This window comes from Mugil cephalus, chromosome 21, assembly GCF_022458985.1.
Source record: "Mugil cephalus isolate CIBA_MC_2020 chromosome 21, CIBA_Mcephalus_1.1, whole genome shotgun sequence".
Classification (NCBI taxonomy): Eukaryota; Metazoa; Chordata; class Actinopteri; order Mugiliformes; family Mugilidae; genus Mugil; species Mugil cephalus.
Window position 1 is genome coordinate 17,973,557 of NC_061790.1, and position 65,165 is coordinate 18,038,721.

Sequence of the window (65,165 nt, forward strand, 5' to 3'; positions counted from 1 at the left end):
AGACTTGATGCTCCAAAGGAGGTAGGACCACTGTCCACATGTCAAAAACCCTCCTCTCTCTTAAGAAAATGTAGTTAATAATGTAGTTAATATCACCTGTTTGTCATACAATGAAATGACTTTGTTCGCACATGGCTTCAGAACACATAACGTAAATTTTTCTTTTCTTTTTGGTTAAATTTTGTGTTTTTTCCTCAGCCTGTATACACCCATGGTGTTCCTTCAAGTACAAACACAAACACAATGCCACACTACTTTCCCACACCCCAACAGCTCTGGTATATAAAGGATTTTGGGGGCTCATAGTTCATCCTACAACAGCACAATGACTAAGCATGTTCATTTTGGCTAACACTCATGTTAGCTCACTATATTTGATCCGCAATAATACATACATTATCAAAAAAGTCAACAAGAGTTCAAAACGTTCCTTGTAGGCTCAATTTGTGTTATGTATGTATTTAGTCATGTGCATGACAAGGGTTACAATGGAGTCTGTGAGGAAAAATTGGAAACAGGACTGTATGTCATCCACCCTGCACATGGCATCTCACGTGTCAGGTGGGGATGACGTGCAGGACAAATACCTATTATTAGACTGAAAGGTGACCACAACATCAGCTGGGACTTCTTCCTCACCAATGGATATTTCTTCTGCTTGTTATTGTTGATATTGAAGAGTTGTTAATGTGTTCATATTTTCCAGTTGTATGAGCTGAAGAAAATGATCATATATGTCAAATAGAAGTTCAAAACTTGCTGAAGCTGCTAAAAACATCTAACACAACATTAGGTAATAATGTATGTGTCATTTATTTTTAATAATCCAATACATTCCTAGTCAAATTTGACTGGGAACATCATGAGTATTAGCTGAAATTAACACAATAGGAGGGGTCTTCTGAGGGTGTCCTCTGGTGTGGTGCAACACAGTAGCTAACTAACTATTGTTAGTGGGGCCTTTGGGTCCTATGGGTGAATATGGAGGCCAGGTCAACACCTTGTGCTGTTCTTCATGTTTTTTGAGTTGTTTGTGAACTATCTTTGTGTGTGTGTTTGTGTCAATCTGCATCCTGCTGGGGATGGCTTCTGGTCTGGCCTAGGTGGGTGCTACATGTCTAAGTAACCTCCACATGAATGAATGCCAGTTACAAAAGTTTCCCACCAGAACACTGAATTTGCACAAGATTGTCAATTTCATTTAACTTCTTTAAATTTTTTAACTTTAAATTCAACTTCTCCTGTCAGTGGTTTTAATCTTGTGGATGATTGGTGTATTAACAATGTAAAAATCTAATTATTTAAATAAATATTGTCCATGTAAACATAGCCACTGAATGGTGTGGAGCAGCGGTGTCGAACATAGGTTGTTGTAAATTGTTTTGTGAAAGGATAGTTCATCAAATAAAACACATTTCCATAATGTACTTGCACCCCCTTGCAATAAAACAAAGGGAAGAATTTGCAGTTGTTGTTACATATAGGTTTTTAAGTTACTGGGCCAGGCCCCTGAACTAAAATGAGTCACAGTCACACATGTGACACATGTCAATGATGGGGAAATCCACTGAGTGAATCTACAGGAGAATTTTGACACTCCAAAAGAATGCTAGAAATGACATAAAGTGCTGCAGGTGACGAAACAATGTAGCGCATTTGTCTGAGAGGATGACATGAAAAACTACAACATGGCAAAATTTGATAATTCTTCGATAAAACCAAACAAAGAATATAAATGGGTGTTGATGGAACATGCACATCAGCTTTAATCAACTATAACGCACAAATTGCTTGATGATATTATATATTTCTTGTGCCATGTGATATTTAGTTGTGTCAGTCAGACCTCCAGCCTGGTTTTCTCACTCCCCTATTACATGAGTGAGTTTTTATTTTAGGTCAACTCCACCTTCTTTACAAACGTAAAGAACGTCATCACTTACCTCTCTAGTACCGTTCAAATTGAAAGTATGCAGCTGACCAATTATAGTCCAATTAAACAAATACTATTCTTGACCCACCCACTTTATATTTGTCTGGCAGCCAGAAAAAACATGCCAGTGGAAAAGGAAGGCACAATGCATTGCAGTAGGGACGTGTTTGGGGATGATGGAGGGGTCAACAAATTTTTTTCCACACAGTTTCATACAGAAAATAGTTTCTAGGCCTTGAGGACATAATGAAGAAACCCCAACCACAATCCTTACAGTACCAACTCTAAGCTGAATAAGTATTAAAAGTGACTGTAGCACATATATGTCTCACAGTGTGTATTTTCTAAAAGTTGCATTAACCAGTGTCCCGTTAATGCTGTATTTATTGGCATTTACACTACATTGTATTTATATTTCAGTCTAAAGTACATTTGTTAGAAAGAATGTAAAAGTGGAGCTCACTGTGTTTCATTCATTGGACTTTGCAGTGTGTATTGTGGGACCATGTAGTTCTAGATACATCTCAAGAACAATAAAGGTAAACATGATGCACTTGCTGTACTTGTATTTGGGGTGAGTTTTGTGAAAATGGTCTACTTCATTGGAACTATCTTGTCATGGGAGTTGAGAGTCTGGACTTAAAATGTTCAACAACATAAAGACTGAAATGTTCAGGCAACATATCTACTGCACATATCTGCTGGTATGCACAGCAAAAGCAAAAGTGAAACTCACACAGGTATGTTCATATTCCTCAATGCCACGACAACAAACCAACAAAACAAACAGTTCAGAATGTGGACAGATCTCTAGACAAAGCTCTTTAATCTCATACTAGAGATCAGCGTTGATATCCAGACTCTTGTTCATAGATAGACACTTTACAGATACTACATTCATCCCGAAAGATAAAGAGAACAGAATGTCAGAGAACATTATCACCATAACTGTCAATTAGATAGATACTTAATTTATCCTGATGATAATAGCTTCTATAAGTTACATTAACAGAGGATGTCATCTTTTGCTTTGCTTTGTTTACGAACATCATTCGATGCACCCTGGCAGACCCTTATTTATGAAACATGACAAATGAAACATGAATCCGTAATTGACTACATATTCGGTACAAGGATTTCTAAGGTTGCAGCCTGTGAGCCACATGTGTGTGACATGCTGGCAGTCCTTTGGTAGGTAGGCTGCAGGTTTGATTTATTACACTATCACTGTGGCCTTAAAAGCTCCACTAGGAATTAGACAGGACACCAGACCCCTACCTGGGTTATGGTTGTGTTTAGTAAATCAGTAAAATATCCACTGTACTGAGCAGCACTGACACACAACTAAACAAACAGAACCAAGTCAGAGTCGAGACTGGAGGACTTGCCCTGCTGGTTTTGCCGCTCCAGACCTTACATTGATTAAACCACATTTACTTCCTTGTCTGTCAATCTTGAATACTTTTCATCTGACTCAAATATTAGAGGTGACAAAGGAAAATATGATAAAATCTGGTCTGTTGATTAATCACAACACGAGGTTTGAGAGAGAGCCAAGTAAATTATTACTGAAAGTGCATATTTAAACATATCAAAACTAAACAAATAACCATATGTCTTCTCAAACATGTGGTTATGTGGTTACATAACAGGTACGTGTTACAGGTACTGAACAAGACCTTTAAAAAAGATATAAATATTTTAGAGAGGAAATGTGGTTACATTTTTCCTTCATTGTACAGTTTTAAAGTTCAAAAACCACAGAATGGTCATTTAAAAATACTATATATTTGCTGTGAGTTCATATATGTCATGTTTAATACACAGGGAGGGAGCTACATTGTATGTACATGTATGCATGATCCATTTAAAATGATTCTATTTAATGGGGGTATCAAGCATGGTCATAGAATGGTCTGAAATGATCATGTTAATTATTTCTCATTTTCAAAGTTTGAGTCTCAGAAATCAATTTGTAATCTAAACACTTAATCCGGGATTGGAACTGATTTTCATCTACATCTGGTTTCCAGAATGATACAGCAAATCCCCTGGATATAGTCATCATGTGTGGATGTCCTCATTTTCTAAGGTCCATGTGGCAGGTTATTTTGTTATCTTTTCATACTGGGGTCTAAAAAGTTTATATATTAACTTTTTCTGAATCCCTTCTGGACCAAGTCTCTGTGTCACCACATTGAAGGATAGTTTCTTATGCTCCATTGCACCCCTGCCCTTTGGCTGTGCAGCTCTCATCACCTTGAACTTTACTGGATGATATCATCTAGAAGAAGATTACAGGCTTTTCCGTACTGGCTGGCATATTGCAGGCTCATTCGATCCTCACAGGTGCACGGGAATGAGTTAGGAATGATTGGGATGATTTATTATCCAGGTCCTCCCTTTGAACATGTTTACTTCAGTTCAATTTCCTTGGTAGTGAGTTCTGCTGTTGCGTCCTCTGTGTTACTGATACGTTTGAAGTGATACAGAGGTATGCTAACTTTACTCTATTAGCCAGCTAGCATAATCAATTAAGAACAACATTCATTCATAACTTCTAATGCAGAACAGCCCAACTCTGGACCATAAATGATATATTTGGATTGAAGTGATGTGTTCATCACTTTAATGTTGGAAGATAAAGATTTACTGGCTTTATTTACCACTTGGCAGTTTCTAGTTTCCCCTTGGAGACTTACCAAAGATAAAAAATAATCAGTGGGAACAGAAACTGTTGTTACTGGAACCAAGCTCTCTTTTTAATCATCTTGATCCTCTTGTGTTGAATTCACTGTTTTTTGAGTTGTTCCGAAAGTATTTGTGTGTGTTTGTCAGTATCAGGCTGAATCCTGCTGGGGATGGCTGCTGCCATCAAGGAGTGTCATTCCTATTGTTTGGGGGTCTGCTCTAGGTAGGTAGTACTTGTCTGAGTAACTCTCATGCAAATGCCAAATTTCACAACATGGTCAATATTATTCACCTCTCCTGTCAGTGAACATAATGTTGTGGCTGATTGCTGTTCCCGGAACTTTGTTGACGAGACTTTCACCTATGAAGTTTGCGGATACAGTCGGTATTTGGCTGGCTGGCTTGATTCTCTTGTCTTACTGGAAGGATTTAATGATGCTGACTTGAATAGGCCGACAAGAATTGCAAGAATCTTAAAACTTCATAACCAGAGCTTCAGGCTTGCTTATTAATGTGCGCGAGCAGCGTAGGGTTTTCCACATAAATAATGGTTTTCCAAATAAATTATGCTGTATGAGTGAGAACAGCCCTGACACAGCTGAACAGTCACAGGCAGAGACAGTCGTGGCACGCATCACAATGTAAAATAGACTGTACAACAACAAATCAAAGCACGTAAGTAAATAAGGCTGGAGAGGACCATTATGACTCACAAAGGATGGTCAGTGTTATTTGAACTTTTTTCTCATTCATGGACAGAGGTTCACCTTTTGAAACATGAAAGTCTATTACCTAATCATTCAACATCTTACATCAATGTGGCTGTGTGTTATAAATAAAGCTGCTCAGAGTACATGGGAATTATGCAGCATGCATGTATTTGACTCTTAAAACCTGCTATGATGTGCTATGATATGCAAAACTGCAAATTAAAAGTCTGCAGGGAGGCCTTTCTGATCCTGTGGTACCTGTGGATCCTGTTACCAACATAACAATCTTCACCTCTCTGAATGTTCTTACAGAAAACATTGATCCTGATGGAATTGACTGAAGCCTGCTGTCCAGTAGTCTGTTTCCTACTTCGTGGGTGCACTGGTTTAATAATTATCTGAGATGTAAAACTTTCACATTATTAAATTAATTTGTAAGCTCTGCCCTTAGTTAATTTTGCCCTCTGTACTACACACCCATACTAAGCCTCAGGAGAACCATTTGCCTTATTATTTAGACAGTCCAAACTCTGGAAACACTTGATGTGTCTTTCTTGTCCAGTTATACTGAAGTCAAGACTGATGGTGTTCTGACACAATGAGGCAGACAAATTCAAGGAATACAGTTTCAGCACATCACATCTCATCAAATTTCCTGGCGCAGGAAAAGAATATACAGCTTCTCACCTGGGATCTCAAGCAGCTGGACGGTCCTTGTTTGTCACCTCCGACAATCCAAAAGGTAAGAATCATACACTTTCTGCAGTAATGACAGGTGACAGTTTGGTTACATTGGTTTGGGTCTGATGTGATACAGATAGAGCTTCCTATAATACAGATATTGGAAATAATATCCCTTATGGCCCTGGTTTTGGAGAAGATAAACATCACCAGCTGCGATAGGCTGGCGACCTGTCCAGGGTGTATCCCACCCCTCATCCAATGACAGCTAGCGAGGAGTAATCAGTACTAGAAGATGAGATGAGATGAGATGAGATGAACATCACCGGGGAAGCTGTAAATCTGTGAAGATGGACACCAAAGTGCTGGGCAAAAACTGAAGTCTGCAGATTTTGGTAGTCGGTAGTAGGCCTAGAGGATCAGTTCAACAGTTGTATCCTTCATGACATTTGTGTAAACTTCATACATTTTTGATAGCTAGTATGCTGTGTGCGACATAACATTTAGCCTAAATGTTGCTTGACTGGTAAGCATAGGCTGTATATAAATATGGATAGCACATCCCCACTTCCTTGAAAGTGCCACACCAATGTTATTTTCCTGAGGACAGGGGTGGTGCCATCTTGCAAGTTTGCAGCCAGATTCTACTTGAGTATACATCAGAATCATATTGACTACCTAATACGTATTTGACATGTATTTTACTGTTTTAGTTTGGAGTCCCATCCACTAACACAGAGGAGTTTATGACCTATATTACAGCCAGAAAGCTCTACTTGCTTTTGCTTCACATTGGAGAAGCTGTTGCTTCATTGAATTTTAATTATGATAATTACGATACAAAGTCTGAAAATGCAGACACACCATCAGCTCCAGCACCCCCAGAAACCTAGAGCACATGACAATGTAAAGTCAGAGGAATGTTTGTCTCTTGCTGTAAAGTAAAAGACGTGTTACAGTGTCTAAGGCCTAATTAGAGAACCCTGAGCAGCGGAGTAACCTGATGTAAGAAACTCAGCACAAACTGAGCAGCTTGTGATGAAACTGATTCTGAGAGAATTCCCTTTTGTAATTGCATCTGTAGCATGGAAATACGACAATGCTTTTATCACCATTGTTTGAGGAATGAGAAAGGTCAATAAAGACATACCTGCCTGCATTATGAGCAATCTCTCTAGCTATCACTGTCTGACTAGAATACTATCAGATTGTAAAAACTTCACGTGTTTACGTCAAGAATGTGTCTTGGGAACGTGATCGCTTTAAAAAACAAACCATCAGTGATCATTATAAATGCGCTCAGTATAGGTATACTGTAAAGGTATACGAACAGGTGCAGAACAAGACAAAAGTTTTAGGACCATGAAATAAAATTAGTAGCACCAAGACAAGATTAACTTGAAAGGTTACTTCAAAGGAGCTAAAATGTTATGGACTGACAAACGTTTCTGTCTTTGAATGAATCAATGGGTAAATGAGCAGCTAACTGGACATCTGTTTAACTCAGGCAGAAATACCATTGTTTTATGGTTTTTAAAGGTTACAGCATTTATGGGCAGCTACAGCCATCCAGGAGTCTGACTTTGCAATCAACAGAACCTCCACTGTGATCATTAGCAGTATACTTTAGTATTGGATAAAATAAATAAATAAATAAAATGAATGGATTTACTGTAAGGCATTGTCTCACTTGCTGTGTTTCCATTATCCCTAGCAATACGCAAAATCTAAACATAGCAATAGAAAATAATGAAAATGCAGACATTTCGAAAAGCCTCTCAAAAATCGCTAAAACATTTGTACGCCCTCATGAGGTGTTTTTTCAGAGGTATCAGTATAGATACATACAATACATATATATATATATATATATACAAACGTGCAATGGAAACACCTTTGTCCCAATTCCCCCTGACTGACGTCACCAGGGATGACACAGGGACCAGGTCATTTGAAGTCCATCCTCCTGAAAGTGAAGTTTCGCATGACAAGACTTCATGAGAGTATTTCACAAAATACCTTTCAATGCAAACACGTACAAATCACAATTGTACGGCCACCGCAAGCATTTGGAGTTGGTGTGCAGTATCAACAGCTCTTGTTTGCTAACTACATCACAGTCAACCAACACACCCCGACCGGGGCCACGCCCCCTGAGTGGCAAAAGCACAGTGAAATGTAGCAATAAATGCAGCAAGACCAGGAAAAACTAGTATGGATTAACCTCAGTTTCAACTAGTTTAAGTTGGTTTTAGTTTGTTTCATTCATGATAAATGCAGCTAAATAAGAGACGCAAATGCTAAGAACTTTACTGAGAAGTAACGTTAGCCATATAATACTGTAGCGCCTGACTGGACAATAAGAGGATGACGAGGAGTAATCGCAAATATTATTTTATCAGTTATTTATTGTTGGAACTGAAATAGTTACTGTCGACGTAACTACACCAAAAAAACAGCATGGACAAACTTATCTGACAGCCCTACAGAACGTAACTGAAGAAGTAACTTACGGTACGACTTCATCAAAATATACAGCATTAATTTACGTGACACTAAATGTGAACCACAACACAAGGTTTCTGTGCCTGGATTCTAGTTGTTTTTTCGAATGCAGCGATCCACTTCTCTTTTCTTTGGCAGATATCTGTAAAAATATATCTCTGCCTGCTTTTCAAATCTGTTGGTTCAGTCAATCGCACAACAGCGCTTCACCTTTTTTTGTAATTAATTTTACAATTTAGACGCTATTAAAACCTATGATTCAAACTAATCCTGCTAATCTCCATGTTCAATGGTCACTTTTTCAGTAAGCTAAACAGCTCCAATTCCTCTACATGGTCAAAGTTTGCAGTCGGAGAAGCCGATAAATAGTGTCTATTTAATTTAGTTAAAATACACAACACTCAGAAACTGCATTTCTTACACATCTGTCCGGCCAATGTAGCTGCCATACTAATACGACACATGCTTTGTGAATAGGATCAGACACCATCTGTGTGACACTCAGTAGCTCTTTGGGCTGGTATAGTGAACTCACACGCCCACAGAAAGAGAGTAACGTGAGCCTCATCGACCTACTCCATTGTGGATAGCTAAATAGGATTTACAACAATGAGCTGCTGCTGGTGCGTGCACGGTTGGGAAAGCACTGATGTTATCTGTAATGCAACAAAAGATTTACACATGTATCACATTTTATTCTAGGAATGAGGCGGGGCTGAAAAGGAGGGAAAGACTTAAGTAGTGCATTATGCAAATTCATTAAATTTTGGTGAGATATAAATGTGTAATAGTCCATCGAAATTTCACAAAGGTGCATTTTTTATTTTTGCTGCATGTTGAATAAAAGGCATTTCCATGGTCAGTATTGGAATGTTAAGTCTGTGTCTATTGCTGAATGCTGTAACACAATAATGATTCAGCCAGTGACCATGAGATGAAAATTAAAGAAATTTTTTGGTATCACAGTGATATGAGCAAGGTGTCTGTGGAAACACCAGATATCAACAGCATCTTGATGATCTACGGTTCACCGGGCACGCTGAATTCACACACTGGTCACACCAGTTGTATCTCTGGGCGGAGGGGGGTGTAGGATCTAAAAACACATCAGCAATTACCACTGATCGCCGTAGCGGCGCCAGAGAGACAGTTCTTTGAGATATAGGATCTTGTTGGTGAATGAGGAGTAGGTTAGTTGTAAGTAGTTAGTAACTATTAACGTAATAGACTGCTAACATAGCGTTAGCATAGTTTAGCAAAATGAGTTGCGTAAGTGGTCAGACTATTTGAATTGGCAGCCAGTGAGCAAAATGCTTTTACGTTGTGCCCGTTGTCAAATAGATGAAAACTTTTTCTTATTTTGCTTAAACTGCAATACACTGAGCTCTGGGCCAGAGATACAGCTGATGTTTTCGCACCCAAATTTATTAGACTGATATTTTGTTCAGTATTTTACCCACTCAGATACACTAGTGGAGCGTAACATTAAATGCAGCTGAAGCATAGAAGTCGCCCAGCAGGCTATTAACAGCTACTATGGATCCATTTGCAAAACAGTCTGAATGACTGAGTGGCTCAGGGAAGGAAGATGCTTCTGCCTTGAAAGTAGCAAATGCACTTTTGTTTGGCTTATACGAAGATTCAAAACTGTGAATGAACCTGTCTGATCTGGCAACACTGCCTCTGTTTGCGTAGGTAGGTTAAGGCAATAGCTGAAATCTAGAAACCTTTTGTAGTTTTCTAGGTGCTCATCTTCAATGTGCCATCAGATTCCTCCCTGAACCTTCATAATAAACTCATCAGCAAGGTGCTCCATGTTTTCCGTTACTGCTGTTTTCACATGACTGCACAGGTAATATATTATATGACTATGACCCTGTATCATCCCAAAATACCAAATTAGCCATGTTTTCTTCCTTTCTGTATCTCTCCTTCCTACAACTTTTTATTTTTCTATTTCTATTTCACACGATTAACCACACAACAGCACGCACAGCTATGACAAATGTATTGAGCTTTAATTCTGTTGATTTTAAGAGGTTACATAGTAGTAAACATAGTGGTTACACGTGTGAAATTTAAGGAAAACATCCACTCGAGCCACATTTCACACCACTCCCTCAACCTTCAAAAGTCAACCAAACGCATCCCTCAGTCTCACCGGTGCAGCAGCCTCACACGTCGTTTTCAGCGTCATCGCTGCCACCTCTGCGTCCTGTAGTCCGCGGCAGAGCAAACTTTCAGTTCGTCTGGAATACTTTAAATAGTCATTAGTCCAAGGGTTAAGTCCCCCTTTCCTTGCGTCAGGCAGGTAAGAGTTCATGTGGACGTAGCACCACGGCAGCATGACGGGATCTGGCTCGGCGAACACAGAGTCCGTCCTCTGCTGCCCTCACGGCAAAAGTCCTCTCCGAATGTTGATGTGTTTTTAGTTTTTTTTAATTTTTTTTTGTTTGTTTTTTTTTATTTTTTGGTGATGGTGCTTTTTAGGTTTACTATTATTTTAAGAACACTGGACGTGGAAGGAATCCGAAGCAGTACAAGATCTTCCTCAGTGAAATCAAGTAACGCAAGTAGACAGACTTCAAGTAGAATATGGAGTATGCATATCGTACATCCCGGCCGGCCAGGTCACCACCTTGTGACGCCGAGCGGGGGTAAATACATGTGAATGCCCGCTGAAGAAAAATCTAAACGGCAACATAACGTAACACATGAGAAACTTAAGTATAGAAAACAAAACCAAAATGTTAGTTAACAGCATTTCAGAGTAAAAGAAAGATGACACAGAGGGATCATTATTTTCCTCTCCAATAGAAAATATAATTAGTGCATCATTATTTCATTTTAATAACAACTACACAACATAGGACTGCAACCAAAAAAAAAAATAAAAAAAAAAAATAAATCATGTGTTTATTCTGTTGTTCTCACTTTATCACTGATTGACAACCACACAGACATGAAGCTCCAAAATGTGTCGAGAACACTTCTTCAACGCTACATTGGTTGAGGCAAACGGGGCTAGCTAGCAGAGATCTGGATGTGCGTACCGGTAGAGCCGCGTGGTAAAGGCAAAGCCACGTATCGTGATATTAGCTCAGGCGAACACAACCCCGGTCGTCCATCCCAATATTCACGACGCACGGCTTTGGTTCCAGAGCAGCAGGTTAGCCATCTACTTGCTGCTACCTGCTGGTGGTTGCTATCTGCTCCAGGTTCAGGAGGAACTGGAGGGTCGGGGTTGGGGTTTTGGGGGGGAGGTCAAGACGGCTCATGAGGTGTGAAAAGGGAAAAGGTTCAGGCACATAACTTACGGGTCAGTCCACCAGAGAATGTGGTTAACAAAAACCTCAAAAGGATAATACCAGTGTCGTTCAGAGTTTTAGCTTATTAACTATTGTCTGTATGTAGCTTTTTTTTCTTGCAGTCATTTAGCAATGACTGCCGTGTTTCTTTTAAATACTACTCTTAACAACGAAATCATGTAAAAGAAAGACAAGCCTGGATGATTGGCACGAACAACAAGAACCACAGCAAAACACCGGTATTACCCTTTCAACATGAAGGCATTGGCCATTTAAGAAAGTGCTATTTGTGTCTTTGTGTGGAGACAGTACGTGTTTAGCTCCTGTTAAACCCAGCGCTGTTCTACATTAGGAGGCTTCGGAGCCTCGCTGTTAAGGTCGCTGGGTTCGTTTCGTCGCGGTGAGGGTTGACAGGGTGTCATGGTAGAGGATGGAGGTGTTCTGAAGGAGTAGTAGAGTACGCACAAGACAAGAGAAGAGGTGGACCGGAGGAGAGAGGGAGAAAGAGAGAGAGGAGTGCAGTTAGCACTAGATTTGAAAGTCGTTGTAGGGAGCAGACAGAGAGCGAAACACCCAGCTCGAATCGCGACAAAGGCATGAGGCGTCAAACTCAATCAGATAAAAAGTCAACTCAAGCTTAATCTGAACAATGCCACGCCTGACTCATCCTCCCTGCTAAAACATTCCTTTTCATCCGTCAGTCTGCTGATTCTTGTCCTTGCGGTCTCTTCCTCGTTCCTCCTCTACAACAGGTCAGGGAGGTGACAGTAGACCGAGTCGAGCAGCGTCTGGCTGGCCTCTTGACTCTTCACTCCCGCAATCTCAAAAAGCCGGTCCAGTTTGTCCTCGGCGGCCGGGATCTCCTCGATGACGTGCAGCTCGTCCGGGTTCAGGATGTGCAGCATGTCGTCGAAGATGGGCTGCAGGTCGCACGGGTCCAGACGCACCTGCCTGAGCACCGTGTCTTTCTTCTCTGGAAGGGAGACAGGGAGAGGGGCACGTTATAATTAACTTTACACCAGGAATGCTCAAAACTATGGCGCTGGGATAGCGCACATGCTAATTAGCAAATGAGCAAGCTCAGGGAATTATTTTTTTCTGACTTGAAGGAGTGGGTTTGCGAGGACTTTAAAGTTACATTGTTGACAAGATAAGTCCATAGACTGTAAATAAAGTGGACGCCATTTGTGGCTGGGACTTGGGCAAAATAGTTTTAGTTAGTTATTTGATTGGTGCTGTAAATTAAAAAAAAAAGCAGTGTACAATCTAACACTCTTTGTAACTGGTGAAGGCAGAACGTTGTATTAATAAAACACAAATGAATGAGTCTAGCTGGAGCATGTCACGCGTTGCCCGTCCGGCCTGCAGCTCCTACAGCAAAGCTGGGGAACTTCTACTAATTATTACACATGTTTTGTATGAAGTATCAGTTTCCGTGAAACTGTCAGCAATCACATCAGCAAATAAATGTGAACACAGTGTTGCTGTTTTATCATGTTTATCTCTCCCGGCTAGATTAAAGGAATAAATGAGAGGCTATAGTTCAACTTGATTTTCTTGATACACCACTTTAGATTACTTTTGCTTTCACTGCTCGCAGGGTGCGAACACATGGAATGCGTGCACATATTTTTAGTCCTGTCAGCTGCTTTTGATCCGAGCTGATAGTACCGTTAATAAACACTAAAAATCCAAAGCACAAGTGACCAGAGGGAAAAGCAAAACTGAATTCATGTAAGAACAATCCCCAGAGTGGCCACAAGAGAGCAGTCAGCGCACACGCACAGGCTTGGAGCGCAGTTTGTCACATTTGTTCCAAGAAGCGTGAGACACATCAGTGAGTTTGAAGAATGTGAAACTGCCGCTGACACACTTAAATACACAATCCAGTGCCAACAAATCTCTCCTTTCAGCATAATGAGCAGCCTGAGCCGCTGGAAACGCCTCGTCAGACACAAGCGTGGAGGGGTGGTCGGTGGGTAATTAAGTTAAATTAAGTTACTTTAGGGATTATAAAAGTCATTTATCCATCGTACGTACAGTACACAACGGTTTCACCTAATTTTTGTTTTTGTTTAAGGCTGAATGTGGTACTCTGGCTACGGGAAAAGTGATAAATCATAAAACAAGTCAGACACAACCGATGATGCTTTGTCATCGTTTGTGCTTCCTCCGTTATATGTGACTGAGGCTGGACTGGTTAGTTTAAATGTCATAAATACCAGGATCTTTAAGCCAGCACAAGAATATAAAAATCACATGTTGCATACATATGGAGTGTGCTGTTGACTTTGCCTTTAAAAATGTGTGGAGTAATTATGCCACATGTAAGGATCTGAATCTGGAAAAGATTTAAAAAGATGTCATTCAACTGTAGATTTCAAACGAACGTTGTCGAGGAAAGTGGGTCAAAAGGATGGCTGGAAGAAGCCCAAAATTTCATCCCAGGATCTTAAGATTAATTCTTGCAACTGTAACTAAAACTACATAAGCAGAATCACTTACCAGCTGTGCAGCGTAGGGGTGGACATTTTCTGGTTTGGGGTTTTAAGTTGTGTAAAGCTGCATTTTGGGATTCAACTTTACATTCAAACAGAATTCCAGCCACAGATGAAACATCTAGGATTAGTCTCTTTTAAATGCAGTTTTAACATGGAAAAGCATCTCTGGTTTACCCATTCTGTATTCATGTCTCACTGATAACGTTATGACCCTGCCGGGGGTTTGTTTTTTGGCGTACAGATTTAATCTGCAGATTGGTGTTTTAGTTCCCTCGGCAGCGCAATCTTTTAGCTCTTGCCTGCTGTTAGCAAGGAGGGATAATTGGGCAAAATTGGCAGTGGCCCCAGACCTCCAAAGGGACCCAAAAGTCTGAGAATCACTGATGTGAAGTGCTTATATGTAAAAATGGAGGAGGGCAGCAGAGAGTCTGAATTCATTTAAATAAATAACCTACCACTCTGCATTCTCTCAAACCGAAGAGTAGTACGTGGTGTAACAGATCAGCTCGTGTCCCTCCTGTGTTTTACCTCTCACCTTTGGTAATGAAGGAGCCGTTCCGGCTGAGGGCCGAGTCCTTGCTGGAGGTGGAGTCGCAGCGGAGCAGGGGCTCCGACTCGTCGGGGAAGAATCCTTTGGTGCGGTCCACCGGCGACTGCTCCACGCCCACCCCGCCTACGCGGCCCACGCTGCCACTGCTGCTGCTGCTCCCGCCCACACTGCTGGGAGACTCCAGAGGCTTGTGGATGGGACTGAGGCTATGGCTTACATTCACTGAGGTCATCAGCTGGTTGATGTCGAACTGCAGATGGAGAAGTAGAGGAGAAGAACATGAGCTTTTGACAGAGAAGATATTCAGATTCTGAAAGGGTTAGATATATGCAAACAGGAAGTTCACCGTTCTCTTAAGATTCAGTGTTTTGAAGTTAGTGAAGCTTGCATGAAAGACGCACTGCAATGCACTGTCCCAGACAATTGCTTCCTTTCGTTTTTCTGTCATTCACCTGCTTACAGAATTATACAAAGTCAGTGGTACCACACAAGCATATGTGAATGCCTAATATGAAGCTACAGCATCCGAAAAGAGGCAACTTTTCTCCACAAATCTTTTCTGGTTAGTTCGTACCCTAAAGGTACAAACAGTCATTTTGGAATCATTCGCTGCATCACAGCTGTTGCCCCGTTGTTCTCTCCATCTTCTGGACTCGACAGGCCCTCAGTAGCAAGCTGCCGTGCAATATTTATGTCAGTTCACTGTCTGAACTTGATCATACCAACTGCCTCCTTTTTTAGCACAGCATGCTAGGTGTCTAACCTTAAACCATGAGTTCTTTGCTCTTCTCTGCAACCTCAGACTGATGTTAATCAGTGAGTCCTAAAGGGTTTTATTATCTTAGCGGAGCCATGTTAGTTGCGCCCTCCTATACAATGCTCAGCTAAGCTAAGCTAAGCTAAGCTAACAGGCTGCTTTGAGTCGCTTCAGATTTACTGAACAGACAGTGGTATTTACATTCTCATTTTACAAAGAACTTGTGTTGAGGAATATCTTTTTCTTATTTTGTTGGGTTTTGCTTCGTACATACTGATTATTAGTGGAAATTGCAATCAGTAAAAGTTTCAATAACACCACACCCTTTCCTCCTTGCTTAAAATCAACATTTCATGGTATTATTCTAATAACAAGTTCAAGGATCTAAGAGATTTCTGCATTCTCCTTTCAGTTTTCACTAAAACACAATGAGCAGTTTCACTGTGAAACATTTAAGAGCCGCGTACATCAAATAAAACACTTTTGTCGTTGTCGCCATGTCTTCCCATCCTCTTTTATCCTTCTTTTTCCTCTCTCTCTCTCTTCTTCTACTCCCCCAGCCTCTTAATATTCCCCTGTCTATCTTTCTCTTCTGTTTCCTCTATCCTCCTCCTCCTCCTCCCCCTCCTCTTCTCTGTCTCTGGTGTGGTAATGAACCTGTGGTTTGAACCAGTAGCGACTGGTTTCTGGATGAGATCATGAGAGTTGTTTTTCACAGCTTGAACCCACTAGGGCCTAAAGGTCGCAGCAGCAGAGAGGTCATTTCATGCACAACAAACACACAAGACCCGAGACAACTGAACTGGGCTACACTATTTTGGAGAGATTCTCTCTTTATGGAAAAATCTGTTCCAGTGGATTGTTGTGATTGGACACAGAAACACAAACCCTGTCCTCTTTCCCCCACAATTGTGTTTTCCTTCTCCGTTCCATAACGTCTGGGTCACATCTTACGAGACTCCGACCGAACAAACGGCCTTCTGTGTCTCTGCACAAAGGCATATGCACACCGTGGCAAAGGCGCAATGACTTTCACGCAGCAGCTGACGGAACTGGAACAAATGCTTTTTAAGGGCAAGTGCAGGAAAACACAGAGACTCGCAAAGGGGACAGTGAATGTGGCAGCGTCAGGGGACAGGAAGTCCTGTCAGTGAAGTCACATAAATAATAAAAATATCTAATAAGGAAAAAGACAAAACAGGCGTAGGTTAAAATTAGCAGCGGACTCTGGATTAAATAACTTTGTTCAGGCACAGGTGTAAAATATTGACTTACAAGTTTGCTTTTCAAATCATCGACGGAAAAAAAAACTAAATTCAAAAACAAAACGAAACAAAAAGATGCAATGCCTGGTGTCAAAAAATCGAAATCTGACAAAAATCAAAACAAAATCACCCACTACTGTAAACATTTCTTCTTCTTCTCATTTGGTTCTCATTCTGTTTTCTTTTCTCACATATTCACATTTTTTTGTTTAGCTTTTTACTGTATGCTCTATACGGCATCAAGTTCAGTCTAGAAATGTCAACTCCTAAAGTTTCTGTCTGTCTCGCTTTCATTAAAGCAAAAAAAAAAAAAACACTGACTCTAACGAGGAACGGCCCGAGGCAGGGACACCAGGAGTTGTCTGCTGCAGAGTGTGAGTTCATTAAAGTTACCAGCCTCAGGAGACACCAGTTAATCACACGTCAGATTAGAGCCCACACAAATGCTTCTCAGAGTTCAACTAGCGGACACGTCTCAACATCAACACACGTCCCTTTGTGAAGTCGTCTGCAGAGTTACCCACTTTGTGTCCGGTTGTTTCCACCTATTATCCGTACCTTGGTTTGCACCTTCTCCTGTTTTCTGATCTGTGTTTTGGATTTAACCTGCTGACCCTTTGTTCCTTATCAGTAAGTCATCAATAAATTTACTTAGATTTGCCTTTCTGGATTGTATGTCCTGCGGCTGGGTCTTTCCCTTCAAGGGAGCAACACAACAGACGCGGACTTCTGTCTAATGAGTCCAAGTGTGAGTTGGTTGGTTCCAGGAAGTCTTTAAGGAGAGCGTGAAAGGATGATATCTGAAGGCGTCACATGTGCTGCCATGATGTGGTGACGCTTTGCAGGTGACTCTGCCAAACAGGATCTATAAGGACCTTGTGAGTGCTGGCCTCAACCTAAATGAGATGATCCGGGATGAGGATGTACGAGAACTCCTAGACACTGGAAATGCTCCAAACGGCATCCTCACGAAGCTGGTTGATAGAATAAAGGCATGAAGACATGAAACCCATTTTTCTCTGTTTATTCTGGTATTCTTGTGTTATGAAGTTTCTAAACTCCGTTTGTTAGCTATGATTTGGATTTCGAGCACATCCAAGTAATTTTTTAACTCAGTACCCTTTGAGTAATTCTAATTAAATGGATGAAACAGCAGATTACAGTATATGCATGACACAGTACGCTATGCACTAAATTACACCGCGGCAACAACGGCTAAGAAATCAGCTTTGTTCCCTCACTGCTGCATCAGCGCCCACCCAGGTGGAGCACTTTGCTGCTCTTTCCGAGAGCACCGCAAACCACACGGAGTCTTGTTTCCTGGCGCTGGCAGCAGTGAACCGGCTCGGAGCTCAGAGCTGCTGAGGATGGAGCCGAACCAGAGGGGTCACTAAGAGGAAAGACAGTACCACTGTTCGAGAAAGCTCTCAGGCTAATGTGCATGTGTGAGAGAAAGACAGAGGGGGGAAAAGATCCATCTAACTGTAGCTGCTGACTACTCCTGTCAGCACAACACAAGGGCCTGCTGGGGACAGCAGCAGCACACACAAGGCCCACAGCCCACTCATATGTACACACTTGCGAACTCAGCCTGCTAGCAGAGCCGGCAGGTCGCGGCGGTATGAAGGGCACAAGGGACACGCACACTCGGGGAATATTTTCAGTAATTAGATCAAAAGTGTGACAGCAAAGAATCTCACCAGGCTGTAATTACTCCCAGAACACGTCCAGAGCTGGACTCTGATGTGGCACATCGAGCCTTGTAGCACAGACTCATCTGCAGTATGACATTTAAACACGCCTGGTCCCAAATCCAAAGCAACCTTAATGTCAAATACACTCACACACACGCAGATTGTTTCTCTGAGTTGCTTTTAAAAGAGCTACTGCAGTTTCTGGAAAAAAAATAAAAAATCTGTCCTTTCCACCAGAGTGTAGTGGATGTGGTTTCATTTTATTATCTTTTGGGAGCTTTTTATGGAAGGGACTGAAAGGCGTCTAATGGGACCTTAGTCATAAACACTCAATTAGGACAGGAATTGCATTTGATTGTGCCTCTCTGTGGCAGGAAGTGCAAAGGGCTATTGTAGTGTAGTTAACACTCACAGAAGAAGAAACCTAAGAGGTATGAAACAAACAAAGAGCCTAGATGGACCCTTTGTCCTGCTCATCTTATGAAAAATCCAATTACCAAAAACCAGACTCAGTGTCTCCAAAAACAAACATACAGTACATCTAACTGCATAATGCTCCTAATAAGAAGTTTAATCCTCATCACGTGGCTTGAGTGGCTTGTCCTGGGTAACACTATAATCTGTTGCAATAAAACATTAATCAGACAGGGGATTCCCCTCATTTAAATGTCCCTCAGTCATCTCCTGTTTGGATTTGGACACTCTTACAGGGATCTCTTTTAAAAGGTACGCCCTGAATTTGAGCCTAAATTTACAAACTCATTCACATTTGTGATTTGTGTGTTTTTCTAAATAGCAGCGTGGCTATAGCCATCTAGGCCTAAGTCAAGTCTACTGGAGCACTGATGGAAACATGTCAACAACAGCAAGCAGAATAGTTTCGAAACGGAAATATTTCTGAAGGAACCGATGTCGGATAGAACTGAATTCAATCAGGACCGTGTGAATTGGAATCAAATCAATTAAGGAGAGTGATACCTAGCCCTTATTGTAACTCAATTTCCCCCCTGTGGCAACCATTGCTCTCTTCTGCAGATATAGCAAACCAACACTGCTGCTTCATGTTAAAGGCCACCATCACCACATTGTTCACATCTAAATTAATGGCTGAGATATGAAGAGAAATATGAGGAGGCTGATCAAATGAAAAGGCAGTCAGCTCGATCGTTCTGGTTTGATGCAAAATGCTCCCATATTAAATGTTGGTATTTTTCTCCATGCCGCTGCTTAACGAGATCTCAACATTTAACTTGTGGACAGGAATGACTTCCAGAATAAATAAAATGATACTAGTGATGTTTAAATGAGCTTCTATCTGTAATATTCCTACCAGGAAGGCTGAATCATCAGCTTCACCCCAATGTCCAAATAGCCAGCAGCTTTTCTTTCAAAACACAGTGAAATTAACTGTTTAGAGCCAGAATTCTCAGCACTTGGCAACACAATAGTCAAGTCATTGTATTGATCAACAATCTGGAGCAGTGTTAGCCTCTTTCCAAATGGTCTTCCCCAATACAGAGTACACCGAGTTAGAAGGTCAGAGTCTAGACGCTATCCGACACAATAATCGCCCAGCAGGCTGACTGACCTAGTGAAGTCAACAACATCAACAGCAAATCTTTTGTTTCCAGAAGAAGACGAAACAATTTATTAATATTTTTCTGATGTTTTTTAGCCTGGAAGCCAGATCAGCTTCCCCCGCCCACATTTTGTTTGTGGAGAAAAGTTGGTCTGGAGTCCCTCTGTCGGGAACAACTGATTATCCGTAAGACCAATCAAATAGGCTGGCTTCATGTGGTGGTGGACATTACTTTTTCTCTCAATAGAAACATGACAAGTGTCACCATATTCACATTTTGGGGCTTTTTCTGACTGGCCCAGATAATCTAGGCTAGTCTGTGCTCATGATCTGGAAAAACACCAAAAAAAAGACATCTATCCTCTTGCTTATTTCTTAAATCTGTAATCAATTATTTGTAAGGACCACAAACTGTAATTAAAGATGTACGGCCAGAACAGATTCTTAAAAGTGACATAAAGTAAGAGCTCCCCCTGGTGACTGGCTGCAGTATGGATCACAAGCTCCACCACCTCCATGTTAGTGGATGGGAGTTGGGCCAAACTAAAACACTAAATTACATATTTACAGGGTTTACAGTGAAAAGTTTGGAGGTGTGTCCAAACTTTTGACGGCAGAACCTTACTGGAGCTGAATACTCTTATTGATATGTGTGTACAAGAGTAGTCATTTACATTTAAAATGTTTGTAAATCTTTTTGTTTTTTTCCCCAAATATATTTACGGCGCTTTGGCACATGTCTTAGATAGGGACAACTGAAGAAAGGCAGGAATCAACAACTAGCAACTATACAACACAGTGGCTGGTGAACAAAAAAATGTTAATGACCCAAACCCTGATTCTGAACATATTCTGAAGAATTCATGTGGAAAACAGAACTGATTTTTAAATATTGCGTCCAAAGTTTTTGCACCTGCTCAAGCCCACGTTTATGCTGCACTTTCTGAGCTCAGCCTCACTGTGAGAGGGAGCATAAGTGAGAGAGAGGGGAAAAGAATTGCATCAGTCTGGTTTCAGCTCTCATGCAGCAGCAGAGATAAAAATAGAAACATCTATCAGACAGCTGACGCTCAGTTTTTCCATTGGGAATGCCATCAATACGGTAAAGATGGAGCGTCCGATGCCATATATCTCTGTCACATGACGGACGCAAGTGACTCATGCTGACCTGCTGTGAATCGAGCGAGAACATACTGTTTGTCACTGAATGACCCTGACCTTCATAAAAGTATGTAAGCCTGGCACGCATTTTTCCTTGCCTTCTCTTCCAAGCCTAATGCAGCCTTTGTTTTGAAATCCAATTTAGTTGAAGTCACTTCTAATCATAAGGAAAATAAATGAGTCTTTCAGGTCACTTAGGCAGATTTGGAATGAAATAAAGATGTTTGAAAACAATCCAAAAGACTGACTAAACGTATCTGTCAGCAAGTATGTGGGCTGCTTTATCTGCTTTAAAGGGCAGTTTGTCCAATCCAGGAGTCAAGAATATTTGAAAGGCAATCGCACTATGAAACCTTGAGCCAACTTGGCATCACTAACGTGGAGCGCAGCCTTTGAGGACATCACTGAGATAGCAGAGGGATCCAGATGGCTCGAGGCAACCTTAGGACACACTGTGGATTAACCACAGACTGGTCATCTGGGAGAGTCTGATCTGAATCACCCAGTGAACCCAGAATACATCACAGAATACATCACAGATGACGCTGTCATGACTGTATACAATATAAAGGTTGCTGAATGGGCGAATTGAAACGCTGAAGAGCAGTTTTGGAGCTCAGTGCTGTGGCTAAGGCAGTCACCATGTTGGCAGCGTATGACTCCCCCTAACTGCTGACTAATTCAAAATGGGCAATTTAATTTTGAATTTGAAGTATTTAATGGTGAAATGTGCTACAGGGAACTGAATCGTTTCCTTGTACCAGGCTGTAATTGTTAATTACTGCAGTACAGTGATGCAGTTTCACTTGGAGATCTATGGGGACTGACCTGTGCACCTTTGCTTTGGCTTCGTGTTGTAGAACCCTCTGTTTGTCCCGTTTGTTCCTTATTTGGTCCTTTACAAAATTAGTACTCATACGGTTAGCATGATTTCAAATCAGGGGCGATAATGTGCTGCTGCTACAACAGCTCTGGATTTCCTCTAGACTCTGCTGCAGCGATTTAATGGGACTGAGCCACTAGAGTATTAGCGAAGTCCACAACACTGACGGTGGGTGATAAAACCTGACTCACGGTCTGCAATTCACTTCATTCCAATGATGGATGGGGATGATGACAGGGCTCTCTATGGCCCCGTCAGGAAAACCATTTGTTTACAGAGCTGGTCTTTGTGCATGTCAGTTCTGGATGGAAAGCATGTGAAATGATGTGTCCACGCTCGTGCTAAGGTCATTTCGTTGCCCGTGAATTGGACAGCCACGCCTTCCTCACTGAACAATTTTCATGATGGCTATCTTATCCTCAATAAAGGACTTAAAGAAGCAGGGGAAAAAAAGTCTGAGATCATGTGCTGATTATTATGTGGTGATGAAAGACTTATCACTGTGTCTTAGGCAGAACAGGAGCCTGTTTGTGCTGCAGTCACCTTGGTCAAGATCACGGTGTTACAAAGTATCGCAAAGTTAGAAGGAAAGGAGGAAGAAAGAGAGGAGGAAAGTAAATGTTGATGAAGGATCCAGGAGATCCCCACTGTTAATGGCTTCCCCTCTCTCCTCTCTCTCTCTCTCTGTTTATGCTTGTGTCTGTTGACTAGAGGCCCATGAGTGAGGTCAGGCATATGCATTTTTAATTCTGATTAATGGCCCTGCTGTGTGTGCGCTACATGCTGCATCATGCCAAACCATGTGTGCACAACTGTCAGAATCGAGAGATCACTGGCTTATGGGAAATGCTTAACGCCCATTTACATTTTTATAAAATGAACTGTGAAAGTGTGAAAAAAAAGTTTTAGTCGTGGCTTAATTCATTCATCAAAAATGTTCAGATGTCACTTGAATTAAACACTTAAGCGTAAGCACTTAAGCATACAAGCTTGGGAGGAAACAATACAGAAACTGATGCCGTGTTGTGAATCTAATGTGCTGCCACTTTTGTTTGTAGTTTCCACTGTTGGGTATCAGCCTGTAATGTCCCCTTTAGACGTTCATTGTGGCTACATACAGAAAGAAATGTGATCTGAAGTCACATTGCTTCCTCGCTAACTCACTTATCCAAACAAGTAATTATCCCAAACTACTCCGCAAGCACAGAGAAGCTGCAACACGCAGTTACTTTTGGAACATCAAATCATCCTCTCAAAGTGAAGTGTTTCTTTAATGTGAGGAATGCGGCCAAACCACGGGGACTGGCTTCAGAAGGACACACCAGAAAGCTTTCCTCCCAGATTAGATGTCAGTGGGAGAGCCGCACAGAGAACACTCTGTACCCCAGCATGTGCCAGTGATCTTCACAGAGCTGCTGATGGAAAAGATGTGGAGGCCGCGAAAGGATCAGATCAGAGATTCTCTCAATGAACCTTGTTCAAAACGAACGCACACACACATTTCTGCGACCAACCTGCGGGTTGTCCTCCATGACGCAGCGGATCTTCTCCACCACATCAATGCGCCGCTGCCGGTGCAGGGCGTTGATCAGCTTGGCCAGGTTGGCGTCGCTGTCTCGGATGGTCCAGTGCTGCAGGGCGGCGTACGCCCGCTCGTGATCAGACGAGTATCCGTTGGAGAAGGCGGCCACCTCGCGCTCCGTGGCGTTGGCCAGAGACTGATAGATGTCAATCCAATGGGTGCCCACCTGGGCTGCGACCAGCTTCAAGATGTCCACCCCTGAGAGCACAGAGAGGGAGAGGAGTTAGGTATCCCAAAATTTTAAGCACGAATCAGTCATAAAAGGCACATAAAGGATTCTCAGAAGAATGAACGGATGTCTCCTTAATTGAAGAAATTAGCTTAGTGACTATACGCTGTGCTCTACTAACAAGGTAGATCAACAGACATGCCATGCGCCACAAAACCCACCATTGTTCTCAGTTTACATTCATAAAGTTACTGTGTTAGCGTTTGGAACTGCATTTGTGTGTCTGATGATCACATGTAGGTCATCTCAAATGACATTCAGGTCAATCTGCAAGATCTAATATAATGAACACAGCATTGTTGTACTAGAGACGTTATCAGTAAGTAGCAATACACTGCATCCACCATGGTAAAAGTATATACAGTAACACTGACTGAGATGCTTGACAAATCTACAGACAATATGGATAAAGACCCTACTTTTTTGTGAGAGTATTGTTTTATTTAAAAAGCCACAATTCACTAGCAACAAGATAACTGACACAGTTAGAGATCAGCTGGTAGGAAAAAGCTGGAACCAGGGAACTGTGTTAATTCAAGTTATCTAAGCCTTGACTGAGCAAAGTTAGCCAGCCAGTCTGACGGTCGCAATGTACCATGTTCCATTTAATTTTAAGAACATTTTAGTTCTCAAATTATTTGGTTTATGCTAACTAATGGCAGCTCCATCTGCCTGTTGTTATTAGCTTTTAGTACTATTTAGTCAATGTTACCATTCCAAGCTAAACTACAGGGGGAAAATTTTGATTTTTCAGAGTCAGACTGTCATGATTTCATTGGACGCAGACATAGAACCAGGATACCACCAGAATTGAGCAATTGGATCTTAAAACCAGAAACTAATGTCATGTCAGACCAGAGTATGCAACCTGTGTCAATGATATGGGCCGTGGGCCAAAACTGGCCAGACAGAGGGTCCAATCTTGGAATCACAGGATGAATTTGAAAAGTGAAAAAAGACATTAATTGCAATTTTTCAATAAAAATTACACCTATTCCTGATAGTTCCACTAGGGGTCGCTGCCTCAATCAAAGTTGCCGACATAGCACAACACTGAGAGACAGAACAAGTTGTTGATAAAAATGCTTTGTAAAATGTTCCCAACTAAGGGAGTTGTTGGTATTTGTAGGTTGTTATGCTGTTATGTTACTGGTCCGGCCGGCTTGAGATTAAATCACGTCATATGTGGCCCCTGAACTAAAATGAGTTCGAGACACCTGATCTAGATACTGCCAATACCTCTGTGTTAATATCCGTGTTTAAGAGGAGGTTAACTTAGATCAGATAAATGCTGAATGTTTCTAGCATCCTATTTATTTCACTATTTATCATCACTTAAGTAGCACCAAAAGTTTGACTACACCAACTTCAGCCAGTGACTGAAATCACAGGACACATACACAGTTGCTGCACTTAATGCATTCCTTATCAGGCTGTCAGACTGAGTCATGAGGCCCGCATCTTCCCGAGAGCTTGAAGAATCCGCCAACAGCTCAGCTCTCGACACGCACAGAAGGTGACGCAAGAGGCAGTGTGTTGTGCCATCAGTCTTGGATCTTGAATCTTTTACATGCAGACACACACTTGCTGTGTGGCACGGAAGTGGTGAAAAAAAAACACAGTCGCTAATCTTGGGGGCTGTCAGCTGTTGAAAGACTTTCATCCTGAAAGAAGTGATTACACCCAACACACCAGAGGTTCAATCTCCTTCTAATCGATCACAGATGAGAAAGAGCGTAGTGGAGTGTCTAAAGCTAATTTCACACATACGAGAGCTCAGCAGTGCTAAGGCTGCACATAGGTTTATCAGTTCACTCAGCAAGCTGCAGGGGCATGTTTCCTTTCTCAACTTGAGTTCACACCACCAAACTTTAAAGGAAAACCAGAGCTTGTGGGCAGAAATCACCAGGACTCGCAAGTGCTACACTGTGTAAGCAGCACCGGAGGTCAAACAGTTTATGGGGAGCGCTCAAAGCAAATACTTCACCTGGCTCTGCTGAGCACGCGGAACTCACGGACCTGTCTACGCGCCTGATATTTATGTGCTGCTCATGTCAGCCACGAGAAACAAAGAAGTGTCCAGTTAGGTTAATAACAGTCAAAGCTACATTTGGACATTTCAGACGCTCTCTTTTCCGGTATCTCGATCAAAGTCCTCCAAGAAGGGCTAGAAAGTGAACTATGAAAGCCTATAACCACAGATGTGTTTGTACAAGTACACGTAACAGAGAGCCTGTCCAAAGCAGACTGCAGTCACCAGTTCCTTTGTGTAAACCTCGCAATCCTTTTAAGAGAACACACTTGACATGTCACAGTGACTCAGTCTTTAGATTCAGAGGCCGGGTCAATATTAATGTACTCAAGGCTGTACTCGCGGCAGCTCCCTTGGTGAAGTCTTTGGATTATTTTGGATGTGGCTTTTGAGTTGTGTTACATAAATATCAACTATACTAGCAGAGGGAACGAAGATGTTTTTAGGGGCTGTTTTGTTTTTTTCTGATCCATGGACAGCAACTGAACTTGTAGGCATACATTATGTTGATGCTGTTCTATTTGTTTTTTAACTGCCAGCATTTTTGTTCCATGGGGGGACTGAAAGTGGCCACTGAGACTAAATCTGGGAACAGCTGTAGTTCTCAGAGAAGTACGCATGGCCGGGGAAGGGTTTTATTTAGTCACCTAATCTTTTCCAACTAGTCACAGCTGTGCCGGCAGCTGTCAGTGCCGTATTTTATTACTGGAGCAAGTTGCTATGGATTACGCTGCAGATTTTTTTTTTTGTCTCTGAAGGTGCTCTTCTTCACAGCCTCTCTCACGACAAACACAAGCCTCGCCGCTTGATTTTTCACGAACGCGCCGCCACCACCCTCGTGCCTTGCCGACACCCTGCTGTCCGGTCAGACAGTCTCCGCTCCACTTCCTCACTGACCATTACGCGACTCGACAATGACTCGGCAGGAAGTGAAAATGCTGACTCATCTGTTTGTCGGGCAAAACTACAGCAGCTCCCTTGTGTTGTGTGACACAGAAAAAGCAGCGCAGATGCGTGTGCTTATCATTATGAATTTACTTAAGTTTCATTGTGGAACATCACAGATACACGAACAGCTAGTTCAAGAAACACCTCTTAACCTAATTACCTGTATGGGTTTTGGTGTTTCCCAGTAAAACTGATCTTTTCTGTGCTCTGATTGGGTAATTTTACCTATACCAGCCTTGAATGTTCAGTCCTTGTGGATTTATTAACAAGAAATGTAATAACTCAAATGCTCTCTCCAGAAATGACCCATAAAAACAGAACAGCCTGCCTCTGCAACTAAAGGCACAAAAAAACACGGATTTTAACTTAGGAAAAAGCAATTCAGGGAATTGGGAATTGTGCATGAAGGGAAATTAATCTCCACTAAAGTTCTGTTTAGAGTTCTACTATGGAGAGCAATAAGGCAAGGCAGAGTGTTTGTCTGTGGTTATCACTTTCTGTAATTTGTCCCAAAAACACCAAAAACATATGGTATATGGTAACATTCTCTGTTGGAGTGAAACTGATGCACTACACGCAGTTTGTGCTTCTGCGTCAATTTGAGGGCGTAGCTATGGTGACAGCCCAGAACCTACTCAGACACCATGCAGGCCATAATGCCATAGATTGATGTGCACCCGCTTGGTAGAAGCGCTTTTCCGCTTTAGTATTTCTATCTGCTTATGCATGTCCGGAACTCCTGAATCTATTGTTTTGGATCAATAACGATGGAACGCACTGAGGAAAGCTTAACTGAGGAGGTTTGGACGTACAAACAGCTGTACTTTGGCAAAAAAAATATGTCTTTGGTAAAAGGTCACCATTGTTATAAGTGAAGCAGGAAGTAGAAACAAATATTAACCCGACTGGCAAAAAAGACACAGCGCCGACAAGTGTTTGGGTGGTGTTGTTACAGAGCGAGCCAGGCTGATGAGCGCACATGTATACTGTAAATGCCTCGCACTGGCATCGGCTACATATGTAGGTTACATCGTCCGTGTCAAATAGAGGAATAAACCAACTACCAGAGAGGAACGGTTTAAAGACAGTGACATCTTTGTGGACAGGTTAGCACGTTTTCCTACTGTGTGAGTAGCTTAAAGGCTTAAGTTTTTCCTCTGCAATGATCTTTCATTTTTTCACCTAGCAGCCCTGTGAGTTGTCTCTGTGTTATCAAGCTTCCAGCCAAACAAGCACTGTATTTAAACTGACATGGAAATTTCATTAAGAACTGTTTCATTAAATTTCATGTTGACTCCTTTCGTTTTGACCTCTGCAGAACCATATTTTATCCTCTGAAGCTTGTTCATCTACATGGCCATTACACTCCAGAATTAATTCCTCCACTTTTGATATGCATCAGGTTTATCCCCGATTAATGTCCACCGCAGTGAACATGCTAAGTGCATAAATCCAGGATGATTCAGACAGCCCGGAGCAGACAGCCTCAAAGGATATAAGCCAGTGGTAGTAATTCATGACTGAGCACATCCATATGCATACTCACGTGTACACAAACATACACACACAGAAATGCCAGTATGCACAAGCCGAGAGGCAAGTATAAATAGACATGCGAAGGCTGGACACATGATTATAGAGGCATGCCTCGCACACCGCATGCATGCAACACTCATTCTCCACCTGAAATCTTCCCTTGGCCTTAAATCTTGACCTTCAGCCACGTTGTATTCTTGCTTTAACACCCAACCTGAAACATAAGCCTAAACATTCACCCTTACTCTAAAATGGACCCAACATCAGAGGCCCACTCGTGAACTGACCCTTCAGACAAGTAAGAATTTAACTTGACCTCATTTTAGAAAGTGCCGCAACACAAAATTACTTAAAACTCCAACATTAAATCCCCTAACAATCCCCTACCCATGCCCAAGATTAATGCACTGGCATGTATCGTGGAGGGGTGTAGAGGACGTCGCGTGCCTGGCCTGTCGACTCTCATCTGCCTTGCTGGCCATAACACACGGTGACAGAAGAGAAATCCCCCTGCTCCACACGCATCACTGCCACAGCTAGCAGGGCACGTTTAAATGACCTATATAAGTCGCGTGATAATTCAGTATGTTAGTCGGGGGATGTTTTTGTATGATAAAGTAGAATGTAGTGGGTTTATTTCTGGGTATTAGAGTCCTCGGCTCTGCACTGTATGTAGGCTATAAATACAACTGGAGATGAAACACTCATTTATGGATGTATGACAGTACAAAATTAAACATTTTTTTGTTTACATCTGTGGCATTGTACAGTGTCATGAACTATCCAGGACTCACTGTGTATTAAAACTGACTCATCCCGCTCAGCACTGCAGGCGATAACGACTTTGCCTGAGCCAACAATTGCCTCGTTTTTCCCCCATCATCTCTGTCGTTATTAGAACCTGCCACCACTTTTGAATGTTGGACTGTGTGACGCATTCAGCAAAAGGACTGCACAGTACCAAGATGATGGACAAAATGGATGCAGCATTTTTGTTTTTGACCTCATTTCTGTTGCATGAAATGCAGCTGAGGTGTGGTTGTAGGATGATATTTTACTCTCTGAGGAAGTTAATATTTTTTGCAGCGATTTCTCAGATCTCTCAGTTGCCTAATGACGGTGACTTACTGCATTTAAAATGTGTTTCTAGAACGCAGAGTCGAGGTTGTTCAGTTGTTCAGCAAAATGTGGTGACCTGACCAAACAACCAACGTTGGTCCAGTGGTTTGCATGTCACAATCTAGAGGGAAAATTGCTTCTCTTTCTGTGTTTTTATGCTCAAGTGAGAAAGCTGGCAAACACAAAGTGAGACAGATACAATAGAGAAGGCCTCCGTCAAAGAATCTAGTATCCAGATTGAGATGATAGTGAGCCACTCAACAAATCAGGTATTGTTTGTCTTAGCTGTGTGCATCAGCTCTTCTCAGGGTTCAGCTGCAACACGTAGTTGCTCCAGTGTGACCTTCATCACGATGGGAAATCCCTAGGTGTAAATGGGTGGAGTATTTCACCAGGCATCAATCCATTTACTGCTGCTCACTGAATCTGGGCCATGATAGCAGCAGACTATTGCCAGGGGTGCCTTGTGTGGAACTGAGATCCAAACCCAAAGGTTTACTTATGATGTGGAGACACGTTTCAGTGCCGTCAGTGAACACACATACTTAGAACTGTCTATTTGTAATCGGATCACCCAGGACACATGTGTGTACACCAGGCGTAAAGAGCCACATCTTTAAAGCCTTTGTAAGGGATCCAGAGGCATCTCCAGATGGGTAACAAACTCTCCCTGGTGTACATCTATTGGTCTAATGTGTCCAGAAATTCTCTACAGAAACACATCAAGGAGTTGCCAGAACCACTTCAAGAGAAGAGGCTTATTTTAATTCAAAACTAACGTCATCTGCACTCCACCCAGATGTTTGAGGCTATCGCCCTCTTTTGAAGTGTCTCTGAGGCACAGACTTCCTGCAAATAATACTAATTTAAAAGACCACGAGGTATCTTTTACCTTTGACAGTGGCCCACTTCACTGTCAGAGTACCACTACTAAACTAAAATCCAAAACAAAACAACTGCTGTCAGTAAGTTTTGGATAAACTGTCTGTCTGTCTACAATGACACTGAGGGGCATTTTAGGACAACCTCAGTATAGCAAATTTAGGACACGACAAAAATGAATGTCCAATAAATGACAGCCAAACCTTCTCATATTGCCTAAACACAACACAAACCATTGTTTTAAAAATGAAAACCACTTAAAAAAACTGGATCCAACAAGTAGTCCCACCTCTGTATCCTGTCGCTGCGTGTAGCGTGATGTGAAGCAGGATGCTGTGTGTACCAGCATTCTGTTGAACTAATCACATCACGTACGCCTCGCACGTTCATTCCAATTTAGGATCACGCAACATTAAATTGGTGAAATATGTGCACGGCTGTGTGGGAGTGCAACAGGCGCTGTGTACCACCAACCAGGCAACAACCCTCTCAAACCCTGCTCTTCACAATCAATCCCAGGTTGAATTCAGAGCAGGCTACCCCGGCCCACCCTGATACTGCGCACAGCAGTATATTCTAACACATGGCTCCCCACTGGGCTTGGATGTGGAATTTGGCATTATTAACGGTGTGGATGTTTAACGAGGAAGGATGGTGGGCAGGTAGAATGTTGTTTTCCTTCGTGTTTTCCTCAACAGCCTGCATCTTAACTTTTGAAATATATGTTGTAAATGATATGGCTGCTAGCCGCACCAAGCACAACCACCCTCGATCTGATGGTCTGTTAATGGATAGATAGTCGTGTTTGTCCATGACCAGGGCCAATAACTAGAAACTGAACCTTTTCAAAAATATACCATGCATTCGCAACAGTGACAACGGCCCATGCTCTCTATTTATTTCCCTATTTTTGCTGGTCATTGTTGGGTCTGTGACATTGTGTAGAGCAGCAACACAATCACATTATTTGGTGTATGACCAGCCACACCACGCAAAATACAGCAGAATGAGTAAAGGAAGGAGTCAAATAACTGTAGCTTAAATGGGCCAATTAAGGGCAGCAAATAAATGTTGCATTACCGCAGCTTCCTCATAAGGATGTAGTTTCTGCGTAATCGAATAGAAGAGAGGGGCACATCCTGATAGAAATGCAACAGAATTGGCTCTTTGTGTGATTCATATACTGCCACTGTTGGTTGTATCATGAGACGGAACATTAAAACTGCTTTAATGTCAATTTAAGTGACATCCAAATTAAACACTTAGGTGGGTTAAACTGTTATAGTTTACCGGTTAGATTTCCAGACATATATATACATACAGCGAAAGATGAAAAGCCTCACCCTGAAAATACTTCATTTGTGTCTTTATAGTTCTGAGTTTAAGAAGTATAGGAGATAGGGGCACATGTGTTTTTGACATCTCACTGAAAGCATTCATACGTACACTTCGTATAAACAGAAAGTAAGTGTTGGAGGGAAAGGTTCAAACCATTTAAAGCCGTGATAGTTTACCAGGTGCATCAAAGTAAAAAAAAAAAATTAAATTAGGTAGAAAAACATTTTAAACCACACCTCCTTTTTCACTTTTGCACACTAGGGGTTTGGTTGTCGGATGGATTTCCCAGCCCAACAACCGAGATCTACCATCTGAACAGTTGGGTTGGATGCTGTTAAATGATCGGACGAACAGCTTTTGCATTTGTTTGTCTTTAAATCTGAGTTCTGAAATTGAATATAAATTCAAGCAGAAGAAAGTTTTAAAAAACAAACCGTATGATAATTTTTATTGCCGCACCCTTGTTTCAAATTTGGCCCGTGGCCCTAGAAAAGCCCCATTTAACCCCACTATGGAGGAGTAGCAGTTTTCACTACTTCCTGAGTGAATGCCAAGCGCTGTATGTGTGTGATCTGGGCTTTGACGTTTCCCTTTCTTTTTTCCTTTATTGCCCAAGTGCTTTAACTGCCCTAGTAAAGGGGCATTACAACCTTCAAGGGGAGCCAGCCACGCACCTTGGAAGGATTAAGAAGCTGTTTTGTTTTATGTTCCACAGAGTAAATAGCAGTGTAAAATGCCTGTTTGGTTTGCATGTGCATACATACATCTCCACATAAATGCATACACATGGGCACATGATTACTCATCCAGTCAGGACAACACACATGCAAGGCACACACACACACACACACACACACACACACTCTCCCACTCTGACCAATAATCCACACTAGCTTCGGTGAACCTAGATCTTTCTGTAATCTTACAGTTTTATCTGCCTGAGCTTACGCATCGATCTATGTGGGTTGTTTTGGTAATGGTGCATGAAGTCAGTGATAAATTATTTATTTTGTCCAGATTTAAAACCAGTAAAGTTTCCTATTGTGATTTCAAGGAGTGAGAAGTACTGCTACCACGGCCTAGATGATTTCTATTAAATCAGATCACAGATCCATTTTACTCACTGTTTATACAGTACTGACAGTTATTATATTTCATTCAGTAATCATCACCGGGTCCTTAACTTGAGCAAAAGTACTAACAGCATGTAGAAATAATCTTGCATGCATGTCCTGCATGTGAATGAAGTCTACATAAGTTTAAGCAGGATGTAATTAGAGTATTAAAAGTGAAAGTATTTACCTCAGAATATATCCCCTATTTTATAGTGGTACTATTGTTTTGTCTAAAGCTTGTTTTGTACAATTAAGTATTAAGTCAAAATATGAACTTATTTAACAGCAAAAGCAGCAATTCTTCGCATTTTGTGAAAAATCATGATGTACTTTTCATGAAACATTGCTTAAGCACCAATAATTACATTTGACACGACAGCATTGTGACTTATTGTAAGACGCAAAACTCAAAGTTTAGGACTTAAGTGGAGGGGAGCCATTTACACTTGAGCACTTGTCAGTCTTGTGAGCTCTGCAACAACACCACCCAAATGCTAGATGGTGCTGCGTATTTTTTGCCAGTCAGGTGTATTTTTCCTTCTACTTTTAACAATGGAGAGCGAAACAAAGACGTATCAAACAAACGTTGAGTTAACCTTTCCTCGACGCGTTCCATTGTTATTGATCCAAAATAATCAATTCGAAATTTTCGGAGATAGAGAAATCAACCTTGTGCTCTGCGTTGCAGGGACACGTAGTTAGATTTCAGGGGAGATGCACATCTGGCTACAACATTAGGGTCTGCATAGGGTCTGTGTATGGTCTGGGCTATTGCTGTATCTACGACATCAAGGAAGCCTAAACCGCCTTTAAGCCAAAACAGCAAAACCACAAACCAAAACAATGAGTTGAAAGAAGCTAAAATGCCCCTTAGAGATGGAAACAGCTTCAGTACTGGACGATAATTCCATCTCATGTTACTACAGTTGGCACCGTGGTCCTTACACATTTCCTACTGTAATATTTTTTTAGAACAACTTTCAGGGAGATTTATTTAATTAACTTCTATGCCATTGAGAAGTTGCTTATAATGTACCTGTCTCTCTCTGCCTCCACCATTCTCTTTATCAGACATCTTTATTAAGACTCTGAGCTAACAAAGACTGCTGGGTAACGGCAGGGAAGCTCTATCTCCTGTAGTATCTCCTTATTTACGCTCATTTCCTTTCTTTCTGTATATCTCTTTGTCGCTGTAGAGACCCGATTGACCCACTAATGCGCCTCGCCAAACCAGGGAACAACCCCGATGCAGCTGAAACCAGATTATTCCAGTTCTCTGTGGTCAGTCACTGAGGGAGCAGAAAGAGGGTGGCTGGTGGCTCAGCTTTATCTCAACACACACACAAAGCGCAGCCTTGAGTGTCTCAGGCAGGAGGTCACACTTTAGTTTGGGTCTTTTTCCTTTTTTTTTGTTGTTGTGTGAAATGGAGAACTTTGCTGCGGGTAAAAATGTTCCCTACCTGCTGACAGCAAGGATACAGAGTAAGTGTGTTTTTGTATGTGTCTATGTGTGTAGACAGGTTTACAATGCAGCGAGAAGGAGACAAGAAGGAGTTACAAGGCAGGCATAGTAAAAGAGGGAAGTGACAAAAGTAAGCAAGTGAAAAAACAAGAAAGAGGAAATGAACAATAATAAAAGCGAGCGGGAGGAAATGGCAAAGCAAAAGACTAAGAACACGGAAACAAACAAAAAAAGATGACGGAAGGTAGACACCATGGAGATGAAATTGGAGAAATGAGAGCTGTAAGGCAACCTAAGTGTGGGGGGAGAACAGTGACAGCAGGAGAGGTTCTACAACAGGGTCGTGTCCTGATTTGTGTAACCACTGCCCTCCACACCAGGGTTGGATTGATATTATCAAATACCAATAGTGGGTTCGACCACATCCAACAGATGGTTTGTCGTAGCTCAGGAGCAGCACTAATGTGTGTCATGACACCAGGCTGGGACACGTGGTGCGTTGCTGACTGCCCATACTGACTGCAGATGTAGAGTTTATTCAGTGGCCAGTAGTGAGAAAACACCATAGCAAGGAAGTGGCACGATGCTTTCTCAGGGGTCTATAGAGATTAATAATGGATATTTTACATAGCAAGACACCCCAATAACCTTCATAATGAATTCCATACTGAATGTCATATCATGAATATGATACTACTGAAATAATGGATATAACATACCATACGTCACTAATTTCAGCAGGTTCTACCCCGGACTTACCCTGCCCATTGGAGTAGTAGATCCACCGCTCTCTGACTTGCGTGGGTGGTGCAGATGGCTTCTTCTGAATCGCCTTCTCCATTATGCTGCTAGGGTCCTGCACTGGGCCCTTCTTCAGCACCCGAGAGCTCCGCTTCACACTGCATACCACAATCACCACCAGCACCAGCAAGATAAGCAGCACTATCATCCACGGCAGGTGCTCGTTGATGTCAAAGTGATTGTGGGGGTTCGGCCTTGGGGACCCCCTTCGTGTGGGCCTGTAGTAACCAGAGACCCCACCTCCGTTCCCCTGGCCCGCTACCTTGCCGATACCTGTGCCAACCCTGACTGAATCTGTGCCATCCAGACCCTCCATCACCTCTTTGTTGGGCCCTGGCATCGTGTCAGAATTGGGTTGTCCCTGTGGATGCTCGATTTCCTTTGGTTGCTTTCGAGCTGGGAGCAGCGGAGTTCGTGGGAGATCACGGCTTGGCGGAGTAGGAGTTCCTGGATGACTAAGGAGCAGACCCTCTTCTTTGTGGCCTTCACCACCCAGCGATTCCTTCAGTAGGATGGATGCCGACTGGCTGTAGATACCTGTGATGATGAATAGAACGAACGATGAGGACAAAGATAGAACAAGCAAGAAAACGAGAGGTGAGAGTCAACTAAGAGAGCAAAAGAGACAAGATGGTATAGAAGTAAGAGATAAGAGACGACAGAGGCGTGGAGAGAGGGGGAGCTAAATTCACTCACTTGGGAGATTTGCTTAGCCCAGACAATGAAAACAGAAGGCACCACAGGAGGGAATCCTAACACTTTAATCCATGTGAGCAATCTGTCACACGAACACAAGAAGGGGTAACTTCCCTCTTGTGCTCTCCCTTATCTGCCTTCCGAGCTGTCTTCCTCAATTCCTGGATAGGCAGCACATTTCTAACCAAAGTTGTACTGTTGCCAAGATTTTGGTGGGTGCGACATTTATACACTTGATAAAATGTTAGTGTTTAGTAAAGTTTGACCAGGAAGGAGCTAGTGAAATACCAGATGTGCTGGACCATGTATCTCTGCTCTCAAAGATGGATGAGAGAGTAGTGAAGGTCAATTGACCAAGTTCAGTCAGTCAAGACCAGGTCTTTCTGATTTGTATATGTGATGCAAACCAAGGTGAACATGGAATAGTTGCAACAGGCTCGATGAAAGTTTGTCAGTCACAGTGCCCACATGTCTTGCAGACTGATATGGAGAGTGGGCAGGAGCTGTGGTGGATACAAATGGATTGAACTATCTCCAAAAAGCAAAAGCTTATAGGGCGCTTTGGGTGAAGATGTGGTGAGTACCGACCACAGTGGTCAGAGGAGGCACACATTCAAAACGGCAGGGTGGCAAGGATTGTTCATGTCGTGGTGCCAAACAACATACAGACTATCTGACTATCCACCCGTTTGTTCTCTTGTCTCTGGTGTTATTTTGTTTTTCCTCATAGTCCATCGTTCGAAACTGTAATTTCGTTAATATTAAACCAGCTAGTGTGTTGGTTGGTGTCCTCTCAGCAGTTGCAGAATAACAAATTCAATGAAGTCCATGCCACACAAAGCAAACATTAAAGAATGCCGTGACTCACACCTGCCTAGAAACTGAACTGAATAATTTACTGGGGACAGTACTACAGTATGTATGAATCTTGTATTCTCTTAACTGCAAACATATCATTAATCTCCATCTCCTTTCTGCCACACTGAGCTGTACTTTACCTTGTAATCTCGCTGCAAATGAGCTCTAAATTGCTCACCTCATGGCCTGCTCCTTGATTAAGCTTAAGGGAAAATCTAATTGGACTTTAATTGGAGGAATGGCTTGGAAAAAAAGTAGTTGAACTGAGATTGGTCAAATGGTCAAACAATTTACAGCCAAACAAATCTCACTAATCTAACTAAAGAGAAGAATTAGGATTAGGTGTATGGTTTGGCAAATAAACAACAGCAGAGACATGGGAACAAACGGGTGGATAGTCAGTTTTAGTGCCTCTTTTTACTCTATTGATAATCCTTGTGGCTGCTAACACTTCCCTGCTGCCTGCCCTCTGCCTGTGTACTGTGTACCATGCTAATGGGATTGATGTTGCATAAGCTTAATTGGGATGATGGATGTTTTTAGGATTGTCATCTGGTTGCATGTTAATTTTTCTCATCTTTTCAAAAGCTGACAGGTACAGAGGCACAGGTTTAATACCCTAAATAAGACATATAATGAACTTTTTAAAGAGATACAGAGGGTCTGGGGTTATTGTAATGTACCTTCTCACCACCAAAGCAGAAGTCAGTAGCCTTTGAACAACAATGACTATGAATATTCCAACTAAATATCCACACAAATGAAAATGTCTTGTCTTAAAACAACATGGCTTTAAAATGGAAATACCACTAAGCAGGTCAATCAATCTTCTAGTACGCTGGCTTTTTGTTGAATGGTAGTAGAAGACCACTGTATATTGATAGAAACGTTGTGGGAATCTGTTTTCATCAGCCAAGCTAGCGGCATGGCCCAAGATGTCCATCACTTGTTCCTCCAGACTTGGACAAATACCATGATGTTTCCTATACAGATTTATGGTCTCCAGTGGGTGAAGCCCACAGATTTTGGTCAATATTAAACCTTGTCCAATCCTTTGGTTAATGAGCAAATACACATAGACCATGTGGCTGTTCAATATTTAGTGCTAATTAAATATTACCGTGCAAGTGCACCCTCGTAAATGGTGAACATGATGAATTATTAATCATGACATATGATTACTCAGAATCCTAAAAACAAACCTAAAGTGCTGTGTAATGCCCTTGTGAGAGATGGACAGGCAACTTGGAAAAGACAAGTGACACTGTAACATTTGCCAAGTTTGGGTTAGGGTTAATTACACGAGTTAAAGTTATGATTTGGGGGCATGTGAACATGATTTTTCTCAGTCTAGCACTCAATCACACAAATGAACAAAATTATTCTTGTCCTTAATCAGACATTACTTACCAAAAGCTGTTGATTTCAATGGCAGAACAGAGGACAATATAAAACTCAATTCCAGTGTGTTGGTCTTTTGCTAGTAACATTGGATTCTGAATATCCAATAAACAAATCAGTACATCTCAGTACAGTAAACCTGAATGCTAAGTTGAGTCACCATGCTAACCATGCCAAATATACGGTATAACTACTGTTCATAGGAACTTGATGTGTAAAAGTTTTATGTTACATACTCTTCATAACTAAACTACACGGTAAGAGTAAGGGTACTTTTTAGCTGTTCCTAAGGGTTAGCTTTAAAAAAAACTAAAACAAAGTACGAGTAGTTTACAGCAAATCACCTCCTTCTGCCACAGTAGATGTTTATCTATTGCCAGGCTCTGTATCCAGCCCAGTTGTGGTCACCGATTTCCAGGTAGTGGGAAGTTATTATTCTAATGTATATGGATTTAAATATTTAAAGAAAATCTATGGCTGCAGGGAGATTTGTGGATTAACTTAAAAGCCTCTGTACATCACTGCTGTTAAGACAGGTTTGTACACACAAACACTGCGACTCATTCTCTGTTCCCTTCTTTCCCAGAATGAGGGGGTCGACTCCCCTCTCCACTGACAGTAAATGACAGGTGAAAAATAAATGCCATGAGCATGTAACACCCCTCCTCCCCCCACTTTCCTTTTACACCACAGACGGGGTCAAATTAACTGGCTGAGAGGCCATCGATCTAATGCCAACACAAACAGCACTGACAGTGTTATGGGAGTGGGGCTCTATGAGGGGTGGTGGGTGGGGAGGCTGACTGGCCATGGATGGTTTAATCTGAGAAATGCTCTGCTGTCTTCCTGATGTAAAAGAAAAATGTTAACGAGTTGTTGAGGTGAGGGAGGGAGGGAGGTGGGCTGAGAGTAGAAACAAAGGGGAATGGGAAGGATTTTTCACCTTCTCTGATCAAACGGGGGAAAAGGATGGCGGAAAAAGAGGACAGAAATAGCCATAACTCCTCCTGTCTACAAACGGGAGCATTCCTGAGATAAGGAGAAGCCACCAGTTTGTTTCCATGCCTACAGATGTCCTTGCCTTTGGGAATTCTCACAGGAAAAACATGCGGGTCCTTTACTTTGTAATGATGCTGTGGCATGCTGTATTACAATAACACACGGAGGGTTAGGGTTAGGCATTTAAAAGAGCTTGCAAGAACCAGTGACATTGATTTCTGGACACATTAAAACAAGAAAATGTTATGTATAGTAGAGAATATGAGAAATAACCTAAACTAATTTTATTCACTTTTTAAAGGATGTAAATTTACAGGAGAGAGAATAAATATATGAGCCAGATCAAGATTAATAAGGTCACTGTTATACTTAGAGATATCTGTATATGAAATCTATACTCTGTCATTCTAACTTGTCATACATCATAATTTACAACTACACAATAAAGAGGAAAGAGGAGTCCAGCTCTCACCTTTATGTATACGTCCAGTCAATAAGGATGGAGAGTTTGAAGAAACCATGGCTTCCTGTACAAGCACAGCCTGTTCAGGGCCTATGGGAGTGGTCGTGGAGGCAGATGTTGCCGCTGCAGAAGGAGGTCCACAGACATTATCTCTCTCTCGTGTCCCTGGTGTGAGCAGCACCAGTCCCTGAGCTTGGCAATCTGTGCGGTTTCGACACTTCAGAGACCTCGACTCCACATCCGAAAAAGTTCCCTTGATGCACGGCTTACAGAGCACGTCCTCCGTCTCACTGCCCCGCTTCTTCACCCTGGTCCCTGGAGGGCACAGGGAGTGGGGCTTACACTCTGCACCGGAACCCCCCGACAAGAAGGTATTGGGCGGGCACGTGCAGACGCGGTCCTGGGTGGCCGTGCAGGGAGCTTTCTCGATGAAGCCTGCTGGGCATGGAGCCCGGCAGCGATGGCACTGCTGGACCCCATTTTCACCTCGTGTGAAGGTACCGTCGGGGCAGGGACTGCATTCCCTCACAGCTTTTGATGAACAGTGGACGGAGACGTAGGTGCCTGCTGGGCACTTGTCGCAGACCAGCTGGGTACCCGACTCTCGGTCGGTGTGCTGATAGTGGCGGGGAGAGAGGACGGGCTGGTCATCTGGGCTGGCTGTGGTCAAAACATGGGCTGTGATGTCAGCCACCACTGTATATAAAAGCTGAGAGGAGAAGAGAAGGCAGACATTAAGACGTTTTACATATTTCCTGCACAAAAACACTGCTAGAAACTGTCATTAAACCCAATGAAGTGTCCAAAGCCAAAACAACATAATGATGGCATTTCTTTTCCCAAGGGTCAGCTATTTGTTCACGCAAGACTGATCACTGGGGAAGGAGTACCTTGCTTATTTTAGGAATAAAACTGTCTTTTTGTGACTATATGAGCAGGAAGATGGTAACAATTTATACCTCTCTATGTCCTATGTAGTAGGAATGTCATCAGAACCGCATTGGTACGGAGGTACTAGGTATTCTAGTGTATGGAAGTTATATAGTCTTTGGACTGTGAGAAGAAACCAGCCATAAATTGGGCGTAGGTGAGGATCTGAATGTGAATGGTTGTTTGTCTCTCTCTGATAGATCATATGATCCAGGGTGTACAGTACCCCACCTCTTACCCAGTGTCAGTTGGGATGGGCTCCATTCCCCTGCTACCCTCTGATCACAAGCAGTAATAGACAATAAATGAATGATTGAATTATTAATGTAAGTATAATGAGCAGGCATAACAAAGACAAAACAAAGGCTGGAAAACTGGGGAAAACACCTCAGTTATCTAAGCAGACTAAAAAACTGAAGTGCAGGTTAACTATGTGTAAACAACATATTCTCAAATGTTAAAGAGATTTCTAAATGCATCATTCCTTTAAACCTTCTACATTTTGTCTTGAACTAGCCTTAATTATTATTGTTCTATTGTTTTGGCTGATTTAACATCTGGCCATGGAACAACTACTTGTAAATTAGCCATTTGGCTAACACTGGCACATTTAGAGGGATGTGTAGCGTGATGGGAAATTGTACTTGAAAACTGAAACAAATAAACATCTGTGGCTTATGCTGTGGTAATGTTCCACGCACAATATTCACAAAGGTTAAAATTATCTTGTTCAAGCTAACACAACAGTAGATAATACAGGGGTCATTGTTAGTTTTGTTTTTCCTAAATGACAAATGATGTCCTACTAAACCAAAGCATGGACTCATTCAATATAAAACATGTTCCTGGTCTGGGATGTCTCCCAGACCAGGCAGAAAGATATGAGAGTGCTGTTTGTCAGGATACATGGTGGATCTCGAAATGACTGTTTTTAGATACACTACATACAATCATTTGAACTCCTAAAGGATACAGACCTATTAAATTCAAAAGCATTTCTCCATCCCGAGACTCACCCTGTCCCCCTGAAGTTCAAAGGGTCTGAATTTGTTTTATAACCATGACTGGGAATGTAAAAGACAGCCAGCATGGGCTTTCCCTGCCTCCCCTCTCACCTCTGCTGGGAAGCCAACAGCTCACTTGGCTTAGGGGAATGAGCCACACATGTCTACAAACACACTAATTCCCGCACATAAACTGAGTCATGATAGAGCAACAATATCAGACACTGCTAGAGGGCTGACAGCACAGAACTAGTTGCAGTCTTTCACTCCTGTTATCCACATTAAAGTCACCGTACGTTGCCTTTTTATGTGGTTATAAGATCTGGCTATTGAGCGCATGATAGGATTAGCTTCTATTTTGAAAACGTTTTCTACTGTAGGAAACTGTCTGACATAGTTTCTTTAATGTTGCTACCCCCAAAGTCACGTAGCGACTTTAAAGGATCAGTGTGTAAGATTCAGTGGCATCTAGTGGTGAAGTTGGAGACTACGACCAACAGGCAGCTAAAGAACTGCAAAAGGCTGTTGCTGTCAACAAGGACACAGACTTGTTTCTGGAAAATCTTTAGGGAATTATAACTGGGAATTATAACTGGACAAACTGGACATAGGTAAATTCTGATGTTTGAAATGAGTTACAGTATTGTGAGTTAACAGATCTTACAAATTTACTAAAATTGACATAATGTTTGCCCAACTTTTAAGGCTAAATTTGCTAGCATACTATTGTTAGTTAAATATACTAAGCTCTTCTGATAGTAACTGTTTGGATTAACATCAAGATGCATTGAGGAACTGGGGAAGGTCATTCCACCTGTACATTTGTCTACCACTATTGTTCTTAAGGCTAGTCAAATCTGTTCATAGTTTGTCCAAATGGCCACACTTTTATGTTGAGTTAGTCTTATCCTGTTCAACTATCCAACATCATCTTGGACAGTCTTCAAACTGAAAGCATACAGTCATTTGAATTCATGTTGGGTCACTGTGCTTGTGTTTGAGGTTTTTGTACATCTTTTTCAATTTGTTGTGTGCCTATTTGAAGTAGTTTTACATCTGTTTGTCATCATCATGCACCCGTCTGATATTTTTGTGCCTCTCTTTGGTCATTTTTCACCATTTTCCATCTGCAAGGTCAATTTTCGTGGGAAAACACATGTTAACAAATTCCGTTTTAAGGGGTAGGCACCTATTATCTGCATATGGGTTAAACATGACGTCTTGAATGGGAGAACATGTTTAAATCTGAGATTTAAAGTGCAAGTGGAACCTGAAGTATTTAAGAAATACAATATCAGTGGAGCCTGGAGGAATGAGGGATCAGCTGTAGACAAGGAGGAAGGAGGAGAATGGACTAAATTTAGATCTGCATGCAAAAAATGTCTGTTTAAACATGTTCTTCCCTACAGACTGTGCAGGGAAGAATTCAAACCTTAACCAAGATTAGCAGCATTGAATGTTTATACAGAACAAACAAGTTGGGTGGGCTTGAAGTGATGCACTGAGGGGAGAATCTGTGCTGCTGACGCATGCGAACGAATGTCAACTGTGATCACAGATCCAAATCTTCCACTTAACAAAAACCACCAGTTTAGAGCGATACCAATGTCGTGCATTAAGTTTGCCAGGGGCACATAAACTGGCCACAAATACGAAATTTGGACGTGTTCTAATATTTGTTTTACATTACAAAATTGAAATTATTACTGAAAGGAAGACAAACTAATTTCATGAGCAGAACTAATAAGGACAAAGCCATCCATTCATCCCATTGCTCTTTTCACCGCACCACCCATTCAGTTCTTTGTGTTCGCTCCCAGAACCTCATCCATAAACATCAGAGCATGTTCTCGACGTGCTGCTCATAACTCAGCTGCGTCAGTAACATCAATGCAATCATTCACATCAATGTTCAAAGTGAAAATGCTGGTAGGAAGCGCATGCTGCAGTTAATGGAACATTCTGTTTGTTACAGAACACAATGGTCCCCCCCACTGCGACTCTTTGTGCTCGTAGAATTTTATGATTGAGAATGCACGCCATGAACACGCCATGATTGAGTTGTATCGCTCAGTGCAGGTATTAAACACAAAACTATTCAAAGCTAAGATATTCTCAGCTTTTTTATGATGAGCACACGCAATGCTCATGTTGTTGTGTCGGGAGACAGACTTGTTAAAAAGTGCCAGGCACCTCCTTTTGGCTGAACACTGTGATAGATAATTCTTAAGTGTTGGGAAGGAGCTTGCAACCCTTTAACAACCCTAACGTAACATTAAAGGTACGCCATCGCACCTGAAACCGAGACTAATAAAATTTGAATGTTTTAGTTTGGTCCAAGGACTGTCCACTAACATGCAGCAGGCAGAGCTTATGACCTATACTTCAGCCAGCCACCAGAGGGAGCTCCACATGGTTTGGCTTCCCTTTTGAGAACCTGTCATCTCATCTCATCTTCTACTACCGCTTATCCTCAGGTGATTGCTCGTGGAACATACCCAACCGTTGATCTAGTATATGCAGTCAACAACCACAACGCAAGTGAAAACATTTAAAGTATGTCAACTTTTCACGCTAAACATGTCAAAGACATGGATAACGTGCTGGATTTGCTTTTCATGGCAGTACATCTGTGATGTGAGAGTATTTAAAGCGGAGGCATGTTAGACATTTAGAGTATGCAGATTCCAACTTTCCTTGGTAAGATGGTTTGTGAGTTAGCGAGCTAACAGACAAGAGAGACAGAATTATGTGAAAAATAGCTTTAACCATCATTTTAGCCAAAGTACGCCAGCTAACCTTTGTCTATCTACCTGCCTGCAGGTTTCTAGAGCAGTAAAATTGCTTGGATGATCATTATTTTAATGGTGTATCTGAGCTTAAAAGAGTAAGCTTTTAGTTACCATTTGCCTGATGAATGTCTTATTTTAATATTATTATTTATAGTATTTTTGCAGTCCAAGGGAAAGCAGTAGTACAACTGATGGCTTTTTGCAAATGAAACAAACTTGTACCCCACAACAAGCGACTGAGTTTAAAACACACACACACACACACAAACAACAGCAAGTCAATGTGTTATGTATCGATGTAAATTCATGAATTAATGACATTAAAAAAGTTATTAATTTAATTTTGATTATATACAAGATGGCCTCAATAATGTAAATAAAAATATAAAACTGAAGAGTATTGAATGTTTACTGTATACACTCTGTGAGTCTTTGCACTTCACTACAGTTGATGTGTAGACCAGCCGTGCCGCCGCCACTCAGGCATACCTGAGAGTGTCCTGGACAAAAGTTTTAATAGTTTTTTTTATTTTTGTAGTAGCCTAATGAGCAGCACAGTTTATGAATTAATAATTCTGAATGAAGTAGCCATCTTTATTGTCTTTACTGTTAGTTAGCACATGCCGAAACATATCTCAAGCAGAATTTAAAAGGCGTTCGCAAAATAAGAGCCAATAAATGCTTCATAATCCAATTAGTCGACAAGTCGTTAAGATAGTTAACAGATTAGTCGACTGTTAAAATAGTTGTTAGTTAGAGCCCTAGTTTGATGCCAGCAGGACAGTTACTGGAAGATGAATGGAAACTGAGATGACATCGCTGCGTGCGTGTGTTCCCAACAGACCTGTGATAAAAGTAACACGGGGAGCAGACTGACCTCAGACGATATGTTTCTATCTGCAACCAGGGGTTGGATGCCAGTTGAGATAATTACCACAACGGCTGCTATTTAGTACATCGGGAAAGCAGTGCAGTGAGTTAATGGTAGCAGCATACATGTTCAGTTTGTGTGTGTCTCTCTGTGATCTCTCACAGCATCCGTTCCTCAAACGTAGATGCTGCACAGTAGGTGCTACGATTTTGGTTTGCTATCATGAAAATAACATTCTTCTATTAATGCACAAAAAAAAAAGCAGAGGAGGAAACAAAGTGCAGGGGTGGCGCTAATGCACACGAAGAACAGTGAATGAACTCTGTCTGGAGCTTTTATAGAGCCACCTCTGCAGTTTAGCAATGCGTGAATCAGTTTCTATCCCCGCGCTGCCAGCCCAGCTCAGATCACGCCAACTCTTTCTCTGTTCATGAACTACATCGTCTGCCTGGTGCACGGGCCAGCAGAGCAATCAGAGGTCCAGACACACGGGGAGGGGATGCGACAAGAACGGCTGGCCATGCTGCACCCTGAATTCTAGCACACAGCAAACTGGTGCAGGACGAAACTCTACAGATAAACCGAAGCACAGCTGAAACCTTGCTACACTTACTTCACTGATTCATGATGTACAGATAAAGGTGCACTCCGCTGAATGCGCAAACGCGGATCAGATTGCAAGTCATGATTTAATGATTGAATAATGTCCTCTGTGGCTATGGATGAAACAGATTTCTAGGCACTGGGGACGTGCAGTGGAGCACAGGTAGTCAGAAAGGATGCATGATCGTAAATGTAGCATCTGGGAATTATGGTGCATTTAACTGGAGTTTCCAATCTTTTCTAATCTAATTCTATCTAATTCAGGATAAATATGTATGCCTCACTTCCAAATCCCCAGTGCATTGGGATTAACCTTGAATTTAGCAGACATAATGATATATTATTATCCTAAATCCTGACTGATCCAGTCTAATAATGACCTCAAGTAACCTAAAGTTATTATGCAGGTAACACTGAAACTAATCTCTAGTTTGAAACTAAATAACTAGTACAGTGCTTTCTAATTAGCAGGGATCCATTTCTGTTAAGCGAGGGAAACCCAATCCTGAAGAGTGAGATTTTGCAGCATGCTGGGATTTAATCCGCGGACATTCAGCTGATGTCTCACTGACAGAGCGAAGGACACGGCACGGGGTAAAAGGGAGAGATCTGAGGGCGGTGTCGTCGCGCAGGCAGCTCTTGTTTACATCATGTAGGCAACAGTGTGCTACCACTGCAGCATCACTGCAGAGCAGGTTCCTGTTAACGCACACCCAACCACCACACACACACACAGGCGCAGCGAAAAAATACCTCTCAAACCCCCCGACTTTATGACTCCCTGAGCAGAATACCCTGTAATTCTACCTCTAGCAGCAGCTATTGCGTAGGCCCTCCGCTGACACGCCTAGCTGCCAGCATGCTCGCAGGCACCCGAGCAGAAGCAGACCTGATAGGTCAGAGCTTTTTTAGGTGGCAGATGGCTGAACCTGAGCCACCTCTTTCACTTCCCTGTTTTTTCTGCGCTAACATGAAGCGGTCAGTCGTCTGAGTTTCTGGCATGTGATGAGCTGCCGCGGCCAGACACATCGCGTGGTGGCTGTTCAGAATGACACAATAACTTATCAGTCGAGAGGGGTCAAGACATATAGTATGACAATTACCCGTTTGTTAGCCTTAAGCAGTCATGTATTCATTTTCTCTGGTTCCCCATGATAACAAAAGTTTTCTCGAGATCTCCAGAAACGTAATTGTTATTTAGCAAACATTAAAGCACAAAACAAAAAGCAAAAAGAATGTTGCCTTGATCTTTTCTGATTGGATGGATGGAAACCAAATGATACTAAACCTCACTGCGAGACACAGGGACGCAATTTAAAACGTGTGCTGATGTTACCATATATGGTTTCTTGCCCCATAAAGGGTCAAACCCACTTGTGGGGTCTTTTCGTGTTCATTTTCATGTTCTCTCTCTAGCTTTTTTTCCTCCCACATTCCAAAAACATGCTTGTTGGGTTAACTGGTGATTCGAAAATTGGCATGGAATTGGAAGGATTGTTTGTTTTAACCTCGCTATTGTTGTGAATTGTGTACACTGCCCAGACACACGGGGAGGGGATGCGACATAACCGCTGGCCTTGCTGCACCCTGAATTTTAGCACACAGCCTGTATGCATGAGCCTGCGTGAACTGGTGCAGGACGAAACTCAGGATTGTTTGTTTTAACCTCGCTATTGTTGTGAATGGTGCAAAAAAAAAAAAAAAAATGTTACAAAATGCCGTTTTGGGGGGTTTGAACCAAACAGCAACGAAAAGTCACACTCTGTCTGCTTTGATTGTGACCATTATCTTATTTATTCAACCTCTTCCAGGTCTGCTAACTCTATGGATGTGCAAAGTCACTGGAGTAACCCCTTCAAGACCGTTTCATCTTATCTTTCAGCATCTGGTTGCATTGGCGCTGCTGGGTTTCCTATAAAACCCTTCTTCTAACTGTGAGAGAACTGCGTATCTGTTGAAGGTTTTCTGTTTTTGAAGAGGACACTGGAGGAGTTTCACAGGTAAATGTTTCTGAGTTGCCACGCTACTTGATTTTATGAAATTGAAAAGTTTTTTTGAGACGCGTCTTTAAGAGTCATACTCAACACGCACATGTTTGCACTAATACATCCAATCTTTCAGGGTTTGTCATTAAGACCTGACACCTGAAGGCATCATAGTACCACTACATGAACTGGACCCATTCTGTGACAGACTTCACCACAGAGCAGAAGGTAGATGGGATCCTCGAGAAGTTTATATGCCTTGGTGTTGGAATTCTTTCAGAAATTGTGCAGGTTTTTAGGAGTGACTTAATTATGACAGAAACAATTAAACCACTGTGGTCATGAATGAGTGTGTGTGTTGGAACACGTTACATAAGGAGGTGTGCGCATTCATGGGTGGGATGTTTGTAGATGAAGTCATTAAGCTGTAATTACCATCCAATTACGGCAGGGCACACCATACGCACACACTCATAAACAAACATGCACAGACACGGGCAGACGAACACACGTGTGGTAGTCCCGCCTACATTTATTCACTTCCACCAACACACACACACACACACACAAAAACACATATTCCCGCAGCACCTGTTGCTGCGTGTCTTCATCCTGCACTGCGGTCCCAGCACGTTTCTGCTCAGAGAACGAGACTCTGTTTGGACCCAGTCATGCTGAATTTATCACTGACAATAAGCCAGAGAGATGATCGTCACATTACGTGGATGCTTGCCGCTAATGACTGGAGCTGGGGGTGTAGAGATAAAACTCGAGAACATTGGTCTCCAAAGACTTGAGTTGTTTTTGTCAGGATTACAGCTGGGAGTTCTACGCATTGTTTGGCTGTGTGAACTGGAGGATTGTAGTGACGACTATGGTGATTATAGTTTCGACACATCTTACTATTGAAAACATAGACTGTACGACTGTATATGGACTATTATAAACTTAAATATGCATCAACATTATATTAACTAACCAAAATGACAGAAAACATCCAATAAACACATCAAATAAATATTTGATGCGTACTTTCGTGTTTTAATTTCTCTTCCATCCACTAACAGGGGAGGCAGCCAGACAATAGGGGGAGCTCTAATTGCTTTGGCTTCACTTCTGAGAAGTTGTTCCTTTGTCCGTCTTTTTACTACTATCTATGCTATCTGTACTATCTATGATTGAAGCTGACAGCTGTTTTGATCTTACATTCCTGTGAAGCAAGTGTCTCTGATGTACAACAGTTCTCAGCAGACCTTTTGTCTTTTTCACAGGTGTTCCCATAAACACTAATATGTCTCTGTCCTAAATGGAATCCTGTCATCAACGTTTGTATCATTTATACCTATCCTTTTCCCCATGGAAACATTTCTATGGACCTATCAACACCCGAACGCCCTGAACAATAGTTCAAATTTTTGTTATGTCCTATAAATCCAAGTAACACTGGTTTACGTTACAGTTACATAAGTATACTATGACAGGCATCCTGGCCCTGGTCATATACAGCTAACTATATTTAACAGTGACTGGGGTGTAGACAGGCATGTATTCAACGTTGGGCATGTTTGGCAGGTAGCCTTCTATCGCTGTTTAAAATTAGTTTCAGTCTGATCCAAACCTGCACCTCTTTTTGATGACACAAGGTCTAGCAGTTCAGTGTGGACGGTGATAGCTTTGGCATGAACGTGACTTAAAACTTGTAAATTTCAAGCCGCAATGCAACCCAGGAACTGAGGTACTATTTTTGTTTCGTCTTATCAATAACTGAACTGAGCAAATAACACAAACTGGCTACAATCTAAATTACCCATTTTCCTGTTTCCACTGGCCAATTTTTTTATCTACTTACAACACACAACAACAGGCACAGTGAAAAAAAAATAATCAAGCCCAAAGCTGCAAGAAACAGCATTACCGAAACCAAACATTAATGCCTCCACTTTTGTTGGGAACATTCAGAACTTCCTGTTCCAGTGCAGGTAGAGCAGACAAAGATACACGACGGTGGCACATTTCAGGCTTGAGACCGGTCAGACGTAAAAGACTGAGGGATTGCATCAGGACGGCCGACACAGATCTGTACTAAGACATAATTAGCATCATGCTGGCCCCTTGCATAGTGTTGCAGTCATGACGAAATGAGAAGTGTACACATTGGTCCTCCCAAGAGATCCATGACTGCAAAGCTATTAACATTTACAACATTTAGTCCAATAAACTACAGCGATTGCAGAAAATTCTTATTTTCTGTGACGATGTGCATTGTTGATTTTGCTGATTTTGTTGGTGTGTTATGTTGATGTATATGCATGTTTGTGTGCAAGCTAGACTGACATTTCCCCGTGGGGATGAATCAAGAATCCAATTCTCAGACATCCAGCTTACGGTATTTCCAAACTTAAGCTAAAATGAAGACATTACATTTCACCACTCACCCAAGTGGTTTCTTCAGTTTGAAATGACAAGTGGAGAGTTTGGGTATATTTTATCTATGCAATCAAATACACTAGAGATTATTGAAACTGGTTTAAATGAGTCTTTTTATATTAGCACGATACCTTAAGCCTTTCTTATTTACACCATCCTGGCAGCACTTCTGACAACCTGAGAGCCACTCTGCCCTGTCTGCAATTATGCCAGCTAAATACCAAAACACGCCAAGCTCAAACCTCCAAATCCCTAAGCAAATGTCATTAAAAGAGGTGACACACGTCACTCTTTGTTGATGCTGGTCAGCCTCACGTTAGCTCAGCTGCAGCATTCCTGCTCAGGAGAAGACAAAGGCAAAGCCTCCTCTGACTGGCGCCTCAACTCCAACTGAGCCCTCGAGCTGCGGCGTGAGGTTGAGAGGGCAACTGTACACAACTACGTCCAAGACATCACACTGGCCTGATCGCGTTAAGCAGCACGGAGCACATCAGCTCGTCCATGTTGACTCCTAAATATCTAGTCAGCCTAGTCAAAAACCCATCAAACTGCTTTTTTTTGTTTGTTTGTTTGTTGTTGTGGTGTTCTTTCTTTGTTTACGTCTCTTCGCTCCCTATAAATCTGTGGATTCATACCATGCACGCCTGACAAAGGGTCAACAGATAAAACTCCACTGACTGACATTTTAGTTGTTTGAAGAGCAGCGGGGTAAACAATGGGCTGCTGGGTGTCCTTTCTCTCTCCATCCTTCCACTGGAGACTCCTTTGTGTTGTTCGCTCACAATGGAAACACACGCACACTACTGAGATTCAGATTCTATCATTATTATTATTATTATTATCATTATTATAGTGTCAAACTTATTGACACTTATATAAATGAATGATACTGGATACTTGGTTTGAAGTTGAGTCAGGGACAAAAAAAAAAAAAAAACAGGCACTGGCCCTTTAAATGGAGAACCTGCTGGAGGAGTCCTCCGGGATAAAGAATGAAAAAGGTGCTGCTCACCACTGCGGACACACACATGGCAGGCATCGTCCTGATTTAGTAAATGCAGATGAAGACGGAGCGAACGTCCTTGTCCAAGTTGTCCGCTTGAGCGACACTTCTCATCTCTAGGTGCTAGTCATCACCATCATCATCCTCCTCAGTTTACCGGAGGAGAGGAGCTGCGACGGTCTCTCAACTGCAGTGTTTTATAGTCTGTGTCTCCAGGTGAACCGGTTTCAGGTAATACGGGATGAGGGCTTGGTTCAGAAAGAACGCAGTGGTAATTCCCATAGCGATGATGGATGAGGGCAACACTGGGACCGCCGCCTCGCCCCGTCCAGGCTTCTGCTGTGAGTGTGCAGTGCGGCTCCCTCTCCGTCCGCTCCTCCACGGACACCGCCGCGATGACGTAGGGGGGGAGAGGCGGGAGTTGGCCGCGCGTCTCAGCCAATCACAGCCCAGCGAGGGCCGTGCACGTGTGTCGAAACCCCGATTGAGAAAGAGAAGGGATGAAATGGCTGAGAGAGGCCGGTACCAACAATGTCATGTCCTTGGTGTGGGACTGTGAGACTCTCTCCGCTCTTCATTCTTTCAACGGCAAAATAAATAACTAAATAAATAAACATATTTCTTGCTTTCTGAAGAAAAATGCCACAGTCCCTTTGGCAACCTCATAGGTTAACATATATTAAGGTTACAGAGTTAGCCTTTTTTTTCTTTTGAAAGTAACCAAAATTAACTGCTAAACAAACAAAAAACACAAGAATTTTGTTTTTAAAACTTACATTGGTTCGGAAGGTGCATCTACAACACCCAAAGCCTCATACTGGCCTGGCTGAAATGTGTGAACGATAGAAAACGCTCAAATGTTCCCAAATTGCGCTTTCGTTTCAGGCAGATTTCAGAATCAAAACTGACAATCAGTGTTCAAAATTTAATTCACACACAAATGTGTATAACTGAAGAAACAATAACTGAATAATAACAGGAAAACACGGTGTCAAATACATGAATAAAACTGTAGTTTAATGAAAACATTTAAGAAAACTCAGCACATTCTGCTTTGTTCTAGTCATTTTATTGAAGGACACTTTTATCGTCATGTTTTTGTACCAGAAACTGCTTTTATGATGATAATTGGTCTAAGTCAGGAAAAAGTCCCCAGCAGCCTAATAATTACGGACTGATTAGTGCCTCCTTCCTGAGCTACTCCACAGCGAGGTGGATTTTCAACTCACTGACTCATCGTTGTAAGAACTTGTTGCTCACTGCTTTATGATCAACCTGTTTTTGTCTCACCCTGAAATAGTCATGATGGAAAGCTATTTTTAAACCGTGTTCCCTAATAACAAATCAAGACGATAACAAGAGTACCAAAGTAAAGAATGAGTAGCGAAGGAGCGGTTACACGTTTGTGCTGCTGGTTCAGTTAATATATATTGGACATGTTTCTGCATATGTCAGTGGTTAGTCTGTACTTGTCCAAAAGCCATAAATAATCAGCCACAAAATACATAAATAATCAAGTCAACCTATGAGCAATATGATTTTTATTCCCTTTCATAAATTGTCCTGTTAATTAACTGATCATTAAGCCTACCTAATACCATTTAATAATACCTGATAGCATACTATCCTCTAAATGACTGTCTACTCATTAAAGGTTAATTATCTGCTTGTCCTTGATTGATTCATTCATCACTCCCAGATCTCCCAAATTATTGCATATATCATCATGGTTCCTTTCATGACAGCCCTCACAGCTGATAACAAGCTTCCTACCTCCAGCAAGCTTAAGAAATACCTTCAATTAGAAACTGACTTATTATCCTGAACCGACATTGAACCATTTTCGCACCTATTAACATAGTAGAAAGTACTGTAGTATTGTAGAAGGCACTATGTAATAGTTATATGTATCTTGCCTTCAAATGCCCTCAACTGGTGAAATCGTGTTTATGGGAATGGGAAGTCAAGTACACAAAATGCTTTTTGTTCCAATGTGACATCTTCATTTTTCTCAAGTCTTGAGAGGATTGCTGCTAGGCCACTGTCGGCATCTAGAAGACGATAGGATAACTTAATCTAGGACACAAACACATAACAAAAAAAAATTAGCCAGGGAATATCAGTGCTTAATATTCAGTTCTGTCATATCTGAAAACGTCAACAAACACATCACGACTTGTATTATCGTGAAAATTTCCTGGGTTGTGAATAGTACACAAGTCGGCTGTCCAGTCTTCCTGTGAACACAGCACATACGGCATCAGTTGAAGAAAGTAATGTTTGCAGACTTTGGAGAGTAAAATAAAACGGTGGGTAGTAACTGCTGCGTGTAAAAAGAGAAATCAACTTGTTTTTATTTAGCGTAACATCACTGCACATGCTACATATGGCTAACTGGCGCGGTGTAAACTCAGTTTTTACGGTCGGTAAAGTTTCAATTTTGTGCCTCGCTGGAATTTTTTAGATGCAGTGTTAATGACATCATCTCGGAATGAGAAATAAAAAGAAATAAAGAATGTAAAAGAAAAAGTGGCAAATATGTTTGGGGGTGGAACAGACTACTGCTGTTTGAAGAGGTGCCTCAGTGCCTTCATTGCTCTTCTGTGGCACTTTTAACCAGGTTCTCAAAACCCTAAATGTATTTTTATCTTATGAGATAATGAGATATAATAACCTCTGCCATCCCATTCAGTATAAGCCGCCTATAATGATATATTAATAGATTCCAGTTTTGCTTTTGTGATGCAAAATATGAGCATCTGGTTTCTCACAGTACCTCGAGACCACCATGACATGACGGTTTGCTCTTTGGCTACTCGAAGGCACTTAGCTGGTAGCCTTAATATTAACCCTGCTATGATGTCTGAATAAATGATAGCACTGTAACAAAGAGCTATTTGTGTGGATGGGAAGCTGAGGATGATGGGGTGAACTGGTAGTTAAGAGCCTTTGTCATTTCTCACAGCGCGTGGGTGAACAAAATTTCCCACTGTGAATGAACAAATATAACCTTAAAATATAATGTTACTCCAATTTTAGGTGTGCCAATTATTATTTAATTAAAATGCTTTCCTTTTAGGGTTTGAACATGATGGGTTTCTAGCTCTGCTGCTCTCCTTTTTCTCCTTCGAAGACCAATTATTGATTGTTGATTACTTAGCTCTGGTGCAATTTGAGCTGGGAATTTCCATAGCCTGTCATTCTTTGGTGAAATGGGGCAATTAACGGTGCTACTAAAGGACCTGCAAATGGCTCGAATGGTCTTAGTCATCAGCCTGGTTTCCATCATGTAACACCGAGACTCTGTTTCCCCCAAAACAGCATTAGAGCATTCTTTGTGTGTGTTTGGCTGTTTTTAGAAAGTGCATGGTCATGGAGTTCAGTCCGTGAATAATTTAGCAGCTTTTTTGATCCTCTGCTGTAAATGTCAGGTTTACCAATAGCAAGCCAACCTGCATGTGCTGTGGAAAGGAGGTTACTGTTATCCCTTAGTGTGATTTTCATGTTCAACATAGGGACAGTGAGCTCTTATCTGTATGGTCATCTGAGGTCCTGTAGTAATTTATATTGTGAAGACCTTTTAAAGTTCCATTTGAGCAAATTTTCCATTCCATTTAATTTCTGGACCAACACAAGGCTGCATTTTTGTGATAAACTGAAACAGGCCAAGAATGTGAGTCAAGAATCCCTCAATATTACCTAGTTGCAACATAACATTCATCTGGAGTCATTTTTGTGGAAACAGACAAAAGGTAAGCCTTTATCGCTCAGTGTGGAAAGTCCGGTCTAAGAGTAGTAAGACTGGAGCAGAACCAAAATCAGAAAACTAAAATTTACATTTAAGTACAGTTTTAAGGGAAATGTGAGACTTATGTTGACCTCCACAGCAAAGATCAAAGTTAACGTTGATGTGTTTAAAACTGTTTAAATAGTTTTATTTCAGTTTCACTTATATATTTCAGTCTGTGTTTCTGATTGCCTGTTTTAATTTCCTGTACAGCACTTTGATTGAAAGTACTTAAAATAAAATTTTTATCTATTGTCAGCTGTCCACAATGTTCCTTGAACCATGATGCTCATATTTCCCCGAACATTGGGAAACAGACTTTCTGTTGTTTAATAGGAGGTTAAGTTAGCAGTCAGCTTAAAAACTAGCATTCACCATATGGGCCATGAGTATAAGCACAATTCATGGTTTGGCGTTATGTTACTCTTTCTTGACCAGGTGCAGTGACTTCATACAGCATCGGTTGATAAGCTAACTCAGTGAGACAATAACACAACATAGCGTGTTAGCTATACTACCAGTCAAAAGATTGGACACAACTTCTTATTCAATTCAGTTGGAAGGTGTGTCCAAACTCTGACTGCTAGTGTAGCTTTAGAAAGCTTTAGGTTGATGTTATCCATTTGAACAGAATCAAGCCGCAATCATTATGCTAAGCTAACTAAGCTAACACTCTTTTGGAGCTATGTTCAACACAAATTGGAGAGCGGTTCCAAACTTCTCAGTGGACTGTTAGCAAGAAAGAGAAAAAAAAGAATGCCAACGTTTCAATTGTTTTGTTTTTATTTAATATTATCTTTTAATGTAAATATACTTTGGAACCTGACTTAGTTGCATAAGAGATGTTTGCAGTCCTAATACTCAACTCCACTACACAATCACATCAGTCTGTATTTGGCCCAAGTATCTCACGGATTACTATTTCCTCATGGTATCAAGGGCACCCAACTGTGGGAGAGCAACAGGACCATATTGTGGCAGTGGAGCAAACATGGTGGCTTGAGCCGGCCACTCAGTCATCTGTTTAGAGGAGTCAACCTGTCATCCACCCATTTATCGTCCTGCTGTCGAGCCATCCAGACGTAAACGCATGCCCGGGCAGGCCTCTAGTAAACAATCTGCACAAGCGCTGCCATGGAGGGCTCACGGCCTCAGACGTTTCCTCAAATAGCAACAGCCGACAGAAAGGGTAGGGCACCATCTGCCCGGCACATGGAGCGGAAGTGAGTGGACACGGAGTGAAGGAGGGTGGGGGGGTACAGAGATGAAACATGCCGCTTTGCTTTCACTGTGTTGGGGGAGAATGAAGTTTATGTAGGTCAGCGACTGAGTCGGAATGAAGGGAAAATCCATGAAAAGTTAAGTCTGAATTTAATCCTTCTTAACGGGATGTAGAGAGGTATGATTGAGAAGAGACAGAGGAGCGATGCCAGAGAGCGTGCTGCTTGCGATATGTCGCACATACAGCGTTTCCTCACCAACGCTGTTGCTCAGTCATGCTGCAGAGCAGAGCTGACGTTCAGTGGGCCAAACAGCCTCAGTAGCTGCAGGGCCACTGATATCCTCAGACTGCAGTTACTAGGTGAAGCTGCCTTATATAGACCTAGAGTAAAAAAAGGAAAAAAAAGGCTATTATAGGGGAAAGGATATTGCTCTGCATGTGAGAGCGTGTGTAGATCAAACCAGACTAAGCTAAAGTCAGTGCTTTTGTGCACGTGTCCATTAAAAGTGGAACCACACACACACACACAAGCTCAGATCCCTACTATCTACTATCAACACCCACAAACAGCAGCCCACCCAGCACACAAACATGCAGCTTGGCAAACATTTTAATCACCGCTGTCGTAATTCCTTTTAAAGGATAATTCCAGTTTATTACAACTCGGGCCTTTTATTTTCATCGTTTTTGCGACATCTGTAAAAAGCAGTCAGGCGAGGCGAGGAACACCAGCAGTGAGGCTACCATACAGGTTGTAAACAAACCCCCAGGTTAGAGGCAAAAAGAAATAAAAGAAAGTTTATAACCTTTGACTTTTACTCCTTCTTTCCTTTGTAAAGGAGTTACAGACGTTTGTTTCACTTTCCCCTCCAAAAAGTGGGGGTTTGGTCATTTTGTGTTGGCCTGTTTACGACCCGTCGGATAACCTGGCTGCGTTTCTTGCCATTTTGTAGATTTGCTGCCATATTCCCGGATCTCAGCAATTACTTTTATAAGCACAGTGTTATTACATTTGGCATAAATGAAGACCAAGTTATAGTTAACTAGAACTATCTATTAAAACTGAGCTATATATGTGTAAGCACACATTATTATTGAGAAGCACTAATATCATCTAATGAAGGAGGAACGTTTGTGCCACGTTATCGATGACCCGTCCATTCGTCTACTTGCGTTTGATTAATACTAAGCATCACAGGCTACAAGGAAAAGTTGGATTATCTGCTGCAATTTTTTTTCTGTAGTTCTGAAATTTCAAAAAAATACAATTGTGTTTTGTATGTGTTTCCAGTGAAAGGTGTTTTGTGAATGAGCTGTAACTCATAAAGTCTCATGATATCCCATAATCCTCTTAAATTCTCGTTACATGAGACGGATGGACTTCGAATGAACTGGTCACATGACCCCTGCGTCATCTCTGGGGAAATGTGCAAAAAAGTGTTTACATTGCACTTTTGCGATACATTTTTATGTTGATCTGTCTGAAAAACCACCTAATGAAAGTGTAAAAATGTTTTAGCGATAGTTGTTTTTTTCTTTCTTTTTTTTTAAATGTAGCCGTTTCCATTACCAATTTTTTATTGTAATATTTAGGTTTTGTGCTTTTCTAGGGTAATGGAAACACAGCAGCAGTGGCTCCCCATCTGTCTACATCATATCTGTCCTAATAACAAAACAAACTCTTTGCAGTAGTGAAATCAAACTATAGGTTTCTTAATTAAAAATGGCCACGTTCCACTTCAGTCAGGCCTTACTTCATGGTTGACTTTTTTTTGACAGTGTCAAAAAGCAATTGTGAATTGTTTTTTTTTGTTGTTTTTTTTTGTTTTTGTTTTTTTGTACTGTTGCGAGACAATCAGTTGAGTGTCAGAATAGGAAACATTTTGGTATTTTTGAGGACAGAATCTACACTAGCGCCTTTTTACGTCTCAGCGGATGCTGAAATTACATGCTCCAGTTACTTCAACGAGCATTTGCGAAATCTGTTTTCATCAAACTTATTACTTTTAGTGCTTTGCCAGCTTTTCCACCTCCACCTCTCTGCAATTTATTTGGGAGTTGTCCTGCTTCTGCTGCACGGTAAAATGCTGACTCAGGATCAGGATCGTAGGGCTGCACGTGAGAGACCAAGACCTAAGTAATAATGAATAAAGCTGTAAGGCAATACAAAGGGAAAAAATACAGACCACGGTGATGATGAGCGGAAAAACTAAATGACCTGGCATTTGCAAAGGAAACCTAACATACTGTAAAACAAGTAGTAGATATGATATTCAAATGTCTTCTTACCAACTGGAAAGTACAACAGATGGTTGGTGGTTGGTCTGTTTCCAGTTAGGACGCAAGACTGGCGCAAAATAAGTAAAACAAAATTGGAAAACCAGCATACGATGAGCTCGATATAAACTCTCTGAACTTCGAGGGCATCACATCCTGAGCAACTCTGTCTATCCGCACCCTGTTTACTATTGAAAGCCACTTAATTAGCAGCAATCCATCCCTAACGGGAACACTGAGCTCACTTTCTTGAAAAGAGGGGGTTGGTCATTCTGTGTTAGCCTGTTTACGACCTGTCAGATAATCTGGCTGCGTTTCTTGCCTTGTTGTAGCTTTGTTCCCGGATCTCAGCAATTACTTTTATAAGCACGATTTTTGGAAGGAACGAAGGCCAAGTCGTAGTAAACTACAACTGCCATTTAAACCCGTACTGTTTTTTTTTTTTTTTTTGTGTGTGTTTTTTTCATCTTAACAGTAACTTGATAGTAGAGAAGAATGCACAAGGAAATGGACAGTATTTGAGCAAATGTATTTCTCTTTAAACTTTTGTGAAAGGAGGCATGGCAGTACTTACTTTACGGTCATTGTGAAAATGTGAAATTCACACCGATTACAGGCCTCGGGCACGTACCTTCGTACTGGTTTCCAGTAGACATAAACAAGTTCCCTCATACTTCATCAGATCTAACAGTTCTTCAGGACACAGCTGTAGGTGAACATTTATTGAGGCTGTATTTCTTCTAGAAATTTAAACAAAGCAGCCTAGCAGTCTGTGTTAGTGACGGTATTAAACTTTAAATTCTGCATTACCAGTCTTCACATATTCCATAAAAAATATGGATAGTCCAAATGTCACCTGGTGCTTTCGTGAACCTCAGTGAGACTCATTTGTGATGACTTCTACTTACATTTCAAATTCTCATCTATAGCGTGGACTAGTGTTTATTCTTTCCATACCCCAGGATGACCCTGAGTGTGAGTTCAAGGCTTGTTTTCAGTGCTTGACTCCCTCTCAGACAGCCCACCATTCACCAGATGGCAAAGGCGATGTCGCTCAATGACAATATTTTGAACATTTAAGGTTTCAGCGGCAGCTGCTAAGTGGCGTCTCCTGGCAACAGACCCACGCTCAAACTAACAAGTGTCAAACACCTGAGATGTCTGAAAGGAGACACTTGTCGCTTGCACTGACTTCCACAAGTAATAGACTCCTTCACCATTGTGCTCACCAGATTGGTTTACTGGAAAATGACTCGGTGTTTTGACATTTCATGTGATGTACATGGATCATAAGTTGGTGGGTGGCACAGATTTCCCCTCCTGCTTAGGGAAGTTGCTGGAAATGTTAGGTCGTCAACATGTCTGGGAAGCCACATGGCATTTTTTGTGAGAAGGCTTCCTGGTTTAAATGAGTAACCTTTGTCAATGTGTGTAGTTGTCAGGGAGATGATTGGAATAAGTTTCCCAGTTGAATCTACCCGGAAATAACATGGGGCTGGAGAGTGAATGGAATTGCCTCCATCTGATGAACGTACTCAATGAAAGGCCAAGCAAGCTGAATGTGGACATAGCAATAATGATGTTTAAAATGTTTATTACCTAAGCAAGAATGTGTTGCATGTTATCATAAGAGCACCTTGTGGCACTGCATATTGTGATAGCATCCAAAAACAGTATTTCCAGTGCTGCTCGCAATTTATTGCATCCTTGAGATTTATTCCTATTTCTGGTCCAGGATTACTGCCTATAGGCCCAGTTAGGGTCCTTCTGTTCAGAAATGTTTCCAATCAATGAATGCCACGGAGGTTTCATTCAGTGCCATGTTTTGTTAAAGAAAATCAAGAGGTTGTCACAGACCTTCACAGCACATGATTATACTGTAAGATTTAAGACAACTGTTACCCTGCACAGGAGTGGTGGACTAACAAAAGTCTCTCCAAAAGCAAGACACACAATAATGTGAGAGCTCACTGATGAACCGAGTGGAACTTGTAAGCAGCTAAGGGCCTCTCTCACATTGGCTAATGTTAATGTTCATAAATCCACCAGAGACGACAGTCTCCCCACTCCTTATTATCATTTCCTCATTGACCTTAACATTTAGCTCATCCAGCATGGCATCCAACTCAGGCTGTTTCTCCCCGACTTGAGGACGGGACTCCTCCAATGGCAATTGTGCATCAACTAGTTTAGCCTGACCTCTACTGGATGAAGGTTCTCATTACAAGCTAAATTTACCAATCATCTCCTGGGATTTGATGTTTTATGTTTGTGGCGTTCACTGTTAACACACAGAATAACATAGCGTGCATGGATATTGCTTAATTCCGTCGTGTTTTATAATGAAATAATTTCCCCATCATAACCCACTTCAGACTGCTCCTGTTTTATTGTTATTATGAAACACACATGTCGGTGCAGAGGTATTACACTTCAAGATGAAGAGACATTAACAGTTCTTCTCCTGGCTGGCTGAGGGAACCAGATAGAGTGCCAACCTACTTTCTGAACCAGGCTTCTAGGTGATTAGGTGATTAGTTGCGTAAAATGCAGCCTCATGATCTGGGGTAAGAGCACCAGAGACGCCGGCAAGAGGTGTACCTGGTTGTGTCTTTCATTGGTCGCACAGAGTTGAATAAATTTAAATACAGTTTTTGCCTTCAGTACTTGTGAATGTATAAATTAAAATAATCATACTTCAACAGTTGCTGCAACTATAACTTCCTCTAAGGAGTGTAGGAGTCCCTTTTTCCTTCATACCTGGGTCCTTTTCCTGTGCAGTATCTTAGCTGTTCCTAGCACTGCACTCTTCTGGACAGAGATTCATCATGTTGTTCCTGGAATCTGCTGGAGACACTCTCCTAGTTTGATTTATTGATCTTAATGAAATCTGAAACCTTAATTGATTACTATGTGCCCATACACATCCATTGTTTCCTTGGCTTGTTTGTTAAAAATAAAGTCAGAAAGTTATAAATAAAGTTTTCTGAATCCGAATCTTTACTAGTTCCTCTTGGTGCTTGTTCAGCTCCTCATGTTCCTTCCTCCTGATGTTGCAGTGACTCCAGACAGCAGTTTAGACCATACAATCAAATTCAAAGAATTTGTCTCCCTCACTAAACGACGCTCCATAAATAAAAGAGATATTAAAAAATATATGTATAAGATTAAAGAAATCTGTTTAATTAAACACTGAAAAGCTTAAACGTGAACGTAAAAAGGGCTCTGTGCCTTGTGCTACAGACACAGACAGTGAGAGTGATGGGGAAGTTAGGCAGTGGATGAGCTGTTCAGGAGTCTGATGATTGTTTACGAGTTTCCTTGTCCTTGATTTTTATCCTAGCGTCTCCCTGACGGCAGGAGTTTGTAGAGGAAGTTGTGTTGCGGGTGTGTATCGTCCTTGATGATGATCCGGAGCAGTACAGTTCCCAAATCACTTAAACTGGCACATATCCTGAACTGTACTCATGTAAAAACTACTGAGGACTTTGGTTGACATGCCACGTATGAGTTGTGTTTTTCGTCTCAAGGACATTTTTGCACAGCTTGCCCCTGGAGTCCTGTCTGGTGTAGTAGTACATATATATGATATATATACTATCAAGGGAGGGCTGTATAAATGGGCTAACAGGGCTAAACCCTCCCGAGCTAACACTAAGCTATCAGGAAAAAATAATTTTTGAAATAACTTACAAACAATTGTTATAAGTTTTGGCGAAACCAAGGGCAGCCACCAAAAGTCAAAAGAAAAACGCAGAATATCTCTAAATGGGCTAGCTTTTTACCACAGCTTTTTCCAACAGTCTTGAGAGATGTTGAGCACTTTGCTGTTTTGCCTTCACGCTGAGGTCCAACTCATTCAAAACTATTTTGGTTGGATTCAGGTTAAGTGATAAGGTTAAGTGTGGAGGCTAGGTCATCTGAAGCAGCACTCCTCTCTTTGTTCAGATGGCCCTTACAAAGTCTGCAGGTGGGGCTGAAGAAAAATTCTGTTGTGGCCATGCTGGTTAAGAGTACCTTGAATTTTCAATCAATCCTCCTCCCCCCTGCTTCACAATGGGAACCAAGCCACATGGCCACTTGGATAGCCCAGAAAGGATCTTAATGCAAGGTCTGAACCCTCCACTCACCTACTCTGTATCCACAAAGGCATGGCAATAACCTCAAATTTGGACCGATCAGACCAGAAGTCCAGGTTTCCACTGGTCTAAAGATAAGATAAGATAAGATAAGATAAGATAAGATAAGATAAGATAATGCTCAATAAGGAGGCTTTAAGTACTGATATTATTTAAATTATTAACCGTTAGTGATTATATTATTAGTGACAAAAGATTTGAAACAAATTTAAAATCAATACTGTCATCATTTTACATTGTGCCAACAAGTGCATTTGTTAGAGTGAACTAACAAAGAGCTCACCCAGCACTCTATTATTATGAACTTCTGCAATGTAATGCAATCCAACGAAATGAAATATGACTATGTAGTAGCCATGAATTCTACTTACAAATGCTTATAGCTAGATTTTTTTCCCCCCGAGGTTAGTGATTGCAATACTGATAGTTGTCTTGTCCGAAAAGTGCCCGTTCATTAACATACATGAGTGGAATTTACGACATATCTCTAGTTTGTCGTTCTTTATAAGCTGCCCAATGAGTGGAGCCTGCATACAGTGTGCTTGTAGTTTCACATTTCGCCCACGGGGTGGCTCCAGATCTCCAGTGTGACAAAGTTGCACTGAGCAACAGGTGCATCCTGGTGTGGCGTTATATGTTGCAATGAGATAAACAGCCCCAGTGTGAGTACTTGAACTACTCACTAGTAAGCTGTTGCAGATAGCAGTGCCACAGTATTAGCCCAATGTTTCCAATAGGAAGCATCATGATAATTTGGTGATAATCAAAGTATATGTCTAGTTCGGTTACTTGAAACTGCTCCACTTTCCTTTTCACTTAATATTAAATTGAATAAAATATATCTTTAAGCCATTGACTCTAGGTGTGAGTGTGAATGGTTGTTTGTCTCTGTGTTAGCCCTGCGATGGACTGGTGACCTGTCCAGGGTGTACCCAGCCTCTCGCCCAATGACAGCAGCCCTGATGTCTTTAAGCTTATATTCCAGCAAACTATTAGGGAATTAAATTAACATGCCTTCATGCTGCTTAAATACAGCTTATTGGGTAAGGATGTTCTTATTTTCTGTAACATTCAGCACCCACATATTGGGAAATTTAAGGAAATCCTAAAACATCTGCATCTTCCTATTTTGAACGTTTTTCACAAATATTGTAAATTAATTACTAGGAATTCAATTGAATTTAAATCACTTTATTTATCCCCATGGGGCAATTGAACAGGGCACACAAAACAGAACAGGGCGCACAATTCAGATTAAAAAAGAAAACATATGACAGTAACTTAAAATGTTAAAAGCGCTAGTATTAAAAATGCGTTTGGTTTTCTGTGTTCAGAATTGGGAGCCTGAAGGAGCTGGACAGCCCTGAGGACAAAGGTTGTCCTCCTCTTCTCCGTCCTGAGGGAAGACACTCAAACTGAGGACACAGAATGTGGGAAGAGTCCTGTAAAATCCTGCACGCTCCCTTTGTTGTCTGTTGGATCACGGAGGACAGTGACGGGACAAACAGGCTGCTTGATGATTTTAGAGCAGACCTTCACCGTGTTCAGGTGGCTTCTGTTGATTCTCAAAGGTGATTTTATTATATAGAGCGTCGTCCACAACAGTAACACAAATGCAGGCTGTTTGTATTTATCACAGCAAAGGAGTGTTTCGTTCAGTGTGATCAACAATGAGCTTGTGCTCTGTGTGTTTGTGTGTATGCATGCGCGTGTGTGTGTGTGTACTTCTGTGGTCAAAGCTATTTGCATAGAATTTGTGTGCTACGCTGCTTTTTGAATGCTTGTTGATGTTTTGTTTAAATGGCTCCGGTCAGGATGAATTTGCACTCAACAACTTCCTTTTTTAACAGTTCATTCTCGGGGAGATAAGCTGGGGGCACTGGGCGCACAGCAGCCGGTGCTGCTGCTTCTAGTGGCACAGGAAAATAAATCAATCAATAAATAATGGAACGAGCACAGAGCCACGTGATCATATTTGTTGCCGAATAAAAGTTCAAGCTAAAGAAAAACTGTCTTATCTGGTCATCTTAGAGAAAACACTCGGAAACAAGACATTTGAGAAAATGAATGACTTCTATTGGCGGCATTCATAGAGGTCAGAATCAGGCGTACTAAAAACAACAACAACAACAACGTTGTGGGTCTGTCCACTGCTGCTACCTTTCACCGAACCGCTCTGCACTGTGACCGACATACTGTAGTGATGCTGATTCATATCACACTCACACTTTGTTAGCACATACACAATAAACCTGCATCACAGAGGTAGTTGCGCAACTGAATTGGCCCATTTTGCTGCTGGACATTGTAATTCGCAGCAGTCTGTTGTGCATTCACTTCTATTGTTGTATTTATCTCAGTGTTATAGTTGGCTGCCCTAAACACTTTTATATAAATGTTTTCAATGTGGATTTCTGATGTTTTGCTCATTGATTAATGTTCTTTT

General features: G+C 41.6%; 1 protein-coding gene across 1 annotated transcript; it reads right to left on the reverse strand.

The window, feature by feature from the left end:
- Positions 1 to 10,517: 10,517 nt before the first annotated feature.
- On the reverse strand, positions 10,518 to 51,670 carry tnfrsf21 (tumor necrosis factor receptor superfamily, member 21). Its single transcript, XM_047574067.1, has 6 exons — positions 51,304 to 51,670; positions 39,689 to 40,388; positions 35,221 to 35,799; positions 23,733 to 23,998; positions 14,865 to 15,129; positions 10,518 to 12,801 (listed from the first exon to the last, which is right to left on the reverse strand). Exons 1-6 carry the CDS (start codon positions 51,328 to 51,330, stop codon positions 12,572 to 12,574), a joined length of 2,067 nt encoding a protein of 688 aa, XP_047430023.1. The 5' UTR covers positions 51,331 to 51,670; the 3' UTR covers positions 10,518 to 12,571.
- Between the last annotated feature and the right edge of the window lie 13,495 nt (positions 51,671 to 65,165).

What these genes read in the sequence shown, in the direction of transcription:
- tnfrsf21 (XM_047574067.1), bottom strand. Translation starts at nt 51,330, where the DNA reads ATGCCTGCCATGTGTGTGTCCGCAGTG. An exon ending in CTACTACTCCAATGGGCAGG is followed by an intron (nt 23,999 to 35,220) that starts GTAAGTCCGGGG and finishes CTGTGCTCTCAG; the next exon opens with GGGTGGACATCTTGAAGCTG. An exon ending in TCATGGAGGACAACCCGCAG is followed by an intron (nt 15,130 to 23,732) that starts GTTGGTCGCAGA and finishes CTCCATCTGCAG; the next exon opens with TTCGACATCAACCAGCTGAT.